Source organism: Neomonachus schauinslandi, chromosome 2 (assembly GCF_002201575.2).
Source record: "Neomonachus schauinslandi chromosome 2, ASM220157v2, whole genome shotgun sequence".
NCBI lineage: Eukaryota > Metazoa > Chordata > Mammalia > Carnivora > Phocidae > Neomonachus > Neomonachus schauinslandi.
The window spans coordinates 88201991-88274079 of NC_058404.1; the positions used below are offsets into that span (position 1 = coordinate 88201991).

General features: G+C 35.7%; 1 pseudogene; it reads right to left on the bottom strand.

The window, feature by feature from the left end:
- Positions 1 to 2208: 2208 nt before the first annotated feature.
- Positions 2209 to 5449, bottom strand: LOC110571257 (annotated as a pseudogene).
- Positions 5450 to 72089: the final 66640 nt, after the last annotated feature.

The following is a 72089-nucleotide window of genomic DNA, read 5'->3' on the forward strand; positions in this document are numbered from 1 at the left end:
TCATTTTGGTCTCAGTCATCAAAGCATTATATCAGTGTGTAAGGTATATCAAACTAACACACATCACTCTCATTAGCTTTTCAGCTTGAAATCCTATCCTTACATATTAGCTAACACTCATAAAGCATTTGTAACAAGAAGACACTGTTCTTTGTGCTTTATCTGTATTTATCCCACGTAATACTTATAACAACCCTACTAATATCTTTATCTTACAGAGTGCAAGACTGAGGAAGAGAGAAGTTTAAGTAACTTTTTAAAAGTCTCATGGTTAGAAAGTGGTGACTAACCATCTAACCAGGATTCAATCCAAGCAACCTGGCCCAGAATCTGTGTTTAAACAGTAACTATACTGCCGTTCTCAGGTCGATCACTGAATCTGATAAGTTATATTGCCTAATCAAATAAAGTTGTTGAACTTGAAAATTAGTGTATAAGACCCTGGAAGGATGCATTTGCCAAATAAGTTCTATTCAGAAATGGAAAGAATCATTTTGAATGGTTTACTTCAAACAACAAACCTCTGTATTTCCATGCACCACTGGATTTTCCTTAAAAATATATGACAGAGATAGGTTCAGAAAACTTAAAGATAAAAATGTATTTATCAGTCTTGAAAACATCACAATGATTGTTGACCTGTGAGCAGATTCTAGGAAGTGATATAGCTAAAATCTGCTTAAGTTATAAATGATAGGAGAGTATGTACCAACAACTTGATGAGAGGGGAAAACCAGAAAGAAATGGTTATATCAGTAATTAAAGAGACAAGAATATTTTATAAACAATTGTAAGGAGAAATTATAGACTTCTCAGAGAATAAGGGGAATTAATGCCACTAAGGAAGAAATTAGATATAGGACAGAATGTATATAAGTGATGGAGACAAATCTGCAAAGAGAGAATCTATTGGTATTCTGAGCTACAGCAAAATGTCAGTGTCTACTGATTAGCAATTCTTTCAAGATAATTAAAAGTGGAAAGATTACAGAGTTTTCTTAATGGCATGATGGGAGATGATTCAAGTGAGAAACAATTTTGCCGTGTGCAATGGAAGAGTGAAAGTTGTCAAGGCACCGAAAGCAGGGAGCATTAGGGTATTTACTTTTCTGAATGGTATGATAGGAGATACAATAGTCTTCCCTTATGCATGAGGTTTATGCTCTAAGGCCCTCAGTGGTGGCCTGAAACCACAGAGAGTATGGAATCCTATATTATTGTTTTTTTTTCCTATACATATATAAAGTTTAGTTATAAATTAGGCACAGCAAGGAATTAGCAACAATAACTAATAAGATAGAACAATTATAACATTCTATAATAAAAGTTATGTGAATGTAGTGTCTTTCTCGCTCAAAGTATCTTACTGTACTGTTACTTACCTTCATCTTCTTGTGAGGATGTTTGAGATGATACAATGAATGCCTGCATGAGGAGATGAAGTGAGATGAATGACAGAGAAACTGTGATGTAGTGTTAGGCTACTGTGGACCTTCTGATGACACATTAGAAGGAGGATCATCTGCTTCCAGACTGTGGTTGACTTCGGGTACCTGAAACCGTTGAAAGGAAACCACAGATAAGGGGTAGAGGACCTGCAGTTATTCAAATGAGAAACATCTTGGGAGGATGGCAGAGAAAGACTGAAAGTCACAAACGTCCTGAAATCAGAAAGCATTTAGTTTTCTCTTTGGGAAATTGGAGGGGCAAGTATAGCAAGTGACAGAGATACAAAGATGAATTTCACCTAATACCACATTTTTATTATAAACATTTCAGTTAGTAGAATTGATTGCAATTTTAGTGTCCAAAAGCAATTAGAGACAAATAAATGTCAAATTGAAAGTAATGCAACTAATGCGAACGGATGTGATTTTTCAGTGCTATAGAAAACTACAGTTGACCCTTGAATAACATGGGTTTGAACTGCATGGGTTCACTTACATGTGGATTTATTTTCTTTAATGTTAAAAAGTGTATTTTTCTAAAAGATCACACAAAAGCTGAGAAAAGAAAGAAGGATGTCAACTAGCGCACATCAAAATCTGGGCTGAGGAAGGACAGAAAGCTGCTGAAAGATCCTGGTAGCTGGAGCAAACTGCAGAGATCAAGACGGCCGCTGGCCAAACCGAGACAGCAGCCACGTTCATAAACCCCACAGAGGTGCTGCAGTGACAGCGAACTGCTGGCCCCAATCTTCTCTCCTTCTCAGAAAGGGAAAAGCAGGAGCTCACTCTTTAGATGTGGTCTTGGGGTTTCCTCCTCCTTCATGGCCTTCTCCCAATCTCTGTCACTGAATTCCTCAATGACCACAGTCGACACTCATACAGGCAATGTAGGCCAATTCCAAGTCTCTATGGTTTGAGCGGGGAGTGTAAAAACTCTGCATGCCACAGTGTATGTTGTGTTTTGTGTGTGTTGAATGTGTATGTGGATATTCTTTTGAATCCCTTCTGGAGCTTGAAGGGAGAAGCTGTTAGTGTCTATTCTGCGTCTTCCTACAAATGCTATAGTTGCCATCAAAGACGTGCAAGTTGGCTGAGGGACAAATTTCAAAGCCAACTGCTGTACATACCTTGTCAGCCTCCTGTTTCACCAGGTCCTGGTGTTGCAAGGTGTCCAACAGCAGCTTGGCAGCACCCTCGAAAATGAGCCACTGACATTTCTGGAAGTCTCTAAGTGCTCCTGGTACTCACCCAAGTCCAGCCTCGCTGTGGAGGTCACCAGGGTTGGGGGAGAAGCAGTGGTGGTGGAGGCGGGAGCTACACCTGCTTTATGGCTGCCTCACCTCATCAATGGGGCCACGAGGGGCTGTGGCTGGGGTTCCAGTGGGCCTTGGAGGTCCCAGGCCACTCCTGCCCTACTGATTTGTCAGCTGTGCTGCTCCTCACCGGCCACATGGTTCTTTCAGTAGTTAGGTTTTGGGTGACTCCAAGTTACACTGTGATTTTTGACTGTATCGCCTGGCGCCCCTAACCCCACACTGTTCAAAGGTCAGCCATACTCAGTAGGTGGTGTGCTGCAGTTCTAGTCTATGCACATATAATGGAAGAATCATCATGACAATTTATCTTCTTTGTCATTCAGTATCATTAAGTTAGCTTTCTTTCCTGTACTTTTGTGTAATGGTACTTTTTCACCAATATGAATCTTCATCTAAAAACCACAATTAGACTTTTGTTGAATTCCTAAATAAGTAATGACTTTGATAAAGTTGGGAAATTCTTTTAAAGACTTTCGAGGAAGACATGCCTTCTCAGAATGATTTGGCTTGGGCTTTGTGTAACTGTTTTTTTTAATTCTTTATTTTAAAAAAGTGGGAGGGTCATGGGACAAACAGTGTTCTCATTCTTAAATTCCCTAATTTCATAGAAAAAAATTCTCAGGTATTTAACCAATAGTCTTGTGGCTGATCCTCTATTGACTTGGTACAAATTAGGAAGATAGCTACTATTTTCCTCTTTTGTTTCCACAGGCTCTGAATAAACCACTACAAGTCTCTTCTTAGCAATTGGGAAGCCAGTTCCCAACTCACTAGTGTGAATGACTATCTGAGTTTTAGATGGACCTGGAATGTCCTTTGATCACCAGTCTTATTGTTGTCCTCTACAACTATTATTGCTTAGCAAAATCTTTGTTATAGTTTGTAAATGTCCTTCACTATTCCTTTTTTGGAGGGCAGGGAGAGGTGTTACCCTGCCAAAAGGGGTCATCCCAACATAAAAAGGGAGTATGTTTATGTGTTTAGTAATCACCGAGAAATTTTCATTTAGCAGAAAACAGTGCTATAATACTTGAACATTGGCAAATAGAAATCTAATATTTAAACAAAATTATAGAAAATGGTGCTAAAAACTTACCTATAGGTTAAGGTTTAGCATGCTCTCGTGATTCCATCAGGTGCCAAGGTCTTAACAAACAAACTCTGCTAAGAGTAAGTAAACCAACTGAGGGTTCTAGAGGGGAGGGGGGTGGGGGATGGGTTAGCCTGGTGATGGGTATTAAAGAGGGCACGTACTGCATGGAGCACTGGATGTTATACGCAAACAATGAATCATGGAACACTACATCAAAAACTAATGATGTAACGTATGGTGATTAACATAACATAATTAAAAAAAAAAAAAAGAAGAGTTAGTAAACCAGATTAGTCTCACTATGTTTGTTACTTTCCAAATCCCCAAAGATCACAGTTGACAACAAGGAAGGAAATTGGGATTGGCAGTAGAGAATGTTAGCATTTTATTTAGAGCTTATGATCCTCCAGATGTTGTCAAGGTTGAAGTTTTCTTCTTTATTTCTTACTGTAAATTTAGGAAGTCAGCATTATTATTACCAATATTATCCTATTTTACAAACACCTACAGATTATATAAATCATGCGAGGTGAGATAAGTCCTTTGATTCTAGCCTCACTGCTGAGGTATACAACCAACAAAATCTTTTTGGTTTTGTTCATATCTTGACCAAAATACAATAATCCTTCTGAGCTGCACGCATATATGCATACATATATGTGTATAGTATGTTATAGATGTCAATATATATTTATAATATATATATATATATATATATATATATATAATGTTTCTCGAGATACTAGCAATGTTCTGTTTCTTGATTTTGTTACATACATGGGTTCATATATATATATATATATATATGTTTATATATATATATATATATATATATAGAGAGAGAGAGAGAGAGGAATATCATTTATTGCTTTAGGAGGTATCTGTTCTCTTTCATAACAGTATTTTGATAAACAAAAGTTTCTAATTTATCAAATTTACCAAACTTTTTTTATTATTATTATGGTAAGCATCTTTGTATTCTGTTTAAAGAAATTTTGTTTATTCCATGGTCAGGAAGATATCCTCATATACTTTCCCCTAAAGCATTTTTAAGATACCTTCCACTTTGCAATCTACAATCCTTTTAGATTTATTCCTAGGAATTTATCATATGTAATGCTATATTGTTTTAAAGATTTATTTAGTAGAGAAAGAGAGAGAAAGAAGGAGCAGGGCGAGGAGCAGAGGGGGAAGAGCAGAGGGAGAGGGAGAAGGAAAGGGACAAGCCGACTCCACGCTGAGCTCAGAGCATAATACAACGCTTGATCCCACGACCCTGAAATCACAACCTGAGCTGAAACCAAGAGCCAGACACTTAACCAACTGACTTACCCAGGTGTCCCCATATGTAATCATATTTTAAATAATATTTAAACTCTGATTTTCATATTATTTGTTCCTGGTGTACAGAAATTCTATTGATTTTGTATACTGAATTTGTATCCAATATTTATGTCTTTTACTTATATTTCTTACCTGAATATAGTGATGAGGATCTCTACCACAATATCGACAAATGTGGGCATTTTTGTTTCATTCCCAAACTCAAAGAAATCATTTACTATTTCATCATTGCACGTGATGTTTGCCATTTTTGGTATAAAGTAATAGCTTAAAGAAATTATCTTCTATGTTTGGTTCACTAAATAAATTTTTAAAAAATAGAGGTTGAATTTTATCAAAAGTTTGATTTGCAGCTATGAAGAAAATCATATCAATTTTCTGCTTTTTTTTTTTCAGTGATAAGCTACCCTTGCATTTCTGAAACAACCTAGTTTGATTATGATGTGTTATCTTTCATATGTATATCTTGATTTTGCTTGCTTATATCTTGTTAATGGTTTGTTTCTTTGGTTGGTGTGTGTGTGTGTGTGTGTGTGTGTGCTTGTGTGCATGTACTTTATCTTTTTGACATCCATGAGATCTGTAGTGGTTTCCCTCTTTCATTTCTCCTTTTCTTAGTTAACCTGGCTAGGGGCTTACTGATTTTACTGACCTTTCCAATGAACCAAATTTTGGTTTCATTGATTTTCTCTAATTGATTTCTTGCATTCAATTGCAATGATTTCTACTTTAATTCTTATTATTTCTTTTCTTCTGCTTACTTTGATTTTAATTTGTTCTTCTTTTCTAGTTTTCTAGGTTGGAAGCTTAGATTATTAATATTAGATCTGTCTTCTTTTCTAATATATGTATTCGGTTCAATAAATTTCCCTGTAAGCATTCCTGTTGCTTCCATAAATTTTTAGTTGTATTTCATTTTCATTTAGATCAAAATATTTTAAATTTTTTTTGAAATTTCTTTTTTGACTCATGTTTTTCAGAAGCATATTGTTTGATTTCCAAGTACCTGGGGATTTTCCAGCTATTTCTCTGTGATTGATTTCTAGTTTAATTCTATTGTGGTCTAAGAATAGACAAGGTATCATTTCTATTCTTTTGAATTTGTTAAGGTGTGTTTTTTATATCTTATGAGTTCTTCTTTTATGTCCTTTTTAGGATTTAGTATTAAGGTTGCTAGGCATCATAAAATTTGCTAAGAGATTTTTTTTTCTAATCTGTGGAAGATTAGCATTATTATTATTATTATTTTTTGTCCCTGTAAATGATTGGGAAAAATTAACTGATGAAATATCTGGGCCTCTGTTTTCTTTGTGACAGTGATTTATAATAAGATATTTAACATCATTAGTGTTCAGATTTTTCTGTATTTTCTTCTGTCAACTTTGTTTAGTTGTAGGATTTTTTTTAGGTATTTGTCCTTTTTTTATTTTATGAAATGTATTCATTTTAAGTTTTTATTTTCTTTTGGTGCCTCTAAAATCTGTATTGATGTCCCCATTTTTATTTCTGATAATAATAATTATTCTTTCTCTCTCCCTCTCTCATTCACTCTTTTTCTACCTAGCCTTTTTAGAGGTTCATCATGTTTTATTAATCTTTTACAGAATCAGCTTTTAATTTGTAGGTATTCTTTTTCTATTCTTTAAAGATTTTTATTTATTTTATTTATTTGAGAGAGATAGAGAGTGAGGGAGAGAGAGAGCATGAGCAGGGGACAGAGGAAGAGGGAGAAGCAGACTCCCTGCTGTGCAAGGAGCCTGATGCAGGACTCCATCCCAGGACCCTGGGATCATGACTTGAGCCGAAGGCAAACACTTAACCAACTCAGCCACCCAGGCACCCCTTGTAGGTATTCTTTATTGTACATTTGTTTTTTCATTTGTGTATGTTCTTATTTTTACTATTTCCTTCCTTGTAGTTGTGCTTACTTTTTTTCTTTTAGAGAATGTTTCATGTGTCCTTTATACTTTAATCATTTTCCCTTTTGTTCTATTTCTGTGCTTTAATTTTGATATTTTTACTGATCTGTTGTTCATTTCACTTCTAGTTGTTACTGCTGCATCTAACATGTCAATAGTCCATTTATTAAGTTAATTTCAAATATGGTTATTTTACTTCTGTAATGTTTATTTAACTTTTTTAGCACATTCAAATCTTTTATAATATTCCTTTTCTTGTCTATTCTTTCCATTCTGTCCCCTATTATTTTAGACATATAGATTATATTATTTTGAAGTCCTTGTTTGAATAGCTCTAATTCCTAAATCACCTCAGAATCTACCTCTATGACATGGTTTTATCTTGAACATTATCTTAAATATTGGCCACATTTTGTTGCCTTGTAATATGTCTACTGCTCATTATTATACATTGGACATTTTGTATAAATTAGCTATAGAATATGATGTTATCCTTCCTCAAAAACCATTCTTTATTTTCTGTAATAGAAATTTGAGGCTGATCACCTCAGTCTTGCCAGAAATGAACCTGGACCTGAGTAGAATTACCATTTAGCAAGATTACATCTGGTTCATCTTTAGGATGTGACCCTCTAAGAATTTCAGTTGAAACCCTATCAAGTCTTCCTTTCCTTAGCCCTGAAAAGCCATAGGCAACTCATTTCAACTCTTCATAACGTTTTCAGCAAAGCTCTTTAGCTTTCTTTCCCTTGCAGATTCAAAATTTAGTACAAATTTTGAGAGGGAACAGCTGTGTTTTGAGACTGCTCCATTCCCTAATTCAGTCACTTCAACCCAGAGTGGAGTTCTAAAATCTCTACTCATTTCAATGTAACCCAACATAAGCATCTGCCAGAGGGCCAGTCTGTTTTCTCAGGCTTTTGTTGGATCTATAATCATTATATAGCCACATTCCATCAGTATTACTTCACTCTTCCCTCTCTAGAGCATTCATTTCTTGCATATTTGACTTTCATGGACAGTATTATGTTATTTTACAGTTGACATTTTCAAGGAGATTTTAGTATATAAAATAACTCATGTCTTATAGGAATATTTTCCTGTGGATTACAGGTATGCATCTTCTGTTTTATGTCTTTGATATTCAATTAGAACATATTTTGTGAAATGATCCATTTGCAGTAGCATTGCAAGATAAAATAATTTGATAAAACTATATATATCTATGAAAAAACTTATTGGGACTATATATACCTGGAACAAATATATAATTCCTTGTTTGGAAAAACAAAGCATTATAAAGATGTCATTTTATTAAAATATTAATTTTAATTTGCATATAAATTACAGATTATTAGAATGGTGCCTTAAATTCCTAGTTCTAAACATATACACATTGTAGTTACCATGGACTTATTCTAACAGCCTATGGACTTATTCTAACAGCCTATAATCCTACTCTTGAATAATGGGTGATCTGCAAAACTGACCACTAAGTTATATCATTGAATGACTGAGTAAAGTCTTTTTTTTTTAAGATTTTATTTTTTATTTATTTTTTTTATTTTTAAAGATTTTGTTCATTTATTTGACAGAGAGAGACACAGCTAGAGCAGGAACACAAGCAGGGGGAGCGGGAGAGGGAGAAGCAGGCTTCCCGCGGAGCAGGGAGTCCGATGCGGGGCTCGATCCCAGGATTCTGGGATCACGACCCGAGCCGAAGGCAGATGCTTAATGACTGAGCCACCCAGGCGCCCCTGAGTAAAGTCTTAAGAAGTCCTGAGTGACTGGCACATTTCAGATATATGGAGCAAAAGGTGGTGTTCTATTAGCTTTTTAAGTGAATACTCAACTGCTATAATTTTGTTCTTGAGTAGATGAATGAGGATAGAATTTAGACAGCAAGTAGAAGAGCTATATTTTATAGTAATACAGAAAGTTTGTCAAGTATTAGGAAAAAAGGAAGTAAATAAAGAATAGCTCAAGTTATATGGATATACGTGGAGAGGAGAGCTTATTGTATTTCTTCTTCTATCTTCTTGGGGAAATATCAATCAAAATCATCAGTTGAGTGTGAGGATGTAATCCATTGGTAGTGGTGAGAGAAGAAATCATGAATTACTCATCTATAAGAGTTCAGTAGGGAGTGGACTGCAAATATACAGTATGAATGATGGACAAAAATGAAGACCTTAAGATTAATTATCATGAATTTAAAGTGAGACCTGTCAGAAGCGTGCTTTTGCTTCATTATACTTTAATTCATTATGCTTGTGTAGGTAAAATAAAACCTTATATCCAGCATTCTATCTATTTCTTGTCTGCACCCATGCAGTTAAACGTGGTTGAACAAAAGCACACAAAGAAGTTGAGGATATATTTATGTACATAGTTATAATTACTAACTAAAATTTAAGCTCGTTAAAGAATGAAATGAGACTATGTAGTTGGTGAAAGATAGATAAAGGAGAGAGAATCAATAGAAAGTAAGTCCAAATGTGAATCAAATTTTGGTGGGGTAAGCTACTATAGGGAATGAGATAGAAACTAAGTTTTGTTAGAGAGTTAAATGACTGAATCAAGATTATGAAGGAAATATAGTTTGTTATTGATCAAGTGACTATATTATTTTTCATATAATCTGGTACATCTTTAGTCACTGGATACATTCAGTTTATATTCATCCAAGAAATTGATCTGAGGTAGGTGACCACTGGAGTAAATGGGTGAATTGGGCAGTAGAAGGCAAGAGGGAAAATATTTATGATTGAAAGATTAGTCATGGAATAACCCACCAGTGATTAACATAGAATTATCTTGGAGATAGAGAATGAGCCTAAAACAAAAATCTCTAAAGAGAGTGGGAGAAAGCATGGATTATCAGATGACTGCAACAAAGGCAAAAAGTGAATTGTGTAAAACAAGAGCTGGAAGTGTCAGTTTTTTTTGTTTGTTTGTTTGTTTAACAACTATGTATTCAGCATTTGTAATCTCTGCTATACTTTAACTAAATGAATAAAAAATATTTTGATATTCATTGTTGTAGCAATGATGCCAAATATTATGTGCTTAATTAATATTTGCTGAATAAATGAATCAGTTAAATGAAACACTGCATATGAATGTGTATTTTCCATGTGATGCCATAAATGTATTTGGATCAAACTTTGTAATGATGAATATTATTTCCAAAAAGAGGATATTATTACTACATGATGTGGATTCATTTTTCTTTTTTTTTAAGTAGGCTCCACACCCAGCATGGAACCCAATGCAGGGCTTGACCTCATGACCCCGAGATCAAGACCTGATGTGAGATCAAGAGTCAGACAGACACTCAATTGAGCCACCCAAGTGCCCTGTTGTGGATTCATTTTAAACTGCAGGCATATCTATTTATTTTTATCTCATAACTCTGCTACAAAAATCATAGATTGAAATCACCTAATTAAATCAAATCAACTCCAGGCATTACAATTGTTTTAAATGGAATTGTATTCATCTCAATGGAGTTAAGGGAAAGCATGGGCAAAATGCAGTCTACTAAGAGGGCCCTGCTACAGATTTTGGTATAATACTGACATCTAATAATTTTCAGGTTTAACAGTAGGCAACATCACTGTACAATCAGTTGTGGTAGGAATTAATCCTACCACATTAATAATGGAAAGTAGCCTTCTCTTTCTTGAATTAGATAACCACTCATAAGCAAATAAGAATGTATTCTTAACGCTGCCCAGATTCACCTCTTCACTGGTTACATTTACTGAAAGAATTAGGATGATGTTTAACTTGTAATATTTTCTCTTGTTAATGATTATGGAATTGGAGCATGTGGATATCTGACATTGCACTTAGGTCAACAGTTGATCTCTTCTTTGAGAATCCAAATCCATCCCAAAAGGAAACAATTATTTTTCTTTTGATAGGTCAAGAAACACTACATTCATCAAACCAGTTTTAAAAAAAAAAAGGTTCTTGTATAAAACTTCATCTTTAACTGTTTCAAATTATATTCCTTAGAAAGTCAAGTCTCTCCATGGAGGAGCCTGGGTTGCTACAAGAGAAGTGAAGGGGAAATTCATGAATGTCCCCTTGTGCCCTTCAGCCTTCATTTAACCAGAGAAACTCTACTTAAATCTGTCTCATGTGGAAGTTTTACATATTTTTGTTAAAATGTTATATTGTTTGATATCCTTTAGTGCATTTGTTTTCATTTCCTTTACTCCTAGTGCTGTATGTTTAGTGATAGATATGAGTGCCAAACTCTTGGATTTATCATAAATAAAGGACCAGTTTGGGCTGTTTATTTATTCTAATGCTGTTGGTTTATTGCCTATGAATTCTAAGAACTTGGTATATTTGATTTAAAATAGATGTAATTCATAAGATAAATGATATTTTTTCATAAATGCAAAGAGTTATATTGTTGAAGTTGAAGCAGATTTACTCTGACTCTGAAGAGATTAGAATTACATTTAGCAAGCAGAAGTTTCAGGAGCCTGATTTTAGCTCTATATAACAAATACTGTGTGTGTGTTTTTTAATATGATACTGAATAAAAAAGAAATGGGATACTTTCTTTGATAGAGAGTTCTATGTCACTATATCTATTCTGCAGGGATGTATGGGGACTTCAATGAATTCATGGTTAGAGCAGAGAATTTCAAGCATTTCTTCTGAGTCTAACACTGTGTGAGTTGTCTTCATCTAAATTAGACTAATTACTTGTACAAATAACTTAATACATTTAATCTGATTTTACAGATTATATGAATAAGGTCCATCTGCTTATCTGATAAAAAATCTAAACCCTTATATTGGTTACCAAGATTGTTAATTTTATTACATATGCCTTAATTTGTTTGCCCACATTCTATTGCTGGAATGGAAGTAGACTTTTAAAAAATTAACAATTTTCAATAGATGTTAGCATTTGCTCACCTTAAAGGAATAAACCCTTACTTGTATGCAAATGAAACATTATTTTTAATATTTGTATTTTGCTTCAAATGTTCAATTTAAATAAAAAGTATCTTTTAAAAATTGCTTCAATTACCACAATAGGTCTTAAGAAACAGTAAAATAAGTTCAGAATAAGGAAAACTCTTTTGCTCCTGTTTTGCTACTTCCTTTAAGTTACTTTCTTGTAAGGGTGTTTAACTTCTTGCATGTCCGCTGAGATGCTATGAAGCCATAAACCAAAGAACTATTACTGCTTCCAAGATGGCAATGTATAGACTTAATCATATTGTATAAGTTGACACACCTCACAATAGTCAAGCATTCTGTGAATCAGTGCTACCAAATCCCTATGCTTTAAATCGCTATGTTTAAGTAATCAACATGTTTTTTTCTAAGATCTAAGGCTTGACAGAAATCCTAGGTATAAAATCATTTACCTCCAAGAGGCTGCTTAATCATCAGTCAAGGGATTTGATGACATGAACACAGTCCATTAATATCCTATGAAATGATGAGAAAGTTGAGATCTCACCAGGGCTGTATTTTTGCAAGTCTTTATGGTTGACATATCTTACAGAGGATAAAAGCACTAAAATACACTGTTCGGGATTAAAATCACATGTTTTAATCTCTGCGAGGATTATTTCTTTTTAAAAGCATATTATTTGAATTTCCAGCTTCCAGTACACCAAAAGATAGTACAGATGCCTAAACATTCAAAAAGATAAGTTTTCAAGTGTCAGAAAAGTATGCAATGTTTGGATATTATCAGACTCAGCAGACAGCCAGACAGAAAGAAATACTTAAATGCTTCACAGAAGCAAAAATAGTAAATTGATTAGAGAAGCTGCATTTTGGAATGATAGCAATACAATTTATTCTGTCAGTGAATGTTAAAGAATATCTTCCCAAATGCACACACTCTGTTTTTAATTCTTTTTCATATGAAAATAATACAAATTTGACTTTAAAACTGTATTATAATTTGTTTTAGGCTAGACCTCTTTATAGTGGAATGGTTAAAATATCATAATTCCCTTAGCCATTATTGAGTTGTTTTGATACATCTGAGTGCTCCTACAGGCATTTTCATATTAGTGTATGTAGAGTCCATTACTTATTAATTCATGTATTAATTATTTTAAAATCACATTTTAATTAATTTGTTTATGGATTTACTTATCATTTACTCAATGGATTTATTTAACAATCCAGGAAATATCAGGCATGAGCTTAGACTACAAGATACATGTATTTGAGGTTCTGGCTAAAGGAAAATAAGTCATTAACATATAAATCAGGAAAGTCATAAAATAATTGTAACTTTTTTTCAGTTAGATCAAATGATTTATTTTATCGCTACAGTAAATACTACTGAAAGATTATATATTTGAACTGAGTTACTTTATCCAAATTTGTAACTTAGTGTGAGATTGGCAATCTAAGGCAGTAATTAGACCTTTCTCTAACTTTATTTCAGACTTGCCATCTTTAGCATGGATATTTCAAACATATGAGAATAACCAAAATAGATAATATAAAAGTGACATGAAACTTCTGAAGAAAAGTAATTTTATTTAATTGGATTAATAATTCTAGGTACTGAAAAACATTTTCCTACTATTTTTATTTCCATTATTGGTCTTACTTGTGTCAAAAAGCATTTTAATCATCTGTTTAAAGTCAGTCATTCTACCTAGATAGATTGATAAATAAATACTCACTCTGGTCCCCAGAATGGGAAGTAATGTAAAAGTCAAGTGGCAAAGAGTATGGAGTGCTAAGGAGGAGGAAAAAAAGAGTTGGGGACAGTAATTCTATCTACCACACACCTAAAAAATCCTGTTAGTGATTATTTTACATTTCAGGGAAAAACATTTCCAGGGTTAAATGAACATGGTTTATTGCTCTGAGTAAAAACATGAATCTTTACAGCACAAAAAGAAATTAGTCAAAATCTCCATCAGAATTTTAATTGAACATGATCTTGCCCAACTAGCTTCAGTGCATATAGAAAAAGTTCCAGATATTCTAGGCAATGAGTATGGCCAAACAGGTTATTAATTTTTTTCAAGTTTTTATCTAAATTCCAGTTAGGTTTATTATTTTTTTTGTTATAGTCAAGGTATGAAACCTAGCAATGATTAAACAAGAGTTATATGGTTCTCCTTGATTCCAAGGAAGTATGCTACTTAATTTTACTACAGGAAACTAGATTTTAATAAGTATTCTTCAATAATAGAAAAAGTCCCAATTTATTTTTTAAATGAGCATCTAACATATATAAGGCCCTTTGCATTCATTGTAACAGTTCATCAGTATAAAATCCCATTGGATTATGTTGTTGCTGTTGTTGTTGTTACTCTATTTTCCAGACAAGGGTAAAGGAAACACAGCAGAGATAAATCATTTGCCTCAGTTCAAAGTCCTGCTAATGTATTGATATAAAAATCTAGATAGCAAAATATAATTAAAGCTATAGTACAACTTGAGATCTATGTAGTAACAATTATATATCATAGCTGAGATTTTGATAATAATAGAATATGGGGAATGGGCATAATCATTTTGGCAACCTGGCATTATTTATTAAATTGAACATGCACATATTATTTCATGCAACAATTCATCCAGGAGGAGTATTTTTTCACATATTTACTATCAACTGTACCTAAGATGCGTATTAATTAAGGTTCTTTAGAATATTATTTGTAATAACACACACAAAATGTAAATAACACAAACATTTAGTAGAAGGCTAATTAAATTCTTGATAACCAATCCATACTTTAAATGACTTTACTCTAAAAAATAAAAAATAATTAATAAATGACTCTGCTGTTGTAATAGAAGTTCTTTAGGATATAAAATTTTGTTTAAGATTTATTTAATTATTTTAGATAGAGAGCAGGTGGTGGGTTAGAGGGTGGGCAGGGGGCAAACTCCCATCTGAGTGTGGAACCCACGCAAGGCTCTATCTCAAGACCCTGAGATCATGACCTGAGCTGAAATCAAAGAGTCAAACAGTTAACCGACTGAGCCACCCAGGTGACCATTTAGGATATATTATTAGCTAAATTAAAAAAGCAGTATATTGAAAATGTGGATAATACATTCCCACCTTATAAAAATGAAACGTATGATTATAGGCAAATGTTATGTATTAATACATACGACATTTTTTATGCTGTTTATGTTTTGAGAATGGAATTATGGGCCTAGGTTGGGAAGATGGCTCACATATTTAAATACATTTTTTTTTTTTAAAGATTTTATTTATTTATTTGACAGAGAGAGAAATAGTGAGAGCAGGAACACAAGCAGGGGGAATGGGAGAGGGAGAAGCAGGCTTCCTGCCGAGCAGGGAGCCCGATGCGGGACTCGATCCCAGGACCCCAGGATCATGACCTGAGCCGAAGGCAGACGCTTAACGACTGAGCCACCCAGGCGCCCTTTAAATACATTTTTATCATTTAGTTTTTAATAGGTGCAAATTTTTATTTCATGATAAAAAAGGAGAAAATAGTAATAATTTTAATAAAAGCAATTTAGTGTTATCATATGCTAAACACTGTACTAGCACTTTATATTCAACGCAATTTAATCCTCAAACCATTCTGACGAAGACAACATTATTACCCTGGTTGTAAAGAGGAGATGAAATAGAAGGGCAAAGAAGTTAAATAACTAAACACCAATTAAATAGCCACAAGTGCTAGGTTGAGAAGGCCAGGTTTATCTCATTCCCAAGTTTGTGCTATTAAATACTTCGCTCAAACTTCACAGATCAAAATAATATCTAGTGTGGAAGAATAGAGTTCATATAACAAGCTCCTGACCTACTTTCCATTTGACCTTACTTGCCTTATACTTAAACATAGAAGGAACAAGCGATTTTGTATAAATTAGAGATAAGTTAGCATCCAGGGAATTTTTTTTTTTGTCTGTATGTGTAATCTGAATATTTAATTCTTTTAAGAGAGATGGGAAAGGACCAATATTGGCATACAAATATAAGGCTCTCTCATTTCTGGCATGACCTGTGAAATGTCTTAATTTGTATCCTCGTGTCTTTCCAATCTTAGTGCAAAGAGCTCAATACATGTTGATCCTAAAACAAGTAATCATTTTAAATATAAATTATTTTTATTTTCTCTATAAAAGACAAACATTTTGACATATTCATCTGTTCTTTAAAGCTTATCTTAGTAGTGGAAGCATCTGTGAAAAAACCAACCAGCTGTGAATCTAAATATAGAAACAGATTCAGTGTTTGCAACATGAAGGTTGGAAATATGCTGCTGCTTAACACGTGAAACGATAAATGACAGTGCTGTATGTTAGAGAGTTTGCCATTCTAGAAATTCAACTTAATGCTAGTTTATCTCACCGGGAGATGTTTGTTATTCATAGTCACATATTTCACACTATATTTTTTTAGTGTGAATATATCCATGTGTGACTTATACCTCAAAAGAAAAGCTGGTGAAAGATATATTTAGTTTTTCTTTCTTTCTTTCTTTCTTTTTTTCTTTCTTTCTTTTCTTTCTTTCTTTCTTTCTTTCTTTCTTTAGATACAATCTTTCTTTCTAATAGATACAATCTCGCAGGGCACAAAAATACTACTTTATAAATGGTAAAAGAAGAGCAAAGTTTAAGGAAATTTCAGCTAAAACAATCCAATTAATGTGAACCTAAATTAGGCATTGTATTTTAAAGAATTAAAAGAAAAAATAAAAGATAGGAAAACAAATTTCCTGAAGAAAAATATTTTCAGTTTGTTTTCTGAAAATAGGGTTGTATCCATTTCTCACTTTCTTTTATAGTCAATACAATCCCATACGAATTAAATTCAGAGTTAGAATTATGTGAAAAAAAGAATTTGCTTACAAAAATGCAATTATATTTATTGTGTTATATTTGCTAAGACAGAAAAATTTACTCATATATTTCAACAATGGAGATTGAAATAACTTAAAACTATATTAATCAACTAAAAAAGTCATTAATCAAACACCCTGTTTCTCTAATCATTCAGATTTTTTGACATTTCTCTACAGAAGTGATAATGAACATCTGGTTTTATATGGTTAATGAGTGTGAAATGATATTGAATTTCTTTTTCCCTAGGGCTCCTATGTCATTTTCCTATCCCCATTAGAGAATAAGTGCATAAAAGTATAGCTATTTGTAATGCAGACATTAATGTGAAATAGTCACAGTACAACTTCTTAGTGTTGTCATTACTGGTGTATTTTTCAGAGTGTGTAATAATTCTTACAGATTTAATCCATGTGACTACCAAAAAAAGATGTTAAAATGAAATCCATGGACTTAAACAGTAGAATACCAAAGTATTTACCCACTTTTAATATAGAAATTGTGCTAGTGGAGAGAATCCTATAATAAAGCTATGAAAAAAATTGGAATTTTAATTCAAAATATTTGATTATGCCTTTTTCATGGAAAAGGAAGACTATTACAAATGTATCTATTGGGCAATAAGTTTATTAAGGAAGATAAAGAAAAGAATATAGAAGAAAGAAATTAAATTTAATTGAACACCATGTGCTTTATATGCCTGAAAATATGGCATTTGTTTTATCTTTTATAATTTAAAAATAAAGAAATTTAGGTAACAAGAAGTTAAGTATCTTGTCCCTGAACACAAAAGTAATAAGAGGATTGACCCAACTCTAGTCAACTTCAAAACCCTTTTTATTTTTTCATTTCTCTTGATAGCTCATATTAAAATAGCATGGATTCTAGGAAGAAAGATTAACAGTAGAAAACAAACACAAAAAAAAGGTTTAGAAACAGTGCCACGAGTTTGTCACTATTTAAAATATAGTAAAAGTATTGTACATTGGACAATAATTCCATAAATGTTCTGGTAAATTTAGTCAGCCCAGTATTTCCTTAAAATATGATTGAGGCCCATATACAGAAGGACCGCCAAGGGTGTTTACTTAGAATCACTTTCTGGGCCCTACACAGATCTATTAATCAAAATCTTTGATATTGAAATGTGGTCATTTAGAGATTATAAAAGTAATTCTTTAATTCACTGTTTAAACACAAACACACACAGATAAATAAGAACTGGTTGCCCATCATTACTAATGAATTACTGCAAGGTATCAACTTTGTAATTTTGGATAAAATATAACAATCTATGAAATGTTTTTTGAGTGAAGAAATAATGGCACTAAATTTATAGTAAAAACATACTTAAGTAAAAATGTACATGCATGCTTGATTATAAAAATTTTATATTTTATGTATGAATGTATGTTGAGCAAGCATGATTCATGAACATAATAAATACATACTATATTCTTGTATTCTAGTAGTTATTCTGGTTGAGGTGATCTTCCTCTTGCCCTGGAAAAAAAACTTAATAGACAATCTTATGGTCACTTAAAAATTTCAAAACAGTCTCAATCAGAAACCCAGTCGGAGATATGAAGCAACACTTCAATCTGCAAATAAAGCCGAATCTACAAAGTAAAGCCAAAGTTGAAGAGAACCCGTAACTATGGAAGAAAAATGTGGTGGGCTTTTTCTTTTTTCCTCTGATGTGATTCATCCAGATCTAACTGAAGTGTTAGTGTCTTTGGAGCTTTTTTGTGGGAATGGAGAAACAAAAGAAGTAACAGGGATTTTCTTATTTGCTGATGGATTTCTGCTCTTTGGGTCTGGCAATGTTTAAAGTTGATTTCTCTAGTAACAAGTTAAAGACAAGGAGTGGGAAAGTCTTAAGTGGAAGGGAGAGTTAAAATATGAACTTTTCATCTTGGACTGGAAAGAATCATGTTGGTCAAAGTTTAGCTCTTACTTCATAGAAAATTAGTTAATGCCTGCCTGCCATGTGAGAAATGACACTTGCCCAGGTGAACAACCATCCTGGTTTGCCAGGGACTGAAGCATTTCCCAGGACTTGAAACTTTTAGTGCTCAAACCAGAAGAGTCCCAGACAAGCTGGGACAGGTTGGCCACCCTATTTTTAAGTCTAGAGCATTTAATTATTTTAAGAATAAAATCTCTTGTTTGGAAATTTAAAAATAAATAAAGTTGATTTCTTGGGGCTGCTGGGTGGCTCAGTTGGTCGAGTGTCTCGTGATCCCAGGATTCTGGGATCAACCCTGCATGGGGCTCCTTGCTCAGCAGGGAGCCTGCTTCTCCCTCTCCCTCTGCTTGCTGCTCCCCTTGCTTGTGATCTCTCTCTCGCTCTCTCTCCATCAAATAAATAAATAAAATCTTTAATAAAAAAAAAAGTTGATTTGTCTTCCTGTGCTTTTTGGGCTTATTAAATGCTTTTCTGCTCCACTCCTTTGGTCCCACCTCAGCCCTGGTTGTCCATTTCACCAATATTCCAGTTGTTAGTCTTCTGGGTCCAGTTCTGTTGGACAGTGTTTTTTACCCTGACAAAGTTTTTTATCCAACCTTTTCACTGACAGGTTTTAGAAATGTAGGGTATTCAGCTTTCTCAGGCATGAGAAAAACAATTGTCTTACATGCTTTCAGTCAAGCTTTCTGAGTGATGTCAAGGAAGCATCCCAAATAAGCTTTGGAATTACAAGGAGGTGAGAAAGGGGAATGAGAAGGAGGTGGTAAGAAAGGGAAATGAGATGGTAAGAAAAGGAATCATATCCTGGCATTGGCTCTCTCAAAAAAAAAAAAATCCCCAAAAGTCCTAATTTGTTTTCCAAATATTGATTCTTTAAAAATTTTGAAATTGGAAAATGGCCAAGTAATATAAAATCAGTTTACTTTTATTACTATTTATTTATTCATTTATTCATTCAGTCATTTACTTATTTATTTATTTGTAATTCAGCATATGGAAAGCTGTCTTACACATGCTTTGGGATATAATGTCTATAGTACTGATACATAAGAGAGAAATGATAGGGGTGCCTGGGTGGCTCAGTAGGTTAAGTGTCTGCCTTCGGCTCAGATCATGATTCTGGGGTCCTGTGGTGGAGCCTCATGTCAGGCTCCCCGCTCAGCGGGGAGTCTGATTCTCCTTCTCCCCCTCCCTTTCCCCTCTCTCATGCTCTATCTGTATCTCAAATAAATAAATAAAATCTTTTAAAAAAGAAGAGAAATGATAGCCCCATTTTTGCAGCCTGATATATATGTGTGTAATTACATGTGCATTTAATGGGTACATTAGGACAGAAGGGGAAAAGAAGAAAAAAAAGGAGGGATAATTGTTTAATAATCCTCTAGTGATTTTTAATATCATAATGCATTTTTAAGTGTTAAAAAGATCTTCTAATGGTCAGTTAAAAATAATAATGATTATTTTAATTGAAACTGTGCTAATGGTTTCATAGGAATGAAATACAGGCATATATCGTTCATATATTGTTTTATTTTCCTTCCTTAGAAGTGCATTTATTGAAGACATTTACCATATAAGTACAATAATCTTGTTTTTTTATTTTATTACTCTTAATTTTGCTCCCCCTTCACTGTTCCTTCATTTTTTTTCCTTTGCAAAATCATCTTCCTCTATCTGTATATATTTTTTAAATTTAAATTCTATCTATGTTTGTAATATTGGCATTCCTTAGAGCTTCTCTCTTGTCCCTCTCCTCCTCTTTCCATATACTCATTCACTAGGAGATGTCAATGTTTCATCGAAATTTATCTCCATTTAATTGCTGATGACTTCCTAGTATATATTCTTTGACTAGATTGCTCATTGGATAGTACCACTATTGTAATATCCACCTTTCTATATGACTTCACTATTGAATGCATTAAATAAAGCCTAAAATGGAACTCTCTTTAGTTCTCTCTTTCTGAGTTGTGTGTTCTATCCTTATTTTACCCCTTAATAAATGACATCTATTAATTAGTATTAATAAAGGACTCTATTCAATATAATCTCTGATTTCTTTCCTCCCTACCATCCCCCAGATCCAGTCTGTGTGAAGACAAGTCGTGTTGATTTAATTTCAAAATATATCTCAAATGTGAATATTTCCTTAGGGAAATCTTTTCTGCCATCATTATATCCATGCTATTCTATTTTTTTTTTACCAGACTACTACAACAGCCTCCTAAATATCTTCATATGATCACTCTTGTTTTTCTCCAACTTAGTCTGTGTCTAGCAGTTAGAAAACTCTTCCATATGCATAAACATCAATTTTTTTCCAAGGCACTTGGAATAAATTCCAATAAATTTTCCCTGAATTTTAGGCCCTAAATAATCCAACTCCTACCTGTCTCTTCTGCCTCATCTAATGGACATTTCCCTTAGGTAAGCTACAGCCTTCCTGGTAGTCGACCAGTTTCTCATACCCCCAAGATGTTTCTCAGATTGGGATTTGGTTACATATTATTTCCTCTTTGGTGAAAGCTCCATCCTCCACTTTTATTCTAGGTATCTATTACTGCATAACAAAATACCCCAACACTTAGTGGCTTAAAACAATAATCATTTATTAACTCTCACAATTGTGTAGATCAGGAATTTAGCTGAGAGTCCTTCTGCTTTGCATGGAATGCGGTTGCTCAGTGGCATATAGTTGGTGGCTGATCTAGTGTAGAGGCTTCAAGACATTTCATTTACAAACCTGGTACCTTACTGAGGAAAGGACCAGTCTCAGCTAGCCCATATTTCCTCTTCATATAATTTCAGGGCTTCTCCACCAGCCACCAGCCAGCTATTTGGACATAGTTAGTCAGGGTTCCAAGAGCATTCAAAGAGATCAGAAGTGAAAAGTAGTCTTTTAAAGCTAGTGTCTCAAAACGGGCAGATTCAATTCCAACACATTTTATTGGTCAAGGCAGTCAGAGTCTCCCAGATTCAAGACAAAGAAACATAAGCTTCACTTCCTGATATGAAAAGTGTCAATGAATTTGTGGACATCTTCATTCTGCCACAACCTCAAAGGTCTTGTTTATATTCTAAGCAAAATATTGCCTCCTCCTAAGTCTTCCCTAAGCAGCATTGTTAAATGGAGTATCTACTATTGATATTTCTCTCAGAGCATTGTTTCCTTGTTTATCAACATTTGTGATTTATTATTATTATTATTATTTTTTAGAGAGGGAGGGAGAGGAGGGGGGAGAGAGAGAGAGAGAATCTTAAGCAGGCACCACACCCTGCACAGAGCCTGATGTTGGGCTCGATCTCAAGATCAAGATCCTGAGATCATGACCTGAGCTGAAATCAAGAATCAGAGGCTTAACCAACTGAGCCACCCAGGCGCCCCTATTTTTTTAAAGATTTTTTTTTATACATTCGAGACACAGAGATACAGAGAGAGAGAGAGAGCATGAGCAGGGGAAGAAGCACAGGGAGGGGGAGAAGCAGAGTCCCTGGCTGAGCAGGGACCCCGATGTAGGGCTCGATCCCAGGACCCTGGGATCATGACCCGAGCCGAAGGCAGACGCGTAACCATCTGAGCCACCCAGGCGCCCCTGCCCCACCCCTATTTTTTTAATTAAAAAAATTTTCTATGCTTCATCTGCTAAGAAATAATTAGTAATAAGACAAGAATGTTCACCTGTTTATTTCTGCCTTTCTAGTGCCTAACATAGTACTGATAATATAGCAAGTATTGAGTGGATATTTAATAAATAACTTTTTAAGTAATAAATGCAAATTGATATTTTTTATCCAAACATTTTGCACAAATGCAGAGTACTGCAATTTTGAGAACAATTCCTATGAAAAAAATGTGTGCAAACCAGTTGGTCATGAATTCAGGGTAAGTTACTATGGCTATTAAGGGATTGGAGAGGGACTATGGAAAAAAACAAATGAACAAGAGAATGCATTAAAAAAAACACAGTGAAAAAGTCCTCAACATCTCTTGGCATCAGTGAAATCCGAATCAAAACCTCAATGAGATACCACCTCACACCAGTCAGAATGGCTAAAATTAACAAGTCAGGAAATGACAGATGTTGGAGGGGATGTGGAGACAGGGGAACCCTCCTACACTGTTGGTGGGAATGCAAGCTGGTGCAGCCACTCTGGAAAACAGTATGAAGGTCCCTCAAACAGTTGAAAATAGAGCTACCCTACGACCCAGCCATTGCACTACTGGGTATCTACCCCAAAGATACAAATGTAGGGATCCGAAGGGGTACATGCACCCCGATGATTATAGCAGCAATGTCCACAATAGCTAACTATGGAAAGAGCCAAGATGTCCATCGACAGATGAATGGATAAAGAAGATTTGGTATATATACACAATGGAATATTATGCAGCCATCAAAAGGAATGAAATCTTGCCATTTGTGATGATGTGGATGGAACTGGAGGGTATTATGCTGAGTGAAATAAGTCAATCAGAGAAAGACATGTGTCTTATGATCTCACTGATATGGGGAATTCTTAATCTCAGGAAACAAACTGAGGGTTGCTGGAGTGGGGGGTGGGGTGGGAGGGATGGGGTGGCTGGGTGATAGACATTGGGGAGGGTATGTGCTATGGTGAGCACTGTGAATTGTGTAAGACTGTTGAATCACAGACCTGTACCTCTGAAACAATACATTATATGTTAAAAAAAAATAAAGAAAAGAAGATAGCAGGAAGGGAAAAATGAAGGGGGGTGGAAATCGGAGGGGGAGACGAACCATGGGAGACTATGGACTCTGAGAAACAAACTGAGGGTTCTAGAGGGGAGGGAGGTGGGGGGATGGGTTAGCCTCGTGATGGGTATTAAAGAGGGCACGTAGTGCATGGAGCACTGGGTGTTATATGCAAACAATGAATCATGGAACACTACATCAAAAACTAATGATGTAATGTATGGTGATTAACATAACATAATAAAAAAAAAAAAAAAGAAAAAGAAACACAGTGAAATAGAGTCATGGTGTTCCAAACATGCTGGTCAGTCACATTTGAAATGATATATCCAGGTCTGAGAGTCACATATTTAGAAAGATAGAGAATAACAAGTATATGGAGTCAAGTGAAAATGTAACATGAAATACTTCAGGGGACTTGGAATGTTTAACTTATAAAATCCTGTGGGGGGGCACCTGGGTGGCTCAGTTGGTTAAGCGACTGCCTTCGGCTCAGGTCATGATCCTGGAGTCCCGGGATCGAGTCCCGCATCGGGCTCCCTGCTCGGCGGGGAGTCTGCTTCTCCCTCTGACCCTCCTCCCTCTCATGCTCTCTGTCTCTCATTCTCTCTCTCTCAAATAAATAAATAAAAAACCTTTAAAAAAAAAAAAAAATAAAATAAAATCCTGTGGGACAAATATAATTGATATCTTCAAATGTTGAGCAGCTATCACATGTAAGATTTTTTCTATTTTCCTCAGAACTCTGATTAATAACCTGCCAAAGATGAATTTTACAATTAAAATACGTAAGCAACCCAGAATGATTACTCTAAGGAAAAAAAGAAAGATTTAACATGTTTCTGCCAGTATTTCTTTAGGCTGCTATAGTTGCTTCATCTCCTCACCCCTGGGATTAGATCTGAAGCTTTCTTGTCACCTTTGGTGTAGTAATTACATTGATTTTCAGTCATAAAAAGTGGGTCAATTAAATACTTTTTCTTTGTCATATTAATCATTTACTGATATTAAGGTATTAACTGTTTTAAGTACCCATACTGTGTAAAATCTCAGAAGCGTGGCCGTGAGGAAATCATAGCAGACCCTGTTGCAGGGGTTTCTCTTTGTCAGAGAATACACCTGGGCTCTGGCTCAAGTGAATGAAAATAAAATTCAGCAAATTAATTAAATTAACGACACTACCCTGTTCTCTCTATTTTCCTTTCAATTTTTTTGTGAACCTAAAACTACTCTAAGAAAAAGAATCTTTAAAAATCAGTATAAAAAATTGTAAGTTCCCTAAATGGCCTATTTTCCAAATTTACTGAATTTACACACTGACCAAAAATTTATCTGTATAAACTGTCTTTCAAATTTGTTACAACACATATTTGATATTGCAGAGTTTTGAGAGATTTTGAATATTATCACAAAGTTTGGCCTGGGCAATTTATTATTATTTTAAGCATCTGTTATTTACAGCAATGTCTAAAGATCTTTAAAATTTTTCAGATTGATTTCTTCAAGTTATTTTTCTGGTTTTCCATACTTTTGGTTTCTTAAAATTGTGTCTACGAATTGCCAGGAAGAAAATCAGTATCAGTAGCAAACAATGTATCCTATGGCTTTCTTGATGTACCTATTTTATACCTATTTATTCCTATACTTGATGTACCTATTTTTTTTTCTAAAGGCAAAATTTAGCACAAACAAAAAAAATAATAAAATCCTTCCTTTTTCTCTCCACGATACTCGAACTCTTTCCAGAGTCTATTCCTAAACTTAGCGTGGGGAACCCCTTTTTAACTTTGAAATTACCTCTCCTAAAGTCTCTGTGTTTGCGAGTGCCAGGGGGTGGGGAAACAAAGTGAAGACTTTGATCTTTTGGTCATTACTCTGTTTATAAATTGTGACAATACTTTGGAATTAATTGTATTTTCAAGATCGAGGTCTGCTTCAATATGAACCTCTGACAGTGTTAGATTTTGTTCAAAAAATAAACTCAACCCTTAAACATTTTTCTGCTTTTTAAGTATATGCTTTTGAAAGAATCTGAGTACTTCATGACTAAAGTATAGCAAATCTGTTGGCTAGCACTGTACTGTGGAATGTAGGGTCCCCGCTAGTGCACGTAAGAATGGTTGAGAGATCTAGTGCTTCATACTGTGGCTTCTGCCACCGCAAAGCAGAAAGCACATTGACACAGATGCAGCTTAGGCAGCACTACGTTGGTGTTCTTTCAAAAATTGTTATGAAGATGACAATACAGCTTGTTCACAATGACAGTACTCAAATTTGGTGGTGAAAATAACCAGCGCCTTGCATGGCTTGTGTAATAAAATGTAAAGTGTATGAAGATATAAAAAATACATAGAGCAGAATGCAAGATGATTTCACTGTCCATGTTTTCCTCACTAAAGAACAGATAAAGATTTATAACTACTATAATTAAAGCAACATTCTCTCATATGATCCATTTTTTAAATTTTATTTTAGTCTGTGAGTTTTTCATACCATCTCATCCCATGCTGTGTGAGTTATATTTTTTCTTACTTCTTGATCTTATTACTAAGTCAGAGAAAGTTGTTAATCTTTGCTTATGTCCTTGATCAAATCAAATAAAAAGTCAATCATCAACTGATTTCTAGGAACCCTTTGCTTCTTTCCATGACCATAAATTATTTGAATATCAAAAAATAATATAGTCTTAAAATAGTGATAACTTTACTGCTAAGTAGCTTCAGCTTTTCCAACTTGAGCACTTTGTTCACGAGTTTTCTGAAGTGCCTCCGTCTTTCTGACGCCCTCCACATTCAGCAGGATGTGGAAATGGGTGGGTGTGGTATTCCACCCGACTTTCCCTCACTCCCTGCGTTATTTTAAAGGACACACAGACAGCATAAAATTTTACCCTTAAATAAGCATGCATTTTTAAGAAATATTCACTTCTTAAAAAATTATATAACCTGAATCCCATTATTATACCTTAAAAGGGGAACACTTCTTTAATATCATTTAATATCCCTTCATGTTCCCTTCATGTCTCATAACTGTATTTTTTTTTAGATTTGACTTTTTTATCTGACAGGGAGAGAGAGCACAAGCAGGGGGAGCAGCAGAGGGAGAGGGGGAAACAGGCTCCCCTCTGAGAAGGGAGCCCGATGCAGGGCTCAATCCAGGGACCCTGGGATTGAAAACTGAGCTGAAGGCAGACCTTAACTGACAACCACCCAGGCGTCCCATTAACTGTGTTTTTCAGTAAGTGGGGTTTTTTTGTTTTTTTTTTTTTATATCAAGATCCCAAAAAAAAAAGAACCACATGTTTCATTTATTTTATATACCTTGGTCTCTTTTAATCTATAAAATCCCTTCACTTTTTGTCTTGCCCTTTATTTTTGTTTCATTTCTCCTATATAACTTTCCACATTTGGGGTTTAGCTAATTGCATCCCTATATCATTTAACATTATTTCTTTATTTTCTATGTTTCATATAAAGTGATTAGATCAAATGTTTTAATCAAGCTCAATTTTTATTTTTATTTTTTTATCAAGAATATCTTATGAGTCTCGGGCGCCTGGGTGGCTCAGTTGGTTAAGCGACTGCCTTCGGCTCAGGTCATGATCCTGGAGTCCCGGGATTGAGTCCCGCATTGGGCTCCCTGCTCGGCAGGGAGTCTGCTTCTCCCTCTGACCCTCCCCCCTCTCATGTGCTCTCTCTCTCTCAGTCTCTCTCTCAAATAAATAAATAAAATCTTTAAAAAAAAAGAATATCTTATGAGTCTCAAGATATCTGGTCATCTCTCATTTTGCGATCTGTTATAAAATTCTCCGTCAACTTTTCATTTAATGTGTTAGCAGCTATTCAAGATTATTGGCAACACCCATTTCTCCCCTAGGGATGCAAATTTGTGTTGTTTCAATGCTGTAATTTTTTCTGGATATATTAGCTGTAATTCTTCCATAAAAAAATTTACTCATGAACTATTTGGTTACCCTTAAGTATATTTCTACACTAAAGGAAAGGTAAATGGTTCACTTTTTCCTGTTATTTATTAATTTCCAGAAAAATGAGTTGCTGCCCTAGCAACTTCCAGAGGTAATCAATGAGATTATTAAAATTATTATGAGCTCATGGATTTTTTTAAACATGTTTGAAGTGTTCATAGCAATAATTATAATTCTTAATGTTTAGCCATACTGTTTTCAGCTGGTGGAAGCTTCTTTACTTTGACTCCCACAACTTTCCAACAGGACTCTAATAGTCTTTGATAGTTTCTTTGTGTTGCTTTTTGATATGAAAATAATTCCAGCCTTATGTTGTACAGTTCTTATCAGAGTGGAATCTAACCTTTCTCCAAGAAGTTTTGATTTTACTAAGAAGTGTTACTTAGAGACCATAGTCTGGGTTCTCTATATCTGTTTTGACTATTGCTCCTGGGCCTTTTTAGTTAGTAGCCAGAAAATAAACATATTATATTGTGGAAGAGAAAATAAACATACCATGAGTTCATATTTCAGTTGTAATTACTGAGTTTTTATCAAAATTTTTTTCCTTTTATTTTTTCTCTCTGTTGTTACTCAAAATCTTATTTCCTAAAGACAATATACTTGTTTTTGATTTATCATCTATGTCTTTCTGTACCTATCTAAATGTACATATCTATCTACATGTAAATCTTAAAAGTAATAATGCCAGTATTATTTCTATGAATATGGTTATCAAATACTATTCGATATTTCTTTTCAGTTCTTTTTAATCTTGACATATCCCACTAAGGATGTACTGTCACATTACTGTTTTCAGGTCATACAAAACAGTTATTCTATGGTTAAGGCATCAAACTAATATGTAATTTAGTTTTGTTTTCCACTTGGAGGGTTTTTTAAATTAATTTAGATTTATTTCTTATAATTATTTAAAACAACTAGAAGTCTCTAAAGTGTTATCTGTAAAAAATACATTCAGAGAACTATACCTTCAATTTCTTTTCCCTTAAGTCTCTTTACTTATACTCTTTCAATAGTAATTTTCATTAGTTTTTTGTTTCTACTTCCATTTGAAAAATACAGGCATCTATTATACATATTATAGATGAATAGATTTATAGATTTACCTCTTCTTACACGTATATCTTAATCCCTTCATAAATGAAAGGTAATACAATAATCACATTGTTTTGCTCCTTTAAAATATTTTTAGGGATTAATCTATAGTCATGTATAAAGATTTTCCTCATTGTTTTTAGAGATTCATAGTACTCCATTCCATGGATGTTCTGTAGTTTCTTCAGCTAGTCCCCTGTAGATGAACATTTTGATTATTTCTAGTGCTTCTTTGTTTTGACAAATAGAACAACAATAAATACCTTTGTGCACATGCCATTTCAGTTATCATAGGCTATCTTTGGAAAAGATTCCTAAAGGAGATATTTCTGTTTAAAGGGACAAATCAAAAGGCATTCTTTCTAGATATTACCAAATTCCTTTGTACAGATGTTGTCTAACTTTGTATTTCTACCAGCAATATATGAATGTGTATTTTCCTACACTATTTTCATGATATCTAGAGTAAAAGATGAATCCTCCTATTGGACAAAATACACATCAGACCACTTTTCCTGTAATAACATTAAGTAAGTCTATTGCCTTTAGAGTTTCAATAGGCATAATTTTTTACAATAATAGTTATTTTTGAAAAGGGCTTATCTAATCATTTGGGCATCTTCTTTCAGCAAACACTCTCTTAGATCAGTGGCAGTGCTTGAAGCAATATGGGTAGCTTATCAGTTTATTTGGTTTCAGAAGACCTAAAAATTTAAGGAAACTTTTAGGAATTGGTCCTACATCCTACTTGGTAGCCTTGATCCAACATGAAGTCTCTATCAGCATTATTCTCTAAAGTGGCATATTTTAGGCTAGCTCTTAGGTCCACCTATTTAAAGGGATAGCCAGAGAATGGCCTTCTCCAAAAAGTGAGCATTTACAGGGGCCTGCAGAACTGTCATACTTTTTTTTTTAATATTATCTTTGGGCTTTAGTGGTGCCCTCATCACCAGAAGGTACACGTGTTATGGCTTACTCATCTCTTTCATGACCTGTTCCCCTAGGAAGCATCTCAGAACAACAAAGTCACTGGAGAGTTGAAGAGTGTAGATGAGGGCAGTTAACCACCACAGTGCCCCTGTCAGATGTCCAGCTGGCTCACATAGAACTAAACATAAGGCTGATTGGCTTTCTGCCCAGAGAAACCAGTGTATCCTGAAGGGTGTCATATTGACAATTATGGATATGCAAAATTGTTCACACATTCAAGGTTAAGAGCAACTTATTCTGAGCTCAGATCTTTATGCAATTTGTTTGATGGCATATGGGGTCATTTTGGAGCCTAGTCTCTAGAGGCAAGAATTGCTGCTGCAACTCATTTGTTCTAAATTATGGTTGCTGTTCAAATAGTTTAAAAATTTTAGGTTTTGACTATTGTTTTAAAGATTACCTAAGGAAAATTGGGAAATAATGTAAATTAACACTAAGTAATAAAAAAATAAATGTATTGACCAGAGCTGAGTGTGACAATGATGGATGATCTCTATTGAAAATAACAGTGTCTATTTGATAATTATATGTCATCAAAAATAGCATAACAGCATGACATTCAGTAATTAAAATTGCCCTCCTGTATGCCTTGTAAGGGGATTCCCAACAAAATAACTATTTTCTGGATTTCATATTAAAGATAAACTACCAAAATGTACTTAATGTTTTATAGTTTTTTATAATTACTCTAGGCAGTGTCTTTATTCTGTATATTTATGATAAAACTTATGTCTTATTCATTTGAGGATCACATAATCTGTTCCATTTTGGAGGGACTATCAGAATATAATTATCTTTTGTGTCATAAACCTTGCATTTGGGGACATTGTCAGAGAAGATTTATTAAGTGCATTTATCCTCTTTTGAAAGAAAGACCAGATATTAATAGAAATATTTGGGTCCTATTTGTGTCAGTAAAAGTCATATTTATTCTAAATCTATAAGGCAAATGCATTCGCAACCATTTCTCAGATAACATAAGGGGAAATATTAGTTGAATTAATTTTTGAAATTATACCTAAGTTTTCCAAATCAGTTGTCAATGTGTAATATTATGTTCATAAAAACATTATGGCATAAATAAGTTTGAATGAAATTTTAAAATGCTTTTCATTTTCTTTTTGAATATCTTACCATTATTAGAAGAGATTTTGTTCTTTTCCTATGAGCAACAATAAATACATAATATTTAAAATGACTCATGCTGTTTTGTTTTGATTTATATCTTATTATAATAAGATCTTAGACTAAAAGATTCCTTTAGTTTTAATGAGTTTAACAGTTACTGTTTTATTCCTATTTCTACTTATCTCTGTATTTCCCAAATTTGTTTTACCACCATTTCTGTATGTTGTAGTTAGGGTCTTTGTTCATTTGCCACTAGTTGTGAAGATGAGACTGCTGTTGATTTCAAGTAAATACTTGATTATTAACCAAATCTTGTGTAACGCCTTAAATAAGTGGCAAACACTTAGAAAAAATAAGGGGAAATCCAAAATGAAGATACTTTCAAATAACTTATAAAATACAAAAAGAATGGGCATTGTTATGAGTACATATTAAAATGTTTTAATAGTTCTATTTTTATTCATCTTAGGCTGGTAGAACCATACTTAACTAAACTTATTTTTAATTTTAGCTTGAAAATAAGACATTCAATTTATTTAGTTTTATATTAATTTATTTTTTAAGATTTTATTTATTTATTTGACAGAGAGAGACACAGCGAGAGAGGGATCACAAGCAGGGGGAGTGGGAGAGGGAGAAGCAGGCTGCCCATGGAGCAGCGAGCCCAATGTGGGGCTTGATCCCAGGACCCTGGGATCATGACCTGAGCCGAAGGCAGATGCTTAACGACTGAGCCACCCAGGCGCCCCAAGACATTCAATTAATTTTTTTTATTTTTTTTAAGATTTTATTTATTTGACAGAGAGAGAGACAGAGAGAGCAGGAACACAAGCAGGGGGAGTGGGAGAGGGAGAAGCAGGCTTCCCGCCAAGCAGGGAGCCCGATGTGGGGCTCGATCCCAGGACCCTGGGATCAATGACCCGAGCCGAAGGCAGACGCCCAACAACTGAGCCACCCAGGCACCCCAAGACATTCAATTTAGATGAACTAATCTATTTGTTTCTCTTTGAGCATCAACTGTTTCTTACCACCTAAAATTTGACTCTTTTTTTTTTCGATTCAATTCTTGTTGTCTTTCAAAAAATGCATTTTTCTAAAACAAAATTCTTAATCGCATTCCACTTGAATTTTCTTTTCATTTTACCACTTGTTAACATTTGGGTACTTTTAATCCAACTTTACTAATTTTGTATTGCTTTTAAGAATTTTAAAATTTTCTTCTACAAATATATTTTGTATCTTGAACCCAGTTGCATATTTCTGTATTTTGCATTCCTCCCATGTCCTTAAATAATTATAGGTGAGTCAAAGATACTAATTACTACAATAATTTATAAAGTATGATTGATGATGTGAGAGGCTTCAATTTATATGTATCTTAGGTAAAATATTGAGAAAAGATACTAAAACAAGCCATGTGAGGGTGTCCATAATTGTTTTTTCTTCTTTAGACTACAGAAATATATATGACAATAATTTTTTTTAAAGATTTTATTTATTTATCTGACAGAGAGAGACACAGCGAGAGAGAGAACACAAGCAGGGGGAGTGGGAGAGGGAGAAGCAGGCTTTCCACTGAGCAGGGAGCCCGATGCGGGGCTCGATCCCAGGACCCTGGGACCATGACCTGAGCCGAAGGCAGTCGCTTAACCAACTGAGCCACCCAGGCACCCCTGACCAGTGTGATAATGGTAGAGCTAGAATTAGGAATAAGTTTCTCTGATTTTTGCTATAGATTCTGTCAGTTATATAATGTTTTTCCTCTTTGTCAATTCATATGTAATTAAAAAGCTTAATGCTTACCCAAGCTCTTTCACTTTGAACTCTAGGAGACAGTGTGTGCCATATATATCAAGAAACATTTCTAGTCATACCAAAGCTATTCTGAACAGAGAAGTTTTACTTGTATTATTTGAGAATTATGTTATTTCTGTGTTTAAAAAAGATGTAGGGTGGGATATAGATGGACTTTAGTGCATGAGGGATTAAAATAAATTTATTGCGGGATGCTTGGGTGGCTCAGTCGGTTAATCCTCTGCCTTTGGCACAGGTCATGATCCCAGGGTTCTGGGATTGAGTCCCGCATCGGGCTCCCTGCTCGGCGGGGAGCCTGCTTCTTCCGCTGCCTGCCTCTCCCCTTGCTTGTGCGCGCACTCTCTTTCTGACAAATAAATAAATAAAATATTTAAAATGAAAGTGGGACACTGTCTGCTCAGATCTATTCATGCACCACACTATAACCACTCAACCTACAAATGTTTCTTAAAGGTAGTAAGCAGTCACAATATTTGAAGAAAGGATTTATGAGAGAGTGTCAAGCTATACCCCTGCTGAAGCTGTTAATCTTGAGAAAATAATTAATATTCATCCATTTTTCTCTTCTGTCAAATGTTCTTGATGCTCTTAGCTCCTGACTGGACTCTATGCTTACTTGTATTGTTGAACATGTAAAATAGCTCAAATCTATATTCCCAAAGACATCTTTACCCCTGGCTATCATTCTGTTTCTAGGCATGTTGGTGCAACTGCCCAATCACAGTTATAAATCTTTAAAAATAATAAATAAATAAATAAATAAATAAATAATAAATATATTGAGGTATTCAAACTAGTGTCTTGAACAGAGTCCTCAACAGAGGGAAAACAATGAAAATATGTAATAACCATGTCTTATATTTACAAAGAATATTGTAAACTAGAAGTTATTTCCACTCCATATCTCAAGGTTCACAATGACTCTTGAAGTGGGAATTAACTGTGGCCATCTTTTTTTTTTTTAAAGATTTTTATTTATTTGAGAGAGAGAATGAGAGACAGAGAGCACGAGAGGGAAGAGGGTCAGAGGGAGAAGCAGACCCCCTGCTGAGCAGGGAGCCCGATGTGGGACTCGATCCCGGGACTCCAGAATCATGACCTGAGCCGAAGGCAGTCGCTTAACCAACTGAGCCACCCAGGCGCCCTAACTGTGGCCATCTTATATAGTAAGCAATTCAGACTCTCAACTGTGGATTGTTCGTTGTTAAATGCATTTAGTAAGTACTTAAGTCAAAACTACTAATTAACTTAAAATTAAAATAAAATACTTTTTATAAAACAACATTATATGTAAATAAACTATGAATTAAAAGTAACCTTATGTTAGAGTCAAAATACAGGCTAGGAAATAGATCATTTTAAAACTCAGTATGCTGGGCGCCTGGGTGGCTCAGTTGGTTAAGCGACTGCCTTCGGCTCAGGTCATGATCCCAGGGTCCTGGGATCGAGTCCCACATCGGGCTCCCGGCTCGGCGGGGAGCCTGCTTCTCCCTCTGACCCTCTCCCCTCTCATGCTGTTTCTCTCTCGCTCGCTCTCTAAAAAAAAAATAAAAAAAAATCTTAAAACTCAGTATGCTAATTAAAATCCACAGGAAAATTTGCTCTCACTGATCAGTACCAAGAAACACTTGGCTTCCCCTGATGACTTAAATGCTTTTACCTGATCAGTACGATTACTAAACTAAAATCTGGAGAGACAGAGGCCTACAGAGAGAAACAAGATCCTAGCATTTGCTTGTCTACAAGCTACAGATTACTATTTTAGCTAGGAAAAAGAATAAACTAGACATTTTTAGTGAACTCCTAAAATCTGAATATGACCTAGGGTGAGAGTGTAAAACCACTAAGGATTGCGGACATGCTAAGTTTGAATTCTCTTGCAGGCTCTTTCTCCAAGTACTCCTTAGGAGTCCACAGGGAAGACCAGGTAGAATTCAGAGAAATCCTGCCCATAGCACTACCTGAGTGAGAGAAACAGTGCTAAAAGTCCAGCCAGACTCATTTTCACTATGATGTTTACCTATGTGTCTGTTCTTGGTATTTATTATTTATTTTTTCTCCTTATTTTGGGTATGATTTTCCTACTTTTTTTTCTACCTTTTTTTTTTGCTAACTTTTTGATTTGATACAATGGCAGGCAGGCATTGAGGAATTTACCTTTTTGTATGCTAGATATTTTTATACCTGTATAAATATTCTTGAGCTTTCTTTCTGAGACACATTTAAGTTATTGGTAAAAGTTTGATCCTTGGGGCACCTGGGTGGCTCAGTCTGGGATCAGGTCATGATCCCGGGGTCCTGGGATCGAGGCTTGCTTCGGAGCCTGCTTCTCTCTCTGTGTGCACTCTCTCTTCTCTCTCTCTCAAATGAATAAATAAAATATTTTTAAAAGTTTGATTCTTTCGTGTCTTACTTTTAGGATTTGTTGAGCACATCTAGAATAGTGCTCAGTCCATGAACTAATTATTTCCCCACAACTAAAGCAAGATGGTCTGTGTTCTCTGCATTGTTTCATGAATTCTGAGGTCTCACCATTTGATAGTGAAATAGGAACCATTACCAGTGGGGTGTATTGTGCCAGGCACTGTTGCTTCTAATCTTTTTGTGTGGTTCTTTTTTTGGTTGAGTGTTTATTCCCCATAGTCATGTGCAGCTGAATACTACAGAACCTCTTCAGATCATTGTAGTTGTCCCTCTGTGGAGATCTCTCCTCTCATCCTTTGTCCCACAAACTCTGGCCTCCTTGTTCCCTACAGATTCTCTGCTCCATCTCAACCCATGAAGTTGGTCAGCCTTTTCCTTGGTTTGTCTTCCCTGTGCAGCAGACTTGAAACTCTCTCAAGGGAATAAACTGAGCTAATTGTAGGGATCACCACATTTGTTTCCGATCTCTCAGGGATTAATATCCTTTGTTGCCTGATTGCCAATGTCTTTGCAAGATATTCCTTCATTATTTTGTTCATTTTCTGACTGTTTCAGGTGGGAGACTCCACCATGTTAATCCATCATGGCCAGAAACAGATAACTTCATTGTGATTATTATTCTCAAGGAATGAGATAATCTTCAGAAAAGCAAATACATAAAGTAGCATCATTTGAGAAACTTTTAAATGAAAGGATAAAAAAATATTTACACATAAAAATGGTTAACATAGTACATCTGAGAGAATTCAGTTAGCTACCATTGGATACAAATTACAATATAGAAGTATTAAAAAATAGTACCAAAAATTTTTATGCAAATCCTAGGCTGTTCTGAGGAAGCTTTGACTAGACAGAGACCCGTCTATAGTCTATAGTCCCAGGACTTGTAACACATATACACAAGGGCACAAACAATGCAGTGAGAAATTGCTATGGTTCAGTCCTTTCTTCGTGTACACACCTTTGACTTCCTTGTGACCCCCTAACCAAAGCTGGCTTATTTTTTCCCTAAATTGCTCCCTCCTAAGCAAAATAATATATCCCTAATTTTGGCTGATCAACATCTAGACTTGACTCCCTGGATTTCTGAGAGTTGGCATGTCAAAGGTTTCCCAGGCCCACGCTTTATCTATGTATTAGAATAGTGGAGTTATTACCTAGAAGTGCAACCTGAATCTACCAATTGGTGGTCCCAGTTGATACACTTTCTTGCAATTCTGGAATCTCTGTGCCTTAGGTGATTTTTCTGTGTTCTTGCATATGCTACATTTAAATAAGCAGGTTTAATTTCAAGACTAGGCTATTCAAGTTTGTCCTAACAGCAATCAATTTAACATATCAAATTTTTTATGCACATTATTCCATGGTCCCATGTTTTGGAATACATGTTCTATTCAGTAGTCTATATCTTCTTTTTTTAAAAATGATTTTGTTTATTTATTTATTTGAGAGAGAGAGTGAGCAAGCAGGAGGGAGAGGGAGAAAGAATCTGAAGCAGACTCCACACCGAGCACAGAGCCCCACACAAGGCTCAATCCCACGACTGACCACAGGATCAGGACCTGAGCCAAAACTGAGTCAGACACTTAATCATCTGAGCCATGCAAGCACCCCAGTCTATATCTTCTTTTCACATTCACATTCAAACACACATATGCACAAAACACATAGACAAGTACAAACACAGAAAATAAAATTAAGGTAAAATATTATAATTCAGCAAATTTTCTTAGCTAACCCAGATCTAACAACTAATCTCTTGGCATCTGCACATAACCACTTAATGCTTCTTAGCATATTTTATTTAACAGTATGTACTTAGAGTACTTTTTCCTATTCCGTAATTCCTATTCTATGCCCATCTCTCTATATCCATTATCTCTTTTTTATGTCAGTCTTTCCAAACAGATCTCAAGAAAGTTTGGAGAGAGATAGAAAAAGCAACATATATATATATATTTTAATATATTACATTCCTTAGTAGTGTCCATATTTTAAGTACATTATTAAGAAAAATCTAACTTTCCTATATTAAATGTTTTTTTTTTCACAATTTTACTATTGATTAAAATTAGGTTCAAGAAGATTACTTTTCAAAGTTGAAATACGTGGCACAGGCAGGATTTAGTTCCAGTTAAAGCTGGCGCTATATATCTCTTGGTCCTGATCATGTCATCCAGGTCTTATTTATTATAGTACCTGCATACATATTTATTGGTTGAATGAATATCACCTCCATGTTTTCTCCCTTATTGATTCATTCATTTGTTTATCTTTCTGTTTACTTCTGGTCCCAATCACATGTTTAGTTCTTTACTCAAAAGCACTTAAAATGTTTGGCACACATATGGTGGAGACTAACAAACGTTTATCCATGATAATTCATCTTAGGAAATACATGCTTACTATTTTCTTTTAATGAATGAAATGAATTCAAGCTTTGTGATTGCCAGGTTAAAGATAGGCAATCATATGGAATCCCAGAAAAATGAGCTGCTCAAAATAGAGAGGAAAAGAGGAATCTAGTTTTCTTTATCTGTAAGACATATTGGAGTTACTAAGCACTTTCAACAAGTAGCACCCCTGTAAATTGTCCACTGAGTTCTGAGAAATAAAAAGAGTGGTAGATAGAAAACAAAAATATTCCATTACAATTTCTAAGCAGTACGTTGGAATACTAAATTATGTATAAAACTAATAATAATTTTGTATTCTGCAACTTTATTGAATTTGTGTATCAGTTCTAGCAATTTTTTTTTAAGATTTTATTTATTTATTTGACAGAGAGATAGAGAGAACAGGTAGGCAGAGAGGCAGGCAGAGGGAGAGGGAGAGGCAGGCTCCCCGCCGAGCAGGGAGCCCGATGCGGGGCTCGATCCCGGGGACCCTGGGATCACGACCTGAGCCGAAGGCAGCCACTTAACCAACTAAGCCACCCAGGCGCCCCCAGTTCTAGCAATTTTTTAGTGGAGGCTTTGGCTTTCTATTTAGAGTATCATGTCATCTGCAAATAGTAAAAGTTTGATTTCTTCCTTGCCAATTTGGATGTCTTTTATTTTTTTGTGTGTGTTGTCTGATTGTTGTGACTAGGACTCACCATAATGAAGCAGCAGAGAGAGAAATAAAGGAATCAATCCCATTTATAAATGCACCAAAAACCATAAGACACCTAGGAATAAATCTAACCAAAGAGGTAAAAGATCTGTACTCTGAAAACTGTAAAACACTGAGGAAAGAAATTGAAGATGACACAAAAAAAATGGAAATATATCCCATGCTCAAGGAATAGCACAAATATTGTTAAAATGTCTATACTACATAAAGCAATCTACACATTTAATGCAATTCCTATCAAAATACCACCAGCATTTTTCACAGAACTAGAACAAACAATCCTAAAATTTGTGTGGAACCACAAAAGACCCTGAATAGCCAAAGTAATCTTGAAAAAGAAAAGCAAAACTGGAGACATCACAATTCCAGACTTCAAGTTATGTTACAAAGCTGTCGTGATCAAGGCAGTATGGAACTGGCACAAAAACAGACACATAGATCAATGTACCAGAAAAGAAAACCCAGAAATGGACCCACAACTATATGGTCAATTAATCTTCAACAAAGCAGGAAATAATATCCATTGGGGAAAAAAAAAAGTCTCTTCAACAAATGGTGTTTGGGAAACTGGACAGCAATATGCAGAAGAATGAAACTGTACCACTTTCTTACACCATACACAAAAATAAATTCAAAATGGATGAAAGACCTAAATGTGAAATAAGAAACAATTAAAATCTTAGAGGAGAACACAGGCAATAATCTCTTTGACACTGGTTGTAGCAGCTTCTGATGAGATTTGTCTTCTGAGGCAAGGGAAACAAGAACAAAAGTAAACTATTGGGACCTCATCAAAATAAAAATCTTCTGCACAGTGAAGGAAACAATCAGCAAAACAAAGTCAACCTACGGAATGGAGAAGATATTTGCAAATGACATATCTGATAAAGGGTTAGTATCCAAAATATAAAAGAACTTATAAAACTCAACATCTAAAAAAAAAAATAATCTAACTAAAAAATGGGCAGTGGAAATGAATAAATATTTTTTCCAAAGAAGACATACAGGTAGCCAAGAGACACATGAAAAATTGCTCAATATCATTCATCATCAGGGAAATACAAATGAAAGCTACAATGAGCTATCACGTCATTCCAGTCAGAATGGTTAAAATTAACAACACAGAAAACAACACTTGTTTTCTATAGAAAAACAACAGTGGTGATTGGCAAGGATGTGGAGAAAGCAGAAACCTTTTACCTTGTTGGTGGGAACGCAAACTGGTGCAGCCACTCTGGAAAACAGTATGGAGTTTCCTCAAAAAGTTAAAAATAGGGGTGCCTGTGTGGCTCAGTCAGTTAAGCATCTGTCCTCGGCTCAGGTCACGATCTCAGGGTCCTGGGATCGAGTCCTGAGTCAACCCTCCTGCTCAGTGGGGAGTCTGCTTCTCCCTCTCCCACTGCCTCTCCCCCAACTCATGCTCTCTCTCACTCTCACACTCTCTCTCAAATAAATTAATAAATAAAACTTTTTAAAAATTTAAAAATAGAACTCCCTTATAACCCAGCAATTACACTACTAGGTATTTACCCAAAGGATATAAAAATACTGATTTGAAGGGATACAGGCACCCTGATATTTATAGCAGCATTATCAACAATAGCCCAGTCATGGAAAGTGCCCAAATGTCCATTGGCTGATGAATGGATAAAGAAGAGGTGGTGTATATATATATACACACATATATGTATATATTATTATTCTATAATATTATATATATAGAATACTACTCAGCCATCAAAAACAGTGAAATCTTTCCATTTGCAACAACATGGATAGAGCTAGAGAGTATTATGCTAAGTGAAATAAATCAGTCAGAGAAAGACAAATACCATATGATTTCACTCATATGTGGAATTTAAGAAACAAGACAAATGAACATAGGGGGATAAAAAGAGACAAAAACCAAGAAACAGACTCCTAACTTTAGAGAACAAACTGATGGTTACCAGACGGGAGGTGGGGTGGAGGGATGGGTGAAATAGGTGATAGGAATTAAGGAGGGCACTTGCGATGAGCACCGGGTGTTGTATATAAATGTAATTTATGTAAATTAGAATGCAGTGATTCAACACTAATAATACACTGTATGTTAACTAACTGGAATTTAAATAAAAACTTAGGAACAAATTTAAAAAAATTAAAAAACAAATTCTCAGATCAAAAAAAAACCCAATAATGAGATTCTTAATATCATATGTCATAATTAATAGTTACCAACCAAGTCACATTAGCATAGAATAGACCTACCCCTGAAGGAACAACAGAGAATGGATTATCTCTGTTAACTTGTTTACTATCAAGATAAAGAAGGACAGAAATTAGCAAAGATGCCTGGTTGATTATTTCCAAATTTACCAGTCTTAAAATTATTCCATCTCCCATGGGCAGAGTGAATAAAGGGAGAGATGCTAGGAATTAAGGTAATTCAGAACCTTTCTCACAGAATAAATCATCACACAGAGAAGAATCTTTCTCTAATACTTTATAAGTTTAATTAATAGTTATGATCACTGGCTGAAAGGAAAACATATGGAAACAAGTTCATTCTGGATTTAAGAGTGGTGATTATTAAGCATATTTTACTGAAGCAAAAATTATATTTCCAAAGATTCTAATACTCATCAGAAATTTTAGAAAATAGAACTATTTTGATATTCTTAAATTTGCTTCCACAATAATGTCAAATAGCCAAACTCGTTGAAAGGTAGGGAAGCCATTTTCAATGCATCTGCGAAGCTATTTCAGACAATTTCATTTTTTTTAGGTAGTAAGTTCTGAAAACAGAAACTGTTGAAAGCTATCTGACCTGAATTTATTCCACAAAATTTTATTCCCATCTGAGTGTGTGCCTGTGATTTATTCTCTGTCACTGCTGTATCTACACTAATGCACCATTATGCATAGCTGATGTTTCAGATGTATAACCATCACTCTTCCTGAAGCCAGAACTTTATGATTACGTCAGACATTGTCTGGCATAATGTATTTAGCTAGTTGATTTTACCTCTACAGTTTCTGATGAATCTGGAATAATTACTTAAATATTTACTCTTCTATGTTTAAAATTTGCTAGAACAAAGAGATTATGCATGCAGAGTGTGCAGGGGGGCTGAAGATAACAAATGATACATTGAGCACAGCCTAATGTGGCTTTACTGGAGTAGAAACAGTGGTAATAAATCACCTGCCAATGTTAATAATAAAATACTGCATTGGCCTCCATCAGCCACAAGAGAAAGGTTAAATGTTATTTCTCACAATAACCCTGTGGTCTTCATAGCTGACACCTCCAATATTAAATCTCATCATTATTTTCTATAGAAAACATTTGATCTTTATTCCTAATGGAGCATTTTTATAAATAACTACTTTGCAAATATCTAATATCCTTGAAATACCTTCATTCATTTTATGGTTATTTTACTCTATAAAAGTATCTCTTCTCTTTAGTATAAAACTATTTTTAGGTAATGGGTCGCTTTGGGAGGTTGAAATTCATTCTGGTCAACTATAAGGGACCTTTTAATGATTGGATTCATATGAGCTCAGTGTTGGTGTAGGTTGCAAATTGAAATATTATCCCTGAATAAGCTCAGTGATTTATGTTCTAGTTTATTTATTAAATCAAATCTCAATTTTGTTCATATTGCATTCCAAATTACTCTTATATCAAACACCAACCTCATCTCTTGACCTATCTATTCAACAATTATTTCCCTAATATGCTTTCTGTAAACAATTAATTGTTATACAGTGGGTTTGAAGGGTATGTTAGTCTCAAAGGAAGGCATGAAATGTATTTAAGATGTACACATGAGGCTTACATTTATGAAAGTACTGAAATATATACACATAAGCTTATGTTTGTGAAGATATTGACATATGCACATGTAAACTAATGTTGATGAAGATATTAAAAATGTACACACAACTAAGTGATAGCAGACCCTTCCAACCGTGGTCACAAATGAAATCCCATTCTTGGTGACCTCACCTATAGCTGTGCCACCTCCATTGCCTATTGCAACATTGCCCATTCTTATTTCTAGTGTCAGACTGGAAACCTGGTTATACTTACAAAATAGTTTTTCAGCTGTGACGGTCGTATGGTATCCTTCCTGTGCTTCCTCTGTTCAGGGGACCATTTTAAAGGAAACATCCTATCAGTAAACAGGAGAAGACCAAGGTTATTAAAATAGTTTTATCTCCCAACATTCCCCAAACAACAGATCTTCAAGGTGTCAGAGCAGTCCTGGGTAATGTGCAAAGTAGAGAGAATGCCTTCCTGCACAGCTTGCCACAGAGATTTAACTGGGCACCTAAAGCAGCATGTCATGTGACCGTTCACACACCCCTCCACCAAATCCAACAATGATTTTTGGACAATTCAACTCAAGACCTTGCTTTGAAAAGACACGTTTCTTTGATAAAACCATCTTCTATTTATACAAGCTTTCAAATCTTCACATACAGTTTTTCTGAACTTGGAGCTATAGAGTTGCTCAGACAACCTAACCTGAGTGTCGTCTTTCCTTTCCACTACAGGATTGTGAACAACTTAAGAGCAAATGCTGTTATCTTTCTTTCTCAAAGCTGTATCCCCGTAACAATTCTTGGCATAGAATAGGTTATATCCCCGGAGTTGTTCCTGGCAAAGGTCTTTGCTTCTATTTGCTTCCTGTACTGAAAATGAGAAAGATTGAACCCATCTTAATACTTACTGTATCCCCAGCACAGTTCTGGCATTGGATATTTTTTTTTAAATGAATGCATGAATAAATTAAGGACAATTGGATGGTTTTTCCAGGGTGGTTCAGTCTATATAAAAAGATAATTCAAGGGCACCTGGGTGTCTCAGTCGTTAAGCATCTGCCTTCAGCTCAGGTCATGATCCCAGGGCTCTGGGATCGAGCCCCGCATCGGGCTCCCTGCTCGGCAGGAAGCCTGCTTCTCCTTCTCCCACTACCCCCTGCTTGTGTTTCCTCTCACACTGTCTCTCTCTCTGTCAAATAAATAAATAAAATCTTTTTAAAAAAAGATAATTCAATATTCTACATCATATAAAACTAAAAATAATGTATATATTCATTATATTTGAAATTATGACTTTTCAAGTTTTTCTCTGACAAGTTTTGAAGTATATAGGATCAATTATCTGTTTTCAGGACAAAAGTACCTAAGTACCTCTAAATGGCTTAAAAATAAAATAACAAAATATTTTTGCAGGACATAGAAACTAGAATTAATTTCTATAAAGAAATTGTCACCCTTTTTTGGTCTTTGCAGCAATCCCTATTAGAACCAAATATGGACAAATGGAAATGATAATTCTCTATTATTATCTATATAATTCTCTATTATCTTATATTTCCATTCAGTTATCTTATACTTGAAGCCTACAACCAATCAGGGAATGTATATCTTTCTTTTAATATTCCTGCTTTATATATTCCTCTATTACAATCTTCTTAGCCTATAAATTATGTATTTGGATAATTTGGGAAGGTGAGCTGCATGTACTACTATTACAACAGAATTCTGAATTCTGTGTGTAAATTTGGACATATTTCAAAAGGAGAGCGACTATAGATTAGTTCAGCTTCTTAAAGGTGTTTGGACCCAAGAAGATTAAAGGTCCAAACCATGTTCTTCATGTTCAGAATATACCATCCTCACAATATCTTAAACCAACACTTTTTAGGGACAACTGGGTGGCTCAGTTGGTTAAATGGTTGACTCTTGATTTCAGCTCAGGTCACGATCTCAGGGGTTCTGCCTCTGCCCCTCCCCAGATTATATGTGTGAATGTGCGCTCTCTCTCTCCTCTCTCTCCCCTCTCTCTCTTAAAAACAACAACAACAACAACAAAAACAAACCCAAACTTTTTAAATCTAATGCTCCTACTCTAAAACAATATTTTCTTTCAAATTACTTAGTGTGATCCTTAAGTTTGTCCATAATCAGAAATTTCTCTATCTAGCCAGACATAATCCTAACACAATTATACCATCTTCAAATTAGCTTCCATATGTTGTACAATTTGCTAAGCCAAGTTCTATAGGTAAATAATATTATTTATAAATATTCACAATATATTAGTTTATTCAGACACATGCTGTATATTAAATTACACCTTGGTCTTTGCCTTCATTATTCCCTGGCCTTATTACCATTCCTGATTCGCCTTCATTATTCCCTGGCCTTATTACCATTCCTGATTCCAAGTCCCATACTGTTTTTTTTGTTTTGTTTTTATTTTATTTTATTTTATTTTATTTTATTTTATTTTATTATGTTATGTTAATCACCATACATACATCATTAGTTTTTGATGTAGTGTTCCATGATTCATTGTGTATAACACCCAGTGCTCCATTCAGTATGTGCCCTCTTTAATACCCATCACCAGGCTAACAAATCCCCCCACCCCCATCCCCTCTAGAACCCTCAGTTTGTTTCTCAGAGTCCATAGTCTCTCATGGTTCGTCTGCCCCTCCGATATCCCCCTCTTCATTTTTCCCTTCCTACTATCTTCTTCTTCTTCTTCTTTTTTTTTTTTTAACATGTAATGTATTATTTGTTTCAGAGGTACAGATCTATGATTCAATAGTCTTACACAATTCACAACGCTCACCATAACACATACCCTCCCCAATGTCTACCACCCAGCCACCCCAACCCTCCCACCCCACCACTCCAGCAACCCTCAGTTTGTTTCCTGAGATTAAGAATTCCTCATATCAGTGAGGTCATATGAAACATGTCTTTCTCTGATTGACTTATTTTGTTTAGCATAACACCATCTAGTTCCATCCACGTCATTGCAAATGGCAAGATTTCGTTTTTGAGATGGCTGCATAATATTCCATATTATATATATACCACTTCTTCTTTATCCATTCATCTGTCGATGGACTTCTTGGCTCCTTACATAGGTTAAATATTGTGGACTTTGCTGCTATAAACACTGGGGTACACGTGCCACTTTGGATCCCTACATTTGTATATTTGGGGTAGATACCCAGTAGTGCAATTGCTGGGTCGTATGGTAGCTCTATTTTCAACTTTTTGAGGAACCTCCATACTGTTTTCCAGAGTGGCTGCACCAGCTTGCATTCCCACCAACAGTGTAGGAGGGTTCCCCTTTCTCCACATCCCCGCCAACATCTGTCGTTTCCTGACTTGTTAATTTTAGCCATTCTGACTGGTGTGAGGTGGTATCTCATCGAGGTTTTGATTTGGATTTCCCTGATGCCGAGCGATGTTGAGCACTTTTTCATGTGTCTGTTGGCCATTTGGATGTCTTCTTTGGGAAAATGTCTGTTCATGTCTTCTGCCCATGTCTAGATTGGATCATTTGTTCTTTGGGTGTTGAGTTTGATGAGTTCTTTATATATTTTGGATACTAGCCCTTTATCTGGTATGTCATTTGCAAATATCTTCTCATTTTCTGTCAGTTGTCTTTTGGTTTTGTTGACTGTTTCCTTTGCTGTGCAAAAGAATTTTATCTTGACAAAGTCCCAATAGCTCATTTTTGCCCTTGCTTCCCTTGCCTTTGGCGAAGTTTCTAGGAAGAAGTTGATACAGCTGAGGTCGAGGAGGTTGCTGCCTGAGTTCTCTAGGATTTTGATAGACTCCTGTCTCACATTTAGGTCTTTCAAACATTTTGAGTCTATTTTTGTGTGTAGTGTAAGGAAAGGGTCCAGTTTCGTTCTGCATGTGGCTATCCAATTTTCCCAACACCATTTGTTGAAGAGACTGTCTTTCTTCCATTGGACATTCTTTCCTGCTTTGTCAAAGATGAGTTGACCATAGAGTTGAGGGTCCATTTCTGGGCTCTCTATTCTGTTCCATTGATCTATGTGTCTGTTTTTGTGCCAGTACCATGCTGTCTTGATGATGACAGCTTTGTAATAGAGCTGGAAGTCTGGAATTGTGATGCCACCAGCTTTGCTTTTCTTTTTCAATATTCCTCTGGCTATTCGGGGTCTTTTCTTGTTCCATACAAATTTTAGGATTATTTGTTCCATTTCTTTGAAAAAAGTGGATGGTATTTTGATGGGGATTGCATTGAATGTGTAGATTGCTCTAGGTAGCATTGACATCTTGACAATATTTCTTCTTCCAATCCATGAGCATGTAATGTTTTTCCATTTCTTTGTGTCTTCCTCAATTTCTTTCATGAGTATTTTATAGTTTTCTGAGTACAGATCCTTTGCCTCTTTGGTTAGATTTATTCCTAGGAATCTTATGGTTTTGGGTGCAATTGTAAATGGGATCGACTCCTTAATTTCTCTTTCTTCTGTCTTGTTGTTGGTGTATAGGAATGCCACTGATTTCTGTGCATTGATTTTATAGCCTGTCACTTTACTGAATTCCTGTATGAGTTCTAGCAGTTTGGGGGTGGAGTCTTTTGGGTTTTCCACATAAAGTATCATATCATCTGCAAAGAGTTAGAGTTTGACTTCTTTGCTAATTCGGTTGCCTTTTATTTCTTTTTGTTGTCTGATTGCTGTGGCTAGGACTTCTAGTACTATGTTGAATAGCAGTGGGGATAGTGGACATCCCTGCCGTGTTCCTGACCTTAGGGGGAAAGCTCTCAGTTTTTCCCCATTGAGAATGATATTCCCTGTGGTGTTTTCACAGATGGCTTTTATTATATTGAGTTATGTACCCTCTATCCCTATACTCTGAAGAGTTTTGACCAAGAAAGGATGCTGTACTTTATCAAAGGCTTTTTCTGCATCCATTGAGAGGAGCATATGGTTCTTGTTCTTTCTTTTATTAATGTATTGTATCACACTGATTGATTTGTGGATATTGAACCAATCTTGCAGCCCAGCAATAAATCCCACTTGGTCGTGGTGCATAATCTTTTTAAGGTACTGTTGGATCCTATTGGCTAGTATTTTGGTGAGAATTTTTGCATCCATGTTCATCAAGGATATTGGTCTGTAATTCTCCTTTTGATGGGGGTCTTTGTCTGATTTTGGGATCAAGGTAATGTGGCCTCATTAAATGAGTTTAGAAGTTTTCTTTCCATTTCTATTTTTTGGAACAGTTTCAGAAGAATAGGTATTAATTCTTCTTGAAATGTTTGGCAGAATTGCCCTGGGAAGTCATCTGGCCCTGGGCTCCTGTTTGTTGGGAGATTTTTGATGACTGCTTCAATTTCCTTAGTGGTTATAGGTCTGTTCAGGTTTTCTATTTCTTCCTGGTTCAGTTTTGGTAGTTGATACATCTCTAGGAATGCATCCATTTCTTCCAGGTTATCTAATTTCCTGGCATATAGTTGCTCATAATATGTTCTTATAATTGTTTGTATTTCTTTGGTGTTGGATGTGATCTCTCCCCTTTCATTCATGATTTTATTTATTTGGGCCATTTCTCTTTTCTTTTTGATAAGTCTGGCCAGGGGTTTATCAATCTTATTAATTCTTTCAAAGAACCAGCTCCTAGTTTCATTGATCTGTTCTACTGTTCATTTGGATTCTATTTCATTGATTTCTGCTCTGATCTTTAATATCTCTCTTCTCCTGCTGGGTTTAGGCTTTATTTCCTGTTCTTTCTCCAACTCCTTTAGGTATAGGGTTAGATTGTGTATTTGAGACCTTTCTTGTTTCTTGAGCAAGGCTTGTATTGCTATATACTTTCCTCTTAGGATTGCCTTTGCTGCATCCCAAAGATTTTGAACAGTTGTGTTTTCATTTTCATTTGTTTCCACGATTTTTTTAAATTCTTCTTTAATTTCCTGGTTGGCCCATTTACTCTTTAGTAGGATGCTCTTTAGCCTCCATGTATTTGAGTTCTTTCAGACTTTCCTCTTCTGACTGAGTTCTAGTTTCAAAGCACTGTGGTCCAAAAATAGGCAGGGAATGATCCCAATCTTTTGGTACCAGTTGAGACCTGATTTGTGAGCTAGGATGTGATCTATTCTGAAGAATGTTCCATGGGTACTAGAGAAGAATGTGTATTCTGTTACTTCGGGTTGGAATGTTCTGAATATATCTGTGAAGTCCATTTGGTCCAGTGTGTCATTTAAAGTCTTTATTTCCTTGTTGATCTTTTGCTTAGATGATCTGTCCATTTCAGTGAGGGGGGGGTGTTAAAGTCCCCCACTATTATTGTATTGTTGTCAATGTGTTTCTTTGATTTTGTTATTAATTGCCTTATATAAATGGCTGCTCACATGTTAGGGGCATAGATACTTACAATTGTTAGATCTTCTTGTTGGATAGACCCTTTAAGTAGGATATAGTGTCCTTCCTCATCTCTTATTATAGTCTTTGGTTTAAAATCTAATATGTGTGATATAAGGATCGCCACTCCAGCTTTCTTTTGGTATCCATTAGCATAGTAAATGGTTTTACACCCCCTCACTTTCAATCTGGAGGTGACTTTGGTTCTAAAATGAGTCTCTTGCAGACAGCATATCGATGGATCTTAATCCAATCTGATAGCCTGTGTCTTTTGATTCGGGCATTTAGGCCATTTACATTCAGGGTTACTATTGAAAGATAGGAATTTAGTGCCATTGTATTGCCTGTAAGGTGACTGTTACTGTATATTGTCTGTGTTCCTTTCTGGTCTATGTTACTTTCAGGCTCTCTTTGCTTAGAGGACCCCTTTCAATATTCCTTGTAGGGCTGGTTTCGTGTTTGCAAGTTCCTTTAGTTTTTGTTTGTCCTGGAAGCTTTTTATCTCTCCTTCTATTTTCAATGACAGCCTAGGTGGATATAGTCTTCTTGGCTGCATATTTTTCTCATTTAGTGCTCTGAAGATATCATGCCAGTCCTTTCTGGCCTGCCAGGTCTTTGTGGATAGGTATGTTGCCAATTTAATGTTTCTACCATTATAGTTTACAGACCTCTTGTCCTGAGCTGCTTTCAGGATTTTCTCTTTGTCTCTGAGACTCGTAAATTTTACTATTAGATGTCAGGATGTTCACCTATTTTTATTGATTTTGAGGGGCATTCTCTGTGCCTCCTGGATTTTGATGCCTGTTTCTTTCCCCAAATTAGGGAAGTTCTCTGCTATAATTTGCTCCAATATACCTTCTGCCCCTCTCTCTCTTTCTTCTTCTTCTGGGATCCCAATTATTCTAATATTGTTTCATCTTATGGTATCACTTATCTCTTGAATTCTGCCCTCGTGATCCAGTAGTTGCTTATCTCTTTTTCTCAGCTTCTTTATTTTCCATCATTTGGTCTTCTATATCACTAATTCACTCTTCTGCCTCATTTATCCTAGAAGTTAGAGCCTCCATTTTTAATTGCATCTCATTAATAGCCTTTTTGATTTCGACTTGGTTAGGTTTTAGTTCTTTTATTTCTCCAGAAAGTGTTTCTCTAGTATCTTCCATGCTCTCTTCAAGCCCAGCTAGTATCTTTATAATCATCATTCTGATCTCTAGTTCCGACATCTTAATAATGTCTGTATTGATTAGGTCCCTGGCAGTCGGTATTGCCTCTTGTTCTTTTTTTTGAGGTGATTTTTTCCATCTTGTCATTTTGTCCAAAGGACAATATATGAATGAGAGAACAAAATGCTAACAGTGTAACAATGACCCCAGAAAAATATACCCTAAACAAATCAGAAGAGCCCTGAAACTGGGGGAAAAGAAAGGGAAAGAAATAAAAAACAAAACAAAACAAAACAAAAAGAAAAAAAGATAAAAAAGAATGTGATCAAATAAGATCATGCTGGTGAGTAGATCAGAGCCACACACTAGATTTTGGGCGTATTATGGTCTGTTAGAAGAAAGTGTCTCCCAAAATTTTAAAGAAAGAAAAACTTATATATGTACAAAAATAGGGTTAACATGATGAAGGGATGGACTATGACTGAAAATTATAAAAGTTTTTATAAAAGGAATTGATAAGATAAGATGTTGGTTGAAAAAAGAAAGAAGAGGATTTAAAAAAAAAAGGGGGAGAGAATGTGATCAGGCAGGAGACTAGAACAAGCCATATACTAGAGATTTAAGGTATAGTTTGGTCTGTTAGAAACAACTGTATTCCAAAATTTTAAAGAGAGAACAACTTATATATATACCAAACATAAGGTTAACTACTATGAAGGGATAGAATATGTCTCTAAAAATGAAAAATAAAAAAGATTTTTAAAAACGGTATTGATTAGATGTTGGTTGAAACAGGGTAAAAGTAAAATTCAGGGCACCCGGGTGACTCAGGTGGTTAAGTGTCTGCCTTCGGCTCAGGTCATGATCCTAGGGTCCTGGGATCGAGTACCGCATCAGTCTCCCTGTTCAGTGGGGAGCTTGCTTCTCCCTCTGCCTCTCTCTCTCTCTGTGTCTTATGATTAAATAAATAAAATCTTTAAAAAATAATAATAAAAAAAGAAAAATTAAAAAAATAGAAAATAAGATAATTAAAAAAATTAACTTTGAAAGACTAAAGAATCAGGGGGAAAAAGCCATGAATTCTATGTGCAGCATTCCTTTAGCACTGGAGTTCTGCTATTCTCATTGATTTGTAAACTTGGTCTTGGCTGGCTGTTCTTGCCGATCTTCTGGGGGAGGGGCCTGTTGCCATGGTTTTCAAATGTCTTTGCTGGAGGTGGAATTGCACCACCCTTGCCGTCCGGGCTAAGTAATCTGCTTGGGTTTGCTCTCTGGAGCTTTTGTTCCCTGCAAGCTTTCTGTACAGCTTTGGAGGACAAGAGTGAAAATGGTGGCCTCCCAATCCGCGTCCCAGCAGAGCCGAGAATGCGGGGCCCCAGAGTCCTTTTTTTTGAGGCAATTTTTTCCATCTTGTCCCCCAGAGAAAAACAGTCAGTTACTCCCGTCTCCCCAGTCTCAGCCGCACTCCGTGCTCACCCGGCCTGTGACTGAGCATTTCTATCTCTGGCACCCGACCCCATGTGGAGTCTCCAAACCCAGCAGATCCCTGTGATGTGCTCCCGCGCCACTCCTCCTGGGGGAGGAAGGTGAGTTTCCCCGGATCTGACACTTGTTGGATCCCTGCTGGAGGAGCAGGGGCCGGACTGTGCCGTGGACCAAGGTTTATGGCAACCCCGAGCTGAGAGCCTACTCCTCAGCTCCATCTCTGCAGCCAGCTTCCCCACTCTGATACCTGGGAGCTCTGCTGCCCTCAGGCACCCCCAGTCTTTCTGTGACCCCAAGGGTCCTGAGACCACACTCTCCCGTGAGGGTTCCACCCCCCGCTTAGCCACTGGAGCGGCGACCCTCAGCGGAGCCAACTTCTAAACATTCCGATTTTGTGCTCTGCTGCTCTATCACTTGCCAGAAGCGGCTGACAGAGGCTCCCTCCCCCCACTGTCTATTTTCCCGAATATCTCCTTGGATTCACTTCTCCACATGTCCTACCTTCCAGAAAGTGGTCGCTTTTCTGTTCAGAGTTGCTGCTATTCTTTTCTTCGATCTCCTGTTGAGTTTGTAGGTGTTCAGAATGGTTTGATCCCTATCCAGCTGAATTCCTGAGACCAGATGAAATTTAGGTCTCCTACTCCTCCACTGTCTTGCTCCTCCCACTCCCATAATGTTTTGATTCATAAAGTAGGAATATTCACTCCAACCCCATCAATTGACTTAATTCTTCAAAGTCAAAGTAGGTGTCTTCTTATTAGTGATGCACATCAATCTGATTTTATCTTTCTCTAAATTCCAGATATGTGGTGGTGTGTCTTTTTTGGGGGAAATAAAACCATATTTCATTTATATCTGATAAGATTTGTAAAGAGAGACTAGAATGAATATAAGAGCAAGAAAAACATCAATGGAATACTAGAACAAAAATTTCCAGAAAAGTATAAAAACAGGGATTTCCAGATTTGAAAAGCCCTACTAAGGTACTGAGTGGTATACAAGAATAAAAGACCCAAAATTACACATATCCTTATGAAATTTACTTAAGTAATGTTCAACATTTTTCATTAAAAAAAGTATTTTTAAAAATCAAAATAGTCAAAATGGAAAGAAAAATACCTTCTGAGGGAAAAATGTAAATTATCTATAAATTAATGGAAATTTAATATGCTCCAGATATCATAACATTAATAATAATAGTAATTATTATTTTTAATTTAATAATATATTAATAGTAAGAAAAAAAAACAAACTAAAGCAAATCTTTCAAAATTCATGGGGAAAATTGTTTTGAAACCAGAAGTATATTCCCAGGTAAATTATATACATTGTGAGGGTAAAATAAAGACATTTTCAATTATAGAAAGACTCACAAATTTATCTCCCAAGAACCTTTACTGTATAACAACAACAGACCAACAGTGGTGGAAGCAAAAGTATGTATTTCTTAACTGTTGCTTAATAGATGACATTTAACATATTATTTTAAATGTTGTATGGGTGAGCTGTCTCTATCGATTTCTTCTTCATTTTTACTAATTCTGGTAACTGTCACTTTTATTTAAAATTAATATAGAATAATGTAATTTATTTGTATATTCTAGAAAAACTAAATGTAGAAAACAGGGGACTAAATAATATTATTGCACAGATACATGAATGAAACAAAATGTACCATTTTATATACAAAATTATATAATTGTTCACAAGCTATTACATTTTTAGAAAACTTCTCCTATAAGTAAGCAGATCTACTTCATTTTTTTAAATTTTATTTTATTATGTTATGTTAGTCACCATACATTATATCATTAGTTTTTGATGTAGTGTTCCATGATTCATTGTTTGCGTATAACACCCAGTGCTCCATTCAATACATACACTCTTTAATACCCATCACCAGATCTACTTCATTTTTAACATCACCATCACAATATATATAAACATATGTGTATACATAAAGGTATATATATACTTTTTTTGTGAGAACAGTTAAGGTCTACTCTCTTAGTTAATTTCAATTATATAATGCAATTTTATCAACTATAGTTACCATGCTTTACATTAGATTCTCAGACTTTATTCATCTTATGACTGCAAGTTTGTACTCTTTACCAACCTTTGCCTGTATCCTCCAGCCCCCAGATCCTGGCAACAATCTTTCTACTCTCTGTTTCTGTGAGCTGGACTTTTTCTTTTTCCAAATTCTACATATAAGTGATACCATGCAGTATTAGTCTTTCTCTCTCTGGGTTCTTTAACTTAACATAATGTCCTCAAAGTCTACTTATGTTGTAAATAGCAGGATTTCCATATTTCTCATGGTTGAATACTATTCACACACACACACACACACACACACACGATCACATTTTGGGTTTTTTAAGATTTTATTTATTTATTTATTTGTTTGAGAGAGAGAGAGCACGAGGTCAGGGGGAGTAGCAGGGGACATGGGAGAAGGAGGGGGAAAGAATCTCAAGCAGACTCCACACTGAGTGCAGAGTCCTACTCCAACTCAATCTCATGACCCTGAGACCATGACCTGGGCCAAAACCAAGAGTCGGATGCTTAACTGACTGAGCCACCCAGGCACCCTTATATATAATCACATTTTCTTTATCCATTCATTCATCCATTGACAGACAGGTTGTTTCCATATCTTTGCTATTGTGATTAATGCTTCAATAAACATAGGACTACAGATATATCTTCATATTCTATTTTCTTTTTTTAACTTATTTAAATTCTAGTTAGTTAACATACAGTATAATATTAGTTTCAGGTGTACAATATAGTGATTCAACAGGTGCCACACAACACCTGGTGCTCATCACAGTACGTGCCCTCCTTAATCTCCATCACCTGTTTCACCCATCCCCCCATCCTACCTCCCCTCTAGCAACCCTCAGTTTGTTCTCAATAGTTACGAGTCTGTTTCTTGGTTTGCATCTCTTTCTCTTTTTGTTTTCCGTTTGCTCTTTTGTTTTGTTTCTTAAATTCTAACAGGTGTGAAGTGATATCTCATTATGATATGATTTGCATTTCCTTGATAATTAGTGAAGTTGAGCACCTTTTTAAGTACCTGTTGGCCATTTGTATGTCTTCTTTGGAAAAATGTCTATTCAGTTCCTCTGCCCAATTTTTAATCAGATCATGTTTTTTTTTTTTGTTTTTGTTTGCTATTATGTTGTATAAGTTCTTTATATATTTTGGATATTAATGCCTATCGGATATATGATTTGAAAATATGTTCTTCCATTCATTAGATTGCCTTTTCATTTTATTCATGTTTCCCCTTGCTGTTCAGAAGTTTTTAGTTTGACGTAGTCTTGCTTGTCTATTTTTGTTTTTGCTGTCTTCGCTTTTAGTGTCAAATCCAAAAACTCATTGCTAAGACTGAGGTCAAAGAGTTTTCCACCTATGTTTTCTTTTAGATATTTTACAATTTCAGGTCTTAAATGTAAGTCTTTATTTTGAGTCAACTTTTGTGTATAGTCTAAGATAGGGGTCCAGTTTCATTCTTTTCCATGTGGCTGTTCAGTTCTCTCAACACTGTTTATTGAAGAGACTATCCTTTCCCTCTTGTGTATTCTTCACTCCTTTGTCATAAATTAATTGACCATATATATATGAGATTATTCCTGGATTCTCGATTCTGTTTCATTGATCTATATGTCTGTTTTTACACCAATACTGCCGTGTTTTGGTTACTATACCTTCATATTATAATTTGAAATCAGGGCATGTGATGACTCTAGCTTTGTTTCTCTCAAGATTGCTTTGAATATTTGGGTTCTTTTGTGGTTCCATAGAAATTTTAGGATTGCTTTTCTATTTCTGTGAAAAACTGTCATTTGGAATTTTGATAGAGATTGCACTGAATCTGTAGATTGCTTTGATGAATATGGACATTTTAAGAGTGTTAATTCTTCCAGCCCATCATCATGGAATATCTTACATTTATTTGTGTCTTCTCCAATTTATTTAATCAATGTCTCATAGATTTCAGTATACAGATCTTTCAGTTCCTTGGTTAAATTTATTTCTAAATATTTTATTTTTTTATGGGATTTTATTTGAGGTTGTTTCTTAATATCTACTTCTGAGAGTTTCATGTTACTGTATAAAAATATAACTGATTTTGTATACTGATTTTGTGTTTTGCAACTTTAATGAATCCATTCATTAGTTCTAGTATTTTCTTGGTGAAATCTTTAGAAATTTCTATATACAGCATCATGTCATCTGCAAAGAGAAAAATTTTACTTCTTCCTTTCCAAGTTGAAAGCCTTTTATTCCTTTTTCTTGCCCGATTTCTCTGGCTAGGACTTCCAATACTGTGTTGAACAAAAGTGGCAAGAATGAGTATCTTTGTCTTGTTCTGGTCTTAGAGAAAAAGCTTTCAGCTTTTCACCATTGAATATAATGTTAGCTATAGGCATGTTGTATATGGCATTTATTATGTTGAGTTATGTTCCCTCTTTTTCTTTTTTTTAATAAAGATTTTATTTATTTATTTGACAGAGAGAGAGATAGTGAGAGCAGAAACACAAGCAGGGGGAGTGGGAGAGGGAGAAGCAGGCTCCCGCCAAGCGAGGAGCCTGATGCGGGGCTCGATCCCAGGACGCTGGGATCATGACCTGAGCTGAAGGCAGGCTCTCAACCCACTGAGTCACCCAGGTGTCCCTAATCATATGATTCCTATCCTTCATTTTGTTAATGTGGTGTATCACATCCATTGATTTGTGGATGTTGAAACAAATTTAAATTCCTGGAATAAATCCTGCTTGATCATGGTGTATGATCCTTTTAATGTACTATTGAATTAAGTTTGCTATTATTTTGTTGACAAATTTTGCAACTATGTTTATCATGGATATTGACCAGTAATTTTCTTTTCTTGTAGTGTCCTCATCTAATTTTGGGATATTGGTGTAATACTGACTTTGTAATGAGTTTGGAAGTGTTTTCTTTCTTCATTTTTTCAGAAGAGTTTAAAAAGGATTGGTATTCACTCTGTTTTAATGATTGGTAGACTTTCTGGTTCTGGGCTTTCCTGTGCTAGGAGGCTTTTGATTACTGATTCAATCTCTTTACTTGTTATTTTTCTGTTAACATTTCTATTTCTTCTTGATGCAGTCATACATTTGAGGAATGTATTAATTTCTTCTAGGCTGTCCAATTTGTTAGTGTATAATTATTCATTGTCCTTTCTTATAATCCGTTGTATTTCTGTGGTTATACCATTTCGTTTAGATATACATTGTACTTGAATTCATGAATGTAGCAGCATATTTAACCAATTGGCTGTTCATTGACACTGATTACATAGTATGTACATTTTACTTTGAATAATTTTTACCTAACTTCCTTCTAAAAGTGTTAATACTTACCTTCCCTAAAATAGTTTTTTTTTTTTCTTTGCTTTTACCAATAGTAGGATGGTAAATTTGGAAACAACATATTTTTATATTTTTTATATTTTTATTTCAAGTATATTAGCTCACATAGAAAATGACCCAATATAAAGTGTGTATATATATATATATATATATATGTGTGTGTGTGTGTGTGTGTGTGTGTATATATATATATATATACATATATATATATATATACACACATATACACATAGTTATGTGCCAATCTAAGAACTATTAAATGTCCCCAAAACATGTTCCATTAAGCACCTGCTAAAATAGAACTTAAGTCTTCATACTTTCAAGACACCTCAACTTTAGCCCATTTATAGTTTGAAATTTCAACTGAAAAATCACTGATCATTTATTTGACATGGATAAGGCTTCATGTTCCTTTAGATTTTAAGATATTTGCAAATGCTCTATTTTCTTACCTTGCTCCAACTGACAAAAGCCACCGGGAATCTAATCATGAGAAAAAACATCAGACAAATTTCAGTAGAGAGATATTCTACAAAGTACTTGACCAGCATTCCCCAAAACTCTAGGCCATCAAAAACAAGGGAAGTCTGAGAAACTGTTACAATCTAAAAGAGCCTGAGGAGAGATGGCAGTGAAAAGTAATGTGGGGGTGCCTGGGTGGCTCAGTCTGTTAAGCATCTGCCTTCAGCTCAGGTCATGATCCCAGGGATAGAGTCCTGCATTGGACTCCCTGCTTAGCAAGGAGTCTGCTTCTCCCTCTCCCTCTGCTGCTTTATGTGTGTGTGTGTGTGTTTGTGTGTGTGTGTGTCAAATAAATAAATAAATCTTTTAAAAAAATAAATAAAAATCTAAAAAAATACTAAGATAAAAGAAAAGTAATGTGGGATCCTGCATGGGATTTTAGAACAGAAGAAGATATTAGTGCAAAGTAAGGAAATCTGAATAAAATATGAACTTTACTTAATAATTATAGGTCAATATTCGTTTATTAGTTGTAACAAAATTTTTATATTAATATAATATATATAATATATTAACAGTAGGGAAAACTGGTTGTGAGCCATTCAGGAACCCTCTGCACCACCTTTGCTGCTTAAATAAATAATCTATACTATATTTTGTTTTATTCTCTGTAAATCTAAAATTCTTCTAAATAAAACATCTATAAAGAAGAAAAAAAATAAGGAAGTCTGAAACTGCTTCCAGTACACTTTGTGAGGATGTTCCTATTTCTATGCCACCAGAGTTTTCTCAAAACTTCCTGAAGCCTCCAAGCCTGAAGGGTACATGGTGGGGCTACTCTGAAGAATGCAGCACTATGGCTTTCACTCCAACTCTGTGTGTTATTTTGTAACAGCTGTGCTTCTGCCCCAAATCCCCCCCAAAAAAGACTTCTAAAAATGTCTTTTCAGGTTTTGGACCTTGCAAGACAGAGAAGGATGCAAAGTGAATCAAAAGGGGCAAAGGAAGACTGTCCTGCATGCTCAGAAAACTCTGAAAGAAATTTGTTTTTCTGTACTGCATTTATAACCACAGATGTAAAATGAACTAAGTTTTATATATCATCAAAAAAAACAGGGCGCCTGGGTGGCTCAGTTGGTTAAGCGACTGCCTTCGGCTCAGGTCATGATCCTGGAGTCCCGGGATCGAGTCCCACATCGGGCTCCCTGCTCGGCAGGGGGTCTGCTTCTCCCTCTGACCCTCCCCCCTCTCATGTGCTCTCTCTCTATCTCATTCTCTCTCAAATAAATAAATAAAATCTTTAAAAAAAAAAAAAACAATATTAAGTATTAAGAAATAATAGCAATCATCTCTGCATCTTAATGTGTTAACTATGTACTTTTGATTTACATTTAAATCGATGGCATTTGCAGTGTGTTTAAATTAATAGAATTACAGACTTTTCATTAAATGGTTTGTGTTTTGAAAAACTGAAGTCATCTTGGGCAAAAGACTTGCTTCTGAAAATGACTTAGGAATTCATAAAAGACCATGAATCAAACAACAGCATCAAATGAATTTACCAATGGTTTTCTTTGCTATCTACTTTTAAATGCCAAAAACAATAATACTTTTTTAAATGGTGGAAAAAGTTCAAATATTTTAGTATAATTTCACTTATTTTCAGCTATCAATCAATTTTATTTATCCTGAAACATAGGTGTTTTTCTCTATGTAAAAAGAAACACTCCGACATGTAAATTTTCTTTTTAAATTTGTTTCATATTTTAAAAATACAGCAGAGCTTCAAATAGAAAAGACAGTACAGCCAATTACTTAATAGAATGGAAAATTATTTTGAGATTTCTATGCACATTTCTTCCTTTAGTTATAGATAATGTTATTATACTAATAATGGCATGAATATGTGTATATGTACATCCAGACATTCATAAATCACTACGTGGTAGTTAATTTTATGTACCACCTTGACTGGGTCATCGAGTACCTGGATATTTGGCCAAACATTATTCTGGGTATTTCTGTGAAGTTGTTTTTAGATGAGATTAACATTTAAATTGGTGGACTGAGTTAAGCAGATTGTTCTCCTACTGTGGGTGGGCCTCATCCAATTATGTGAAGCCCTGAATAGAACAAAAAGGCTGACCCTACTCAAATAAGAGAGAAGTCTTCTGCTTGACTGCCTTTCAACTGTGACAGTGGCTTTTTCCTGCCTTTCCAAATTTCAGCTCTTCCTGATTCTTGAGCCTGTCAGACTTCAGATTGGAACTACACCATTGGTTTTCCAGTTAGCCAGTTAACTCTGCAGATCTTGGGACTTGTCAGCCTTGGTAAAGTGTGAGCCAATTCTTTTATTATTATTATTATTATTATTATTATTATCTATCTCTCTATCTATCTACCTATCTACAGAGAGAGACAAGGACAGAAAGAGATTGAGCCAGAGAGAAATCAGAACCAATAAGATGTATGAATATAGGTTTACTTTCTCTGGAGAACCCTAAACAATACACACTGCATTTGATTATATGACTAGCCAGTAACGTAGTGACCTATAAGCAATTATTTAGGGAGCCATAGGTACTTAAAGACTTTTTGGCTCAGGAAAGAAGTCATGGAAATGTTATTCGATCTTTGCTTTCAAGTAATCTTATGAATTCCAGAAGTTCAAGATACCAGCTAAGGCTGTTTATGGAGGAGTAAAAAAAAAAAAAAAAAAAAAAAGTGCTGTGGCTGGAATTTTAAAAGTTTAATATAAGAATTTATATCTCAATTCCTTTTTTTTTTTAGATTTTCATTTATTTATTTAAGAGAGAGAGAGCACATGAGAGGGGGGAGGGTCGGGAGGGTCATAGGGAGAAGCAGACCCCCTGCCGAGCAGGGAGCCCGATGCGGGACTCGATCCCGGGACTCCAGGATCATGACCTGAGCCAAAGGCAGTTGCTTAACCAACTGAGCCACCCAGGCGCCCTATATCTCAATTCTAAAAGAATGCTTGCAAGGTCAATTTACTTCTAAAAAGTTCCAGTCATAAGTTTCCTATCAATGGATTCACACTATGGAAAACTAAGGATCCATTTAACATCAATTTTGGCCAAACTTTGGAAGAAATAGAAAAAGAATTTGTAAAGAAAGTAAATGTTGGCCAATTTGGCCATTGCAGGAAGATATTTACATTGTCTACAATAGTACAGTTTACCATGGGATAAGTTGGTGTTTCTATGCCTTCAAATTCACATCAACAATATTTTACAATGCCAACCCAGGGAGAACCACAGCAGCAAATGAGGCATCCCAAAGGGGATTTCAACAGGACCTTATATGGAATGTTTAGCTATTAGGACTGTCAAAGGCTGGTTGCAGTGGCAAAGAGCAGGCTAGAGTTTTGACCTTCAAGAGGAGTACCAGGGACACAAGGGAACAGTAACCATCTAGTTCATATTCTGAGGAGGCAAAAGAGTAAGCAGTGAAAGTGAACTAGGGAGTGCAAGGAAGTGAGGGAGAGCTTGGATTATGCTTGGCAGGAATGGCTTTTTCTCCAACTTTAACATGGGGTGCTGGAGACAGTAGGTCAATTTCTCTAGCTTGTTGGGGAGTTGTACTTACTTGTTTTTTTATTCCCTGGACTTTGTGTGACCCAGTCAGGTTTCTATACATAGAAATACCAAGAAGGGTTTTTTCTTGTTTTTTTCCTTTTTTTGAATCATGGCATTATGAAGCTCTACAAACTGTATTCTGAATGGTTGAACTGAACTCCTAATCAGCCTACCTATACATTTTTTTATTCATCATATTTGTATATAGGAAACTCAGATGGATTGTGATACTGAGTTCCATGATTTTCCAAAATTAGGAGATGGTGTAAACTCATTTCAAGTATATAGAAGGGAAGAGTTATGATCCTGACAAAGTGTTTCTTTCAAGCCCTAGTGGTCACCCATGCACCCTCTGCTTCACTTTACTTCTTACTTACTATTTACGGCCTTGCTACTTACCATCAGTGTGTTGACATCTGCTCTTAAATCAAGGATCATATAATTAGTTGAGATAGTAACTGAATCTCCATAAATTGATTTTTCTGGAAGGTTTTGCTTTCTAACATAATTATGCTTTTAGGTTGGTAAAGGTATCTTTATCATATATCAATTCTTTGGAATTCTGTGAGTATAAGAGATATGTTTTAAAGATCTACTCCCCCCAGAAAGAGTCACTTTGCTTGGATTTGCTTGGATTCTTAGGTGAAAAAAAGAAAAAGTTGTTGTTGTTTTTTTATAACGCAGAAATAGGATTGTCATTATGCTTCTATGCAATTTCATTTAATTTTCTCTCTTCCACTCACCTCACTAATTCAGATTTTGCCTACTTAACTATTTTCTGCCTGCTGTCACATAAACCCTGTCTAAGTGGATTTATTGCCTAGGCCATCTAAACTAGGAGACACTGAAGAATTAGAGATGTTTGTGACTGAAGAGCATACATATGCAACAGAGAATTATACACTATTCACAAAATAGAAGCTCATATGCTACTCAGCCAATGGAGGAATACCATAGAACATCAAGTGACCATGCAGACGAACCAGCCTTTATGAGGTGGGTTCTTTGAGACCCATCAAATCATGTGGTATCATAGATCCAACAGCTATCTACTCCAAGACAGAAGGAGTATATCTGGAATTGGGTGGGGCCAGGGTTAGGTTTATAAGTAAATTGCATGAGTGACTGAGACTTCAAGTTTATCTGCCACTGTTGCATTGGCACCTGTCCTCAGCTCCCCCTCTGGCTACATGGGAGTCCATCACGGGCAGCTAATGTTGAAGATAAAAGGCCAAGGAAAATATCACAGTGTGTAGGCTTGTGGGTATGAAATGAAATGGGATGAATTTATAGGATAAACGGTCCTTAATGAAGTCCCATGAACTCCAGAGCATGAGAAATACACCATACAATGTTTCAGCACCACATCAATGAAGTTTTTAGGCTTCCAATGGTCTGGATTATTCTGGTATATCCCCTCAAACATAAAAACGAATTATGGTATCTCATACTTCCCACCATAAAGTAAGCACCATGCCTAGTAGACCTCTTTGATTCTGAAGAGGTGAACCTGAAAGACAGTGGTAAGGAGAAATTCTCTGAATGGGCAGAGCTTCAGGTGTTGTACCTGGCCATCCACATTGTGCAGTAAGAAAAGTATCCTTAGAGGGGTGCCTGGGTGGCTCAGTTGGTTAAGCATCTACCTTTGGCTCAGGTCATGATCCCAGGGTCCTGGGACCGAGCCCCACGACGATCCCCACATCAAGGTCCCTGCTCAGAAGAGTCTGCTTCTCCCTCTTCCTCTGCCCCTCTGCACCCCCTACTGCCACTCATGCTCTCTTTCTCTTGCTCTCTCTCAAATAAATAAAATCTTAAAAAAAAAAAAGAAAAATATCCTTAGAGGAGAATATATATGAACTCATTGGCAGTGGAGAATGACTTGACTTGTTTATTAGGGGCCTGGAAGTAGAAAGATTTAAAAAATCAAGGACAGGGAATCCAAGGGTAAGGTAGCTGGATAACTGAGGGGATAAGGCACAAAGTGTGAAGATCTTTATGTCACACAAATTTATTATAATACTGTATTAATCAGCGTTCTGCAGGGAAATAGAACCAATAAGATGTGTGTGCGGTTTATTTTAAGGAATTGGCTCACAGAATTATGGAGGCTAGCAAATCCAAAGTCTGCAGTATAGGTCAGCAGGCTAGAGAACAGGGGAGAATCAGTGTTGCACTTCAAGAGCAAAGGTCATCTATGGGCAGAATTCCCTCTTCCTCAAGGTAGATCAGCCTTTTGTTTTAATCAGACCTTCAAATGATTAGGTGATGCCCATTCACATTATAGAGGGTAATCTGCTTTACTCAAAGCTTATTGATTTAAATGTTAATCTCATCCCAAAACACCCTTACAGAAACATCCAGAATAATACCTGGCCACAAATCTGGGCACTGTCACCTAGCTAAACTGACACATAAAATTAGCTATTACAAATACCTACCAGAGGATAGGTAGATAATCAACTAGAAAGAATGTTTCAGCCAGTGAATGTTCATCCTAGTTCAGCAGCTCTATCAGAGCTAGCACCATGGGTGCATGAATAGCTTGGGATTCTGCTCACCAAAACTGACCTAGTTACTGCTATTGCTAATTGTTCATCTTGCCACTAAAGTCTTGATACAGCACCATACCTTTAAAAGACTAACTAGGCACTTAATGCCAAGTTGACTACAGAGATCTACTTATATCCTGGAAGGGACAATAATGCATTGTAACTAAAATTAACCTATTCCTTACATGGGTTTGCCTTTCCTTCACATAGAGCCTTAGTATGTGTTAATTCCAGGGCTTACAAAGTGTTTGATCCACCAACAGGGTATTCAACATAACATCACATTATAACAAGGAACTCAAGAGCAAAGGATATGCAGCAGAAGAAAAATAGAGTTATATGTGAGAAAGCAGACTAGAGAAAATACCCTGTTCAGATGACATACCATTTTTCAAGAGCAGTATACACACTAAGTCAAAGTCATTGTATGATGTGTATTCTCACTAGGTAGAATAAATGGGCTTAAGAAGCAAGAAATGGGGTGGCTCTGCTTACCATCACTCCTGATGGTTCACTTGAGGAATGTGTGCTTGTCATCCCCACACCTCTAGTCTCTTCAGATCTGTAAGTCTAGGTTCCCCATGAGGATCCACTTCTACCAGGGACCACAGTGTGAGTCTCATTAAACTTAAGCTATAGCTGTCACATCATATCAGTTTCCTAATGTTAAAGACCAGCAGGGAAGTAAGGAGTCACTATCCTGGCTGAGACAATTAATTTGATCATCAGAGGGAGGTAGGGTTGCTGTTTAGTGATGGCTTAAAGGAAAAATTATGTTTGATGCCCAGGTGATCCATTGGTCATATGTTGGAACTCCTCTGCCTATTTTTTTTTTTTTATAACTGTATTGAGATATAATTCACATACCATATAATTCACCCATTTAAGCTCCAGAATTTGTTTGGATATATTACATTATTTATATTTTATTGTGATAAAACATATAACCTGAAATTTGCCATTTTAACCATTCAGGTTAAATTCAATGCTTTTCACAATGTCATGCAACTCTCATCATTATGTTTCAAAAACTTTTTCTTATCACCCTTCAAGAAACTCTATTAGGCAGTAACGTCCACCCCTGCCTCTCCTCATATCCCCTTTCCCTATCTAATCTGCTTTCTACTACTATGAATTTGCCCAAATAGTTCATGTAATTGGAATCATACAATGTTTGTCTTTTATTTTTGTCTGGCTTATTTTACATAGCATAATATTTCCAAGGTTTATCTATGTTGTAGCATCCCTTTTAATGGCTTGATAATGTTCAATTGTATGTATATACTACATTTTGTTTATCCATTAATCAGTTAAAAGACACTTGGGTTGTTTCCACCTTTTGTCTATTATGAATAAAGCTCTAATTAGCTAACACTGGTATACAAATATCTGTTTGAGTCTCTGCTTTCAGTGATTTTTATATCTACCAAAGAAGTTGGTCACATGGTAATTTTATGTTTAGTTTGTTGAGGTAATTACCAATCAGTATCTCTTAACCAGTGAAAGTGATAGTTGAAGTTGAGGGTAACTCTAGAAAGGGTAGTAGAGGAAGAAAACTATGAGTATCATTTGTGGCTCTAAGACCAGTGGAAGCTAGGGGAAAACGCCTGTGTTAGTCTCAATAGCACTATCCGCCCCCCCGCCCCCCCCCCTCACTCCCCGCCCCCGGAAAAGAGAACTGGAAGATCTGTTTTCTTTTCTTTTTTTTTTTTTTTTAAGATTTTATTTATTTGACAGAGAGAGACACAGCGAGAGAGAGAGGGAACACAAGCAGGGGGAGTGCGAGAGGGAGAAGCAGGCTTTCCGCCGAGCAGGGAGCCCGATGCGGGCGATCCCAGGACCCTGGGATCATGACCTGAGCCAAAGGCAGACGCTTAACGACTGAGCCACCCAGGCGCCCCCGGAAGATCTGTTTTCAAGTGAAGCACATTACAGTAAGAAAGTAGATCTAAGGGGTACAAGGTGGGGACTGGGTAGATGTTATGGTGTACTGCTTAAATCTCCTTTCAGAGTGGTTTCACTTGTTACTCCAGCTGCTGGGAGTAATGGCTGCTGATGTCTCATAGAAATGTCCCTCCCTGGGAATTTCAGTCTGAGGAAGCTACCTCTGACACTGCCTCAATGGAGAGAATCTAATATCCAATACAGTTAATACAGAGCTACAAAGCCCTAGTACTTTTCCTCAATGTGGGACATTTCTGAGGGGCCATAGCAGCTTTAGAGCTCTCCTTGATATCAGCTGAGGCCTCTGATGCAACTATACCATGGTTTAATTTCTTTTTCTGCCTAGTTCCATTATTCTGTTACTCTTCATATATATTGCTCTTAAAAACACTCCCCCAGCATATCTTTATTTCATTGTCTATTTCCCAGGCAACCTGACAAAAAAATAATTGGCTTAGAAAAACTGACAATAAAATAGCAACAACTAAATATTAAAACAAATTGTTGGCTCAGTTGTATCCGTGGGTTACTAGTTCTCATTTACAGGGGAAGTTTAAGTTTCTTAATATTGAAGATTTATATTCTTCTCATAATGATACTTGTTTTTTATTCTGAAAATGCAAAGAATTCATTGTAATTTCCATCTAAAATTAAATTATGGAGTAAGACAGATAGTGAAAGTTATAAAGGAAACCAAAGCAATGCAATAACGTTCTGAAAAAAAAAAATAATAGTAATTTATTGTGTGCTTACAGGATGTATAGAAATAAAATGTATGACAATAGTAGTATAAGGAATAGGATAGGAATAATTGAGAGTATATGACTATGAAGCACTTACACCATATATAAAGTGGCATGATGTTATTTGAAGGTGGACTCTGATTAAATAAGAAAATATATTTCAAACCTGGGGCAACCACTAAAAAATTAAAACAGATATAACAAGTCAATAGTGTAGATAAAATATAACTATATAAAATGTTCAATGAAACTAGAGAAGGCATAAATGGTGGGAAAAAAGAAAATTTGAAAACAAATGGAAGAAATGAAAAAATAGGAATATAATAGATTTTAATCTGATTATATGTATGATCATATTAAGGATAGATAATATAAAAACACTAAAGAATAGCAAATATTGATAGGTTGAATAAGACAAGAAAGAACCAATTATATGCTATCTACAAGAAACCCACTTTAAACATCTGGGCATAGAGATGTTAAAAGGTTGAGCAGGAAGCCCAACTCAGGGCTCAGTCCTATGACCCAGGGATTATGACCTGAGTTTAAGGCAGATGCTTAACCAACTGAGCCACCCAGGTGCCCCAAATACACATTCTTGTCTAGTGAATATGGAACATTAACCAAGGCAGAGCATATTCTTGACTTATAATAAACTATACAAACAAAAATAATAGAAGTAATAAAAAGTAATTTTCTGATCATAACAGATCTAATTTTAAAATTAATAACAGGGTTACTTGGAAAACTTCCAAATATTTGGAAATTAATCAATACACTTTTAAATACCCCATGGGTTAAAGAGCAAGTATGAAGGGATATTAAATGACAAAATTTGAACTAATTGTAAATGAGAACAGAATCTATCAAATATTTGCATAATCCTGCTAAAGTAATGCTGGGAGTGGAATTTATACCATTGAACACTGATTTTATTTTTTATTTTTATTTTTTTTTAAGATTTTTATTTATTTATTTGACAGAGAGAGACACAGCGAGAGAGGGAACACAAGCAGGGGGAGAGGGAGAAGCGGGCTCCCTGCTCAGTGCGGGGCTCGATCCCAGGACCCTGGGATCATGACCTGAGCTGAAGGCAGACGCTTAACGACTGAGCCACCCAGGCGCCCCGAACACTCATTTTAAACGAAAGTATAAAACAGTCATCTAAAGTTCTACCTTTAAAAGAACAACAACAACAAAAATACATAAATTAATAAAAAGGAGACCAAATGAGATTTAAAGCAAGCAGAAGGAATCAAAAGAATAAAGCAAAAAGCAATAACATAGAAACCAAAGAAAATAGACAAACTCAATATAATGAAAAGTTGTCTCTTTGACATGAGTTATAAAACCAACTGAATTTTATAAATGAGAAATTTAAGACTCCAAAAGGTTAATTCATTTGCCCAAAGTATTATAGAAAAGCAGAGACAGAATCCAAATCTCTTTCTTAATCTGATATCACCTAATCACTACTATGAGAGGTCACATAGTTTGTCCAACAAAAATTCCAGATTCTTCACTGAAATAAGAAATTTGATAGAGGGTTTTTGTTTGTTTCCTCCAGGTATAGATCAGAAAGATACTCCAGTCCCATTTGACCAATCAAAGAATCACAAAGATATATGCCTTTAAGAAATCAGAGATGCCAAATTAAAGGTTACTATGACAAAATTTCATTAATTAAGACAATCCATGATTAAAAGTTTAGTTACACAAGCTTGAATAGCATTCTCCAAAGTTTGGTTGTCATAAAACATTTACTGAATAAAAAATACATATAAGGACACTGTTTTTATATAACCCAGAGTATTAAATGTGTTTCTTTCATCTGTGAGGAAATGGAAAACATTTGATCCTTCTAATTTTGCTGAGACTTCTTTCATGCACATTTAGAAGAGTTTGCAGTTTCAGATCCTTAACCACAAAGAGTGGAGAGTTCTTCACATCTCTATTTGCAATTTCTCAAAGTTCAAACTTTATGTACTGAGTCATCATTAATTGCTTATGTCTATGACTGAAGCCCAGCTTCACAAGATGCTAGAATTTGTGTTTTGCGAAATTGCGTTTTACTCTACAACTGCATTTTAGACCTGTGAGAGACACTCTCGAAAGGCTGTCTGATATATCCTGTGACAAAATTTGGGTGGTGGGTGTGAAAAGCCACAATGGCTTTTAGTGAAAAGGGCAGATTCATGACTGAGTCTGGCCTCAAAAATAATCTTTCTGTGCATGTATTCATGAACTTTATAATACTAATCATTTCCTGACTTGAATCTCATATTTTTATTTTCTATCTCATGCCTAACATAGGATAAGTTATGGTGTCTTTTAGGGTGGTTTCCATGGAAAGGAATAAGAACATGCGACTAAAATCAGCATTAAAGAGAACTTATTTGTTCGCATTACTGAGGAACACAGAAATAGAATTAGCTTCAGGTAGAATTTGAATTCAGAGTCTTAATGTCACTAGATCTCTGGGTTTTTTTCATCTTTTCTCTCCTCTCTACTAATCTAAGAAGGCTTTAGTCACAGCTCCACATAGTGGCTTCCAATAACAAAATGGCTACATTATTGCAGCTTCAAATCAGGGAGAACAACAACAAAAGGAGTATGTCTTTTAGTCGATGCCCATTGTTAATTGTTAATTGTTACTATTAACAATAGTCTAATTGTTAATATTAATTCAACTGGTTTGGGTCATGGGTTCATCCCAGAACCAATGGGAGTGGCCAGGGGTTGGAATTATATTGTTTGTTTCTATCCAGGTTCCATTCCCAGTACTACACCTAGTGTTATATGAATCACATGAAAGAGTGGGGAAAAGGTGTTTTGTTCCTTCGTTTGTTTGCCTGAAGGAAATCTGGAAGTCCCAAGAGCAAAAAATAGATGCTAAAGAGGCACAGTAATTATACAGTATAACTACATATATGAAAAAGATAAGAGAATAACTTGGGAGAATTGTTTTCTTTTTTTTTCTTTTCTTTTGTTTTTTGTTTTTTTCATTTCAAACCCAGCAGAACAACTTCCTACATTAAGCAGCACTCAGTGGCACCTTTCATAATGCTGTGCCACTTAGCACCGCTGTACTGATTAGTTTGGTAGGAAGTTATGATCAGAACAGTCCTTGGAGCTACTCTACCTCTGTGTGTGCTGACAGGAATTCAGAGAAGCCTTGCTTGCCTGGTGGGGAGACAAATGTCTTAAGAACTAAGGGGAATTTTATACTCATGTTTTAGAGATGACTGTAGGTTACTTGCTTCAGGAGGGTGAAATGGGGAGCTGCCACTCCGTGATAACTGAAAGAGTGTTTGAACTTGTAATGCTTTGTGCTGGAACTGAGGAAAGAGTGAAGGGCTTGCCAGGAAAATGGGCTGCGCTTTGGGTATCTCGACCGAAATTCAACATTTCTATTCAAAACCCAATGTCTTAAATCAATAACTCTGCCAATCCAACAGAAATTGTATCTACAATTTCCCCATAGTTTTCTTCCAACACCCATATGGGCAATGCTGAATTTAATGTGACCTGTGACATGGATACTTTTTCTATTCTTACTTATCATCCTTAAACAATTATAATTGCTCCCTCAGGGAATCATTCATGATATTCTTCAACAATTCACCCCTACAGATGATAAGCTATTTTCAAGTGCAAGTCTAACACAATAAAATGCATTATAATGTGTAGTCAAAAAAGACTTGCTGAGGATTGAAATAGGTTGTTTAGTGGAAAATTATAAACCTAGATTTCAATCTCTCATCCCTTTACTATCCTTAGGGACTCAAATCTCTATGAAACTTTCCTAAATGCACTTTTTTCCCTATTATTACCCTCCTTTTTATAAGTTAACAAAACTTAATTTATTAAAACAAACACTTCTAAGATAGACCGCCGGCTTTGTGCTGTTGGCATTTTAATTGTATTTACTTGTTTATTTGGTCATTCTCAGTGTCTGTACCACACAATGGTTCCATTTGTAGTGTTTGATGCAGCAGATGAAATGTTATCACTGAATTTTTAATTCTTTGTTCTTTTCTTTTATTTTTTAAGTATTTTTTTTAATTTTTAATTTTTTTATCTTTTTGAGAGAAAATTTGCGTGCCAGCAGGGGAGAGGAGCAAAGGGAGAGGAAAAGAGAGAATCTTAAGCAGACTCCACACCCAAGGTGCAGCTGGACTCGGGGTGGGGGTGGTCGATACCAGGACCCAAGATCATGACCTGAGAGGTTATCAAGAGTCAGAAGCTCAACCAATTGAGCCATCCAGGTGACCCAATGCTTTGTTCTTTTAATATTCTGTCTTTTCAAATGCAAATATAATTATTTTGGAAATACTTGAAAAGCTGAGTTGTCAAATCTATACAACTCTCCCATGTCAAATTTGTTATATCTTATTCTTTCTACCTAGTTTAAGGGGATAAGGCAATGCCGCAAGAGAAAGAAAAAATAATCAGAATGAAATGAGTTCAACATAAGTATAGAAATCCTCCAACATTTATAAATTGCAGATCTCTACTTGTGTTAGACACTGAAAGATGTTTATGTTTTGGTACTGTCCAACTGTTGTTTGAAATTCTAATACAGTTTCTGCAAATGTGGCACAACATTACATATCTTGGAAACTGAAGTAAAATATTTAATATTTGAAAGTAGCATGTTGTTGCAAGTGAGGGATGGGGTAGAGTGGGGATTGTGATATGAGAATAGATAAAAGGTTTTCCTTTACTCATGATCCTAGTAGTTGAAAACAAACCAGTAATTTAGTGACTTGGGAACACAGACAATAAAAATATATAACCTGCCAAAATGTGCATAAGATAATTTTATTTTATTTTTATTTTTTAAAAGATTTTATTCATTTCTTTGAGCAGGAGCAGAGGGAGAAGCAGACTCCCAGCTGAGCATGCAGCCTGACATAGGGCTCAATCCCAGGACCTCGAGATCATGACCTGAGCCAGAAGTCAGGCACTTAACTGACTGAGCCACCCAGGCACCCCTGCATAAGATAATTTTAAATATACTACATAACATTAAATAAAAATTACATATGTTACATAAATACGTAACAGACAGGTATCACAACCCAGAAACTCAAATCTAGAAACATTATCAGTTTTTCATTTTCTTAAGGCAAATTCAATACAAAGCCAATCCTCCTTTTCTTCAAGGAGAAAACTCTCCAAACTCTTTCTATAATGTTCATGGTGTTAAATTCTCTCATTTCTGAAGGTCACATAAAATCCAAAAGATCTCCTAAAGTTGGAAAGACCTCAGTTATTAGAGTCAATGCCAATGTTTTACTTTTTTTTAAAGATTTTATTTATTTATTTGAGAGAGAGAATGAGATAGAGAGAGCATGAGAGGGGGGAGGGTGAGAGGGAGAAGCAGACTCCCTGCTAAACAGGGAGCCCGATGCGGGACTCGATCCCGGGACTCCAGGATCATGACCTGAGCCGAAGGCAGTCGCTTAACCAACTGAGCCACCCAGGCACCCCAATGCCAATGTTTTAAACTAGACAACACAAGAGAAGTTCTCTTAAGCAAGCAAACACATACCACAACTTAAAAAATTAGGAGAGCACTGTCCTTGTTATCTTGAGTAGGATTTAGAATATACTTTGCTACAGAAGTTGTTATAATCCCATGATTGCCAATTTAATATGGAACCTTCCTAAAATGCAACATAGACAGGAGGAATGATGGCAGAGGAGTAAGGGACCCTATTTCAACTGGTCCCCAGAATTGACCTGGATATCTACCAGACCACTCTGAGCACCCACGAAACCAGCCTGAGATGTAAGAAGATCTGGATCTCTGCAAGCAGAATATTGCAGGCGGTTGGTTTTGAGGTACAAAGCAGGGAGCCCTGATTCCATGGGCAGATATTGGAGGATAAATGGCAGCGGGAGGGCGCCTGGCTATGGGGATCCTACACCACCGGTGAGTGGCAGCCTCGTGCACTGGGGACAGGGCACAGACTTGCAGACCGGTAGTGGCGGGGAAAGGACTTTAGGGCAGCCCCCGGGGCAGAAACCCGGAGCAGCGGGGTCACAGGTGAACTGGGAGTGGCTGGCGGTCTTAGAAGCACAAAAGGCAGAGACGTGCCCCGACCTGGAGGCAGATCTGGGAGCGGTGCAGCGGGGCGCACAACCCAGGACGCTGCAGTTTATAGCAGCATGGACAGAAACGGAGACAGTGTGGCCTGGAGAGCTCACTGAAGAACAGACTGTGGTCTCTCTGCTCTGAGGCAGAGGGTTGGAAATGGTCTCTTCTGCTCTGACTCACGGAAGAGACACAGAAAGCCACCAGGGAAAGCTGCCAGAAAACAAAAGCCC